Source organism: Callospermophilus lateralis, chromosome 14 (assembly GCF_048772815.1).
Source record: "Callospermophilus lateralis isolate mCalLat2 chromosome 14, mCalLat2.hap1, whole genome shotgun sequence".
Taxonomy (NCBI): domain Eukaryota; kingdom Metazoa; phylum Chordata; class Mammalia; order Rodentia; family Sciuridae; genus Callospermophilus; species Callospermophilus lateralis.
Genome location: NC_135318.1, coordinates 20,474,747 through 20,544,027, shown reverse-complemented (window position 1 = coordinate 20,544,027; position 69,281 = coordinate 20,474,747). Strand labels below are relative to the sequence as shown.

General features: G+C 42.2%; 5 protein-coding genes across 12 annotated transcripts in view; 4 read left to right on the top strand and 1 right to left on the bottom strand.

The window, feature by feature from the left end:
* The first annotated feature begins 17,237 nt into the window (after positions 1–17,237).
* On the top strand, positions 17,238–37,304 carry Ppm1g (protein phosphatase, Mg2+/Mn2+ dependent 1G). The gene is made up of 10 exons (XM_076833350.2): positions 17,238–17,551; positions 31,722–31,791; positions 32,718–32,803; positions 33,054–33,186; positions 33,833–34,248; positions 34,833–34,994; positions 35,311–35,545; positions 35,934–36,063; positions 36,294–36,396; positions 36,693–37,304. Exons 1-10 carry the CDS (start codon positions 17,432–17,434, stop codon positions 36,894–36,896), a joined length of 1,659 nt encoding a protein of 552 aa, XP_076689465.2. The 5' UTR covers positions 17,238–17,431; the 3' UTR covers positions 36,897–37,304.
* Positions 37,305–37,916: 612 nt separating this feature from the next.
* Znf513 (zinc finger protein 513) lies at positions 37,917–41,211 on the top strand. The gene is made up of 4 exons (XM_076833689.2): positions 37,917–38,012; positions 38,261–38,419; positions 39,367–39,954; positions 40,044–41,211. The coding sequence occupies exons 1-4, from the start codon at positions 37,958–37,960 to the stop codon at positions 40,868–40,870; spliced, it is 1,629 nt and encodes a 542-aa protein (XP_076689804.1). The 5' UTR covers positions 37,917–37,957; the 3' UTR covers positions 40,871–41,211.
* A 106-nt stretch (positions 41,212–41,317) lies between these two features.
* Snx17 (sorting nexin 17) lies at positions 41,318–47,284 on the bottom strand. 2 transcript variants are annotated; one of them, XM_076833691.1, is made up of 15 exons: positions 46,727–47,280; positions 46,221–46,295; positions 45,155–45,272; positions 44,587–44,651; positions 44,196–44,306; positions 43,999–44,089; positions 43,736–43,823; positions 43,419–43,488; positions 43,024–43,116; positions 42,729–42,932; positions 42,490–42,615; positions 42,271–42,348; positions 42,028–42,102; positions 41,898–41,939; positions 41,318–41,812 (listed from the first exon to the last, which is right to left on the bottom strand). In XM_076833691.1, exons 1-15 carry the CDS (start codon positions 46,787–46,789, stop codon positions 41,699–41,701), a joined length of 1,413 nt encoding a protein of 470 aa, XP_076689806.1. In that variant the 5' UTR covers positions 46,790–47,280; the 3' UTR covers positions 41,318–41,698. The 2 variants fall into 2 exon arrangements, with proteins under 2 accessions (XP_076689806.1, XP_076689807.1); XM_076833692.1 differs by lacking the exon at positions 42,271–42,348 and having other exon boundaries at positions 46,727–47,284.
* Positions 47,123–51,746, top strand: Eif2b4 (eukaryotic translation initiation factor 2B subunit delta). Of its 6 annotated transcripts, none has more exons than XM_076833687.1 (13): positions 47,123–47,245; positions 47,622–47,665; positions 47,979–48,114; positions 48,302–48,508; positions 48,771–48,853; positions 49,034–49,125; positions 49,344–49,458; positions 49,644–49,720; positions 49,909–50,011; positions 50,261–50,388; positions 50,510–50,687; positions 51,209–51,389; positions 51,500–51,746. In XM_076833687.1, exons 1-13 carry the CDS (start codon positions 47,215–47,217, stop codon positions 51,697–51,699), a joined length of 1,575 nt encoding a protein of 524 aa, XP_076689802.1. In that variant the 5' UTR covers positions 47,123–47,214; the 3' UTR covers positions 51,700–51,746. The 6 variants fall into 6 exon arrangements, with proteins under 6 accessions (XP_076689802.1, XP_076689801.1, XP_076689800.1 ...); XM_076833686.2 differs by having other exon boundaries at positions 47,156–47,245; positions 48,299–48,508; XM_076833685.1 differs by lacking the exon at positions 47,123–47,245 and adding an exon at positions 47,307–47,409 and having other exon boundaries at positions 48,299–48,508.
* Positions 51,747–57,435: 5,689 nt separating this feature from the next.
* Positions 57,436–69,281, top strand: part of Gtf3c2 (general transcription factor IIIC subunit 2) — a 23,013-nt gene continuing 11,167 nt past the window's right edge. The window contains exons 1-6 of one of the 2 annotated variants that reach the window (XM_076833682.2): positions 57,451–57,520; positions 66,012–66,139; positions 67,141–67,226; positions 67,746–68,013; positions 68,180–68,501; positions 69,269–69,281. The exon at positions 69,269–69,281 is cut by the window's right edge and continues 270 nt beyond it. In XM_076833682.2, coding sequence (XP_076689797.1) covers positions 67,770–68,013; positions 68,180–68,501; positions 69,269–69,281 — 579 coding nt within the window. In that variant the 5' untranslated portion in view covers positions 57,451–57,520; positions 66,012–66,139; positions 67,141–67,226; positions 67,746–67,769. Of the gene's footprint in view, positions 57,521–66,011; positions 66,140–67,140; positions 67,227–67,745; positions 68,014–68,179; positions 68,502–69,268 lie in introns of both variants that reach the window. The other variant, XM_076833681.2, reaches the window with a different exon arrangement.

The following is a 69,281-nucleotide window of genomic DNA, read 5'->3' as shown; positions in this document are numbered from 1 at the left end:
TGACCAGTATTTCCCATTTTTTCTCCCCAGTCCCTGACAATCAATATTCTACTCTCTGTTTTTAGGAGTTTGAGTTTTTTAGAAGCCACAAATAAATGAGATCATCATAGGCTCTTTCTGAGCCTACCTATTTTACTTAGCATAATGTCCTGTAAATTTATTCCTTTTTTTTTTTAAGTTTTTTTTTTTTTTAGTTTTCGGTGTACACAACATCTTTGTTTGTATGTGGTGCTGAGGATCGAACCTGGGCCTCACGCATGCCAGGTGAGAGCGCTACCGCTTGAGCCACATCCCCAGCCCCCTCTAAATTTATTCTTATTGTAACAAAAGACAGAATTTTTTTCTTTTTAAAGACTATTTCTATTATCTATACATATATAATTTTCTTCTAAAAATATTTTTTAGTTGTAGTTGGACATAATACCTTTATCTTATTTATTTTTATGTGGTGCTGAGGATTGAACCCAGGCCCTCACATGTGCTAGGCAAGCACTCTACTACTGAGCCACAATTCCAGCTCCATGTATAATTTTCTTTACCCATGTATCTGCCAATGGACACCTAGGCTGATTACATATCATAGCTATTTCTATATTCTTGGGAGAAAGCTATGGTGAATAATGCTGCAATGAACATAGAAGTGCAGACATTTCTTTGAGATCCAGTGGGATTTCTGGATCATATGGTAGTTCTATTTTTATCTTTATTTTTGGAACCAGGGATTGAACCCAGGGGCACTTTACCTTTTAATTCTTTATTTTAAAACAGGGTCTCACTAAGTTACTTAGGGCTTTGCTAAATTGCTGAGGCTCTTTGAACTTATGATCTGCCTGCCTCAGCCTCGCAAGTTGCTGGGATTACTGGCATGCACCACTGTGCCTGGCTCTATTGTTTAATTTTCTGAGGCTCTCCAAACTGTTTTCCATAATGACTGTTCCAATTTACATTTCCACAGTATTGTACAAGGATTCCTTCTCGCCTTTTGTCTTTTTTGATAACAAATGATCACCTTCTAATAGGTGGAAGGTGATTTCTCATTGTGGTTTTGATTTGCAGTTCCTTGATGATTAGTGATGTGGAATTTTTTTTTTTTTTTTTTTTTTGCAAGTACTTATTAGCCATTTGTATATCTTTTGAGAAATGTCTATTTAGTTCCTTTGCCCATTGTAATTGGATTATTTGTGTTCTTGCTATTGAATTTAGTTCCTTATGTTTTTGGATATTATCAGATGTAAAGTTTGCAAATATTTTCTCCTATTCCATAAGATTTTTTTTTCACTCTGTTATTAGTTTACTTTGTTGTACAGAAGCTTTTTAGTTTGATGCAACCTAATTGTCTTTTTTTTTCCTTGAAACATTTCTATTTCCTCTAATTCTAAGCTTCTCAGGTGACCTGACAGTCTGATCTTCCAAGCTGACTATAGCTTGCATTGTGACACACCAGTTGTACAACTCTTTGAATTTACAAAAATCTCCCCTCCCCACCACCCCACCCAGTACTGGAGAATGAACCCAGGGGCACTCTACCACTAAGCTTTATTGTCCCTTTTTTTAAATTTTTTATTTATTTTTTTTAAAGAGAGAGAGAATTTTTTTTTTAAATATTTATTTTTTAGTTCTCGGCGTACACAACATCTTTGTTTGTATGTGGTGCTGAGGATCGAACCCTGGGCTGCTCGCATGCCAGGTGAGCTCACTACCGCTTGAGCCACACATCCCCAACAACCCATTTTTTATTTTGAGAAGTCTTTTTTTTTGTTTTGTTTAAGTTGCTTGAGGGCCTTGCTAAATTCTCCTGCCTCAGCTTCCCAAGTCACTGAGATTACAGGTATATACCACAATACCTGTCTTTTACTGCAAATCATTAAATTAATAATGAGTGAATTTGGTGGTGTGAAAATCACATGCACCAATGAAACCATACAGACTCTTTCAGGGTCTTGATTTCCATAGATCAGGGTAATTGGAAAAACTGGTCACTTAAGTTTTTCTTTCTTTTTTTTTAATATTTATTTTTTTAGTTGTATTTGGACACAATACCTTTATTTTATTCATTTTTATGTGGTGCTGAGGATCGAACCCAGGGCCTTGCAGGTGCCAGGAGAGTACTCTACCCCTGAGCCACAACCCCGGCCCCTAAGCTTTTCTTTTTTAATATTATGAGTCTCATATTATGAGACTCAATAACTATATCTTCATCTAATCATCCCTCAAGGGATATGGTGTGGATCCTTTCTTTCAAAAGAGTATCTTCAAATTGAAAACATGATCAGAATGCTCCTTACTTCAAGCTTGGCATTTATATTCCTATAGGACATCCAACTTAGAGAAACCTAGATCTCTTAATAATTATGAATTATCTAAGGTGCTCCAAAGCATACACATCCCCAAGACCCTCCCTGGATCAAATAATTGTGAATCTCAGGAGTGGGAGTGGGAAGAGACTTGGCTTTCTGTCTACGAATTATTTGATATGGGGAGCCAGACTCTATTAGTTTAAAGGGTCATAACCATCACCTACTCCACCCCTGATCCCTGTCTAGGAACGATCCCTTAGGGCAATGCCTCATCTTTTAGGCCTCTCAGCTTCATATTTTAAGTTATTAAGTAGGAACATGTTTAGCTCTATTATGGTAGTCATATCATAATATTTAATAAAGGATTGAGCCAACTTCTTTCTTTTTGAGCCAAATTCCAAATAAACATAAATAGGGTCACTGAAGAGGAAAAAAAAATCTCATAAACATGTCCCATCTAAATTAAGAATTCACTGAGATGATATGATTTCCCTAATTGTGTTCCATTATGTTAGACTCAAATTCATTTTATAGGCATAAAGGTAATACTGTCTTGCTTCACAGGAATGTTGTAAGTTTAAAATAATTATCAGGTCATTCCACAGTTTTTTTCTGGGCTAAAAACCCTAATGCAGCCAGGTGCAGTGGCACAGGCCTATAATCCCAGCAATTTAGGAAACTGGAGCAGAAGGATCACAAGTCCAAGAGTCAGCCTCAGCAGTCAAATGATCCTGTCTCAAAATAAAAAATAAAAAGGACTGGGGATATAACTCAGTGGTGAAGTGCCCTGGATTCAATCACCAGAACCAAAACCAAAACAAAACAAAACCCAGAATGTAAACCTTTTAATTTGCTTTACATACTTAACTTACCTTTGTTGTAGTAATAAAGACAACTTTCCTAAATCTAAAATGGTTCACTGAAAAAACAGATTCAGACTTTAAGGAAAGGGCTTTGGAGTTCCTTTTATCATTAGTAGACTCCATCATTTCACAATTTACAGCTGTCCTGCCAGGCCTGAATCAAAGAGCAAATTTTAATTTTATTAAAGAAATATTGATTTAGTTTTGACCATGGAAGGCAGTACAATAACAAACAAATATGACAAAGTTCCTTAAAGAGCTTATATTTATTTGAAAATATATCTGTGTAACTTCTTGACAAATCCAACAACAGATATATGACGTACAGATAGTCTCCATCTTACACTGGTTCACCTTATATTTTCCTACAAAGGTACTAAATGACAATACACATTTAGTAAAAAAGTACTTCATGTTTTGAATTTTTATTTTTTCCCAGGGCAGTGATCTTCTGGGCAGTTCAGTGAGCCATGCACTCATGAGAGCAGACAACATGCAGTTTTGGTAAACTGATGTTTGGTAGGTCAGGTGTATTAAGTGCATTTTCTACTTATGGATATTTTCAACTTAAATTGTTTTATTGGGAGGCAATGTCATCATAAGTGGAGGAGCATCTATACATAAGATGAATAAAGGATTGATTGACCTCATGGACAAAAAATACCTGGGAAGGTATGTTGGGTTGGATAATAAGCCCCAAGGATATCCATGCCTTCATCATTGAAATTTGTAAATGTTACTTATAGAGATTTGCACATGTTTAAATTAAGACTTTTGAGATGGGGAGATTATCCTGGATGATCAGAGTTTGCCCTGAATAAAATGATAATTTTATTAAACAAATATTTATTTAGTTTTGACCATGGAAGGCAGTATAATAACAAAAGTGTGGTGGCACACTTCTATAATCCCAGAAATTTGGGAGATTGAGATAGGAGGATCCCAGCCTGAGAATTTAGCAAGACTCTGTCTCAAAATAAGAAATAAAAAGGACTGGGAACTGAGCATGGTGGCACATGTCTGTAATCCCAGCAGCCTGGGAGGCTGAGGCAGAAAGATCATGAGTTCAAAGCCAGCCTTAGTCAAAGCAAAGCCAGCCTTGGTCAAAGCAAGTCGCTAAGCAACTCAGTAAGACTCTGTCTTAAATAAAATACAAAATAGGGCTGGGGATGTGACTCAGTGATAAAGCTCCTCTAGGTTTAGTGCTAAGTGGCAAAAAAAATAAAATCAATAAATAAAAGTAACAACCAATGTCCATTTAAAGGGAAATTTTGCCTACAGAAAAAAAGAATATGTGACCATTGAAGCAAGAGATTGAAGTGATGCCAGGAAATGCAGGCAGCTCTTGAAGTGGGAAAAAGCAAAGAAACAGATTCTTCCCTACAGTCTCCAGAAGAAAACAGAGCTGTAGGTAGCTTCACTTTAGACCAAGTTCAACTGTCTGTTCCCCATGTAAATGAATACATCTGTGGGGTTTTTTTGTTTTGTTTTGTTTTGTTTTGTTTGTACCCGAGATTGAACTCAGGGACACTTGACACAAGACATTAGTTATTAAATTTTAAAAGTAAGCCTTTAGGACTAATAATACAAATATACACTGCTATGGTTTAAATGTCCCTATCAAAATTCATGTTGAAATTTAATCCCCATTATGAAATATTAAGAGGTGGTACTAGGTAAGATTATTAAAGGGGCTTAAGTAATGACGCCTCATTATGGGTTATTTTGAGATGAATCTGTCTTAAAAATCAATTTGGCTTCCTCTTTTGGAAGAGGCCTCTCACCATGTGATGCAATACACCGCCTCAGGATTCAGCATACAATCTGCTCTAGCAAGAAGATTCTCACCAGATGCAGCTGCTCAACCTTGGACTTTTCAGCCTCTAGAACTGTAAGAAATAAACCTTTTCTTTACAAACTTCTCAGTCTTGGGTATCCAGTTATAACAATAGAAAATGGACTAAGGCACACACTGCAGCACATGAAAGGAATATTTGCTCAACTTCAAGGATAAAAATAAGGTTGTAAACTGGGTGAAGTGGCACAGGCAGGTAATCCTAGTGACTTGAGAGACTGCTGAGGCAGGAGGATTGCAAGTTCAAGGCCAGCCTCTGCATCTTAGTGACACCCTTTCTCAAAAAAAAAAAAAAAGCTAGGTATGAAGTTCAGTGATAGAGTGTCCCTGGGATCAACCCCCTTCTTTCCTTTCTTCCTTCCTTCTTTTCTTCCCTCCCTCCACCATTTCCATTGTGTTGAAAGTGGAAACCCTAACAACCCTAACAGAGCCTGACAAACTCACTGTGTTGAGAAGATCAACTCTGGAGTTCAGGTGGCTAAAATTTTCAGGGGAGAATTACCAGAATGGATGGAGCTATACAGAGATAGAACTATGAAGACCCACAGAAGAATCCTTTCAAGATTTTGTGTGAGTACTGAGCTAAACCTACATGTGAGAAAACTACAAAGTCTGGGACAAAAAAGGTGGAGTACTCTTCCACAATGCATGAAAGCCAGGGAATAATTTGTGTTCCCATTGGCCAGAAAGCAGAGGCTTCCTAATGCATAGGGCATCAAATGGAGAACTCAGAAGGGTAGTGCCCATGTAGAAGAGTAAAATTTGTTCTAGTGTGAATCAACCTAACAAATCCTAACAAAACTTAAAAACTAAGCCTTAAAAAGATTGTACTGTTTCTGAGCAAAAAGGAAAAATTCACAATATCTGTTATTCAATAAAAAATTACTAGGCAGGGGCTGGGGATGTGGCTCAAGTGGTAGCGTGCTCGCCTGGCATGTGCAGGGCACTGGGTTCGATCCTCAGCACCACATAAAAATAAAATAAAGATGTTGTGTCCACTGAAAACTAAAAAATAAATATTAAAAAAAATTACTACGCAGGAGGCTGGGGTTGTAGCTCAGTGGCAACATTTGCCTTGCATGTGTGAGGCACTGGTTTTGATCCTCAGCACCACATTTAAAAAATAAATAAATAAAATAAAGTTATTGTGTCCATCAACAACTAAAAAGATGTTTTTAAAAAATTAGTAGGCAAGCAAAGAACAGGAAGATATAATACATAACAAGGAGAAAAAAGGAAATTAACCCAGAAATTATACAGATGAGAAAATTAACAAAATAAAATTCCAGAAACAACTAAGGGATTAAAAAATGGCTATTACATATTTTTATATTCAAGAAGATAGAGGAAAGCATGAGCATGGCAACAACAAAAAAGGAAGATACAAAAAGACACATATTGAACTTTTAGAGATTAATATATCAAAAACAAAAGGGCTTGGGGAGTAGCTCAATGGTAGAGAACATGCTTAGCATTTGTGAGGCTCTGGGACCCATCTCCATACATGTACACATGCATACACACACATGTGCACACACACAGAATGAAAGAAAATAATACTGAATGGGATTAACAGCAGATTTGATATTACAGAGTGAAAAATTAGTAAACTCAAAGACATTACAATGAAAACTATCCAAAATGAAACTCAGAGGTTAAAAAAAAGTCTGAAAATGCTACAATATCAAGCTTTCTAACCTACATGCAACTATAGTCTCAGAAATAGTGATGAGAAGGTCATAAATATAGTTGAAGAAATAGTAGTCAAAAACTTTAAAACTGGAGGGGTTGAGGGTGTAACTGAGAGTGACAGAGTATATGCTTAACATCCACTAGGTCCTGGGTTCAACCCTAAGCATACACACACAAAATAGAAATTTAAAATTTTAAATCTGAAAAAACACACAGTTTCAGGAATCTCAATGAACCTCAAACAGAAGAAACAAAGAAGGAAACCACATTGAGACACATAATAATAAAATTGTTGAAAACAATAAGAGATTAAGAGAAAAATCTTTCAGTGCCCAGCATGGGGGATGGGGTGAGGGTGGGAGTGAGGGGGGTGGGGGGAGTGAGGGGGAGTGAGGGGAGTGGGGGGAGTGAGGGGGGTGGGGAGATAGATATCAAGAGACATTGGGAGGAAGAACTATTATTAGGAAGGGAAGATGATGTACGGTTAAAGAAATAACTGTGAATATAGAGATTAATGAAAAGATTTCAACAAATATTGATTGAAAAGGGAGAACTAGGGCTGGGGCTGAGGCTCAGTGGTAGAGGGCTCACCTGGCAAGTCCGAGACCCTGGGTTCAATCGTCTGCACCACATAAAAATAAATGAGAGTATATTTAAAAAAATGAGTTCCTTAAGAGGAGTTGGTGAAGTAACATGGTCATCATATGATCTACGTAATTCCACTCTGGCTATGCACCTAAAACAATGGAAAGCAGGGATTCAAGCAGATATTTGAATCCCATTGTTCAAAGAAGCGTTATTCACAATAGCCAAAAGGTAGACATATCCCAAATGGCCATCAAAAAATTAATGGATAAACAAAATGTGTCATACATAAAATGTATAAACAAGGGATAGGTAATGGAGCAGTTGAGGAATGAAAGTGTCCAATTTATGCTAGATGCACGTATGAATACGTCACAATGACTCCCTCTTTTATGTATAACTGTAATACACCAATTAAAAAAAAAAAAAAAAACACTAAACAATAGAAGAAAGACCAGTAGAACAGAGGAAGGGGTCAGGAGGGTTGAGGGAAGGGAAAGGGGAGGTACTGGGGATTGAAAATGAGCAAACTATGCTATATGCATTTATGATTATGTCAAAATGAACCCCACTATTATGTACAAACTGTAAAACACCAATAAAAACAAAAAAAGATAAAAAATTAGTGCACACATGTGTGTATTTGTAGGGGAGAGAGGGAGAGAAAAAGAGAGAGAGAGAGAGAGAGAGAGAACTGTAACATTATTCAATCTTTCTTTTCTTTTGTTTTTGTTTTTGTTTTTGTTTTTGTTACCAGGGATTAAACCCAGGGGCACTTAACCACTGAGCAACACCCCCAGCCCTTTTTTTGCATTTTATTTATAGAGTCAGGGTCTCATTGAGTACCTTAGGGCCTCACTGAGTTGCTGAGGCTGGCGCTGAACTCATGATCCTTCAATGTTTCAGTCTAATATGCCACTGGAATTACAGGTGTGATCAACTTCCACAGGTTTCAGTCTTAAAAAAAGAATGAAATTCTTATACATGGACAACATAAATTAATTTTAAAGATGTATGCTAAGTGGAAACTTAAATAATTAAATAAATGTATTGCGTCCAACTACACCTAAAAAGTAAATATTTAAAAAAAAGTTTATACAGGGTCTAAATTGCCATGGCTGGCCTTGAACTTGCAATTTTCCTGATTCGACCACCCATGTTGCTGGGATCACAGGTGTGTGTCACTGTGGCTGGCTCAGAGTTGTTATTTATTTTTTTTTTAATTTGTTTTAATTAGTTACACATGACAGTTCAATGATTTTGACATATCTTACATTTGAATCAGATGGGATATAATATTTCATTTTTCTGAGTATACAGTTACAGAATCACATTGGTAATGCATTCACATATACACACAGAGTAATAATAATGTCTGTTATTGTTTAATGGGTACAGAATTCCCATTTGAATAAAAGTGTTCTGAAGATGTGTGAAGATGGATGGCAGAAATGGTTGTACTACAACTGGAATATGCTTCAGGTCATTAAACCATTCACTTAAAAATGGTTGAAACAGGGCTGGGGGTGTGGCTCAGTCGTAGAGCGCTCGCCTAGCACAGGCGAGGCGCTAGGTTTGATTCTCAGCACCATATAAAAAATAAACAAATAAAAATAAAGGTATTGTGTCCAAGTACAACTATAAAAAAATTAAAAAAAAAAAATGGTTGAAACAGTGGATTTTGCCAGGCACGGTGGTGCATGCCTGTAATCCCAGAGGCTCTGGAGGCTGAGGCAGGAGGATTGTGAATTCAAAGCCAGAAACTCAGCAAACGTGAGGCTCTTAGTGACTCAATAAGACCCTGTCTCTAAATAAAATACAAAATAGGGCTGGGGATGTGGCTCAGTGGACAAGTCCCTGAATTCAGTCCCTGGTACCAAAAAAACAAAAACAAACAACAACAACAACAAAAACAGTAAATTTTGTTATTTCTATTTTAGCACAATAAAATTTTAAAAAATTGAAATTACATCTATAAATAATCATAAGATTAGAGAGATTAGAGGTAGTTAAAGCTGAGATCTTTTCAAGATGCAGATACAAACACTGATAACTCCAGATTTTATAATATTTATAGTAAATGTGAACGTTAAAACTGTGAGGGGGAGGCTGGGATTGTGGCTCAGTGGTAGAGCACTTGCCTAGCATGTAGGTGAGACCCTGGGTTCGATCCTCAGCACCACATAAAGATAAATAAAGGTACTATGTCCATCTACAACTAATAGTATGTACACACACACACACACACACACACACACACACACTGTGAGAGGTCGCTGGGCAGAGAGGCACATACTTGTAACTCCAGCTTCTTAGAAGGCTGATGCAGAAGGATTGCAAGTTTGAGGCCAGCCTAGGTAACTCAGTGAGGCTCTGTCTCAAAATAATAAATAAGAAGGGTCTGATATAGGGTGCCCAGTGACTTGGAAGATAAAGCAGGAGGATTGCAAGCTCAAGGCCAACCTCAGCAACTTTACAAAACTCTCAGCAACTTAGCAAGACTTTGTCTCAAAATTTAAAAAATAAATAAATAAATGAAAAATAAATAAAAAATAAAAAGGACTGGAGATGTAGCTCAAAGGTAGAACACTCTTGGGTACCAGGAAAAAGAAATAAAATAACAAATGAATAAATAGATATTAAGAAATTAATCTCATTAAAAGAAACTTTCATGTTGGATTTTCTAAAAGTGTAGCTGCATTGTTGTATTTCATAACTTTAAATTATAACCAGTAAGGTTAAAAACACACGGAGTGGCAGGTCAGTCTGCCATCACTGACAGAAGCCAGGAGATAGACTGACATGTGAAGTGGAGAAGAAGCCATTTTGGTAGACCCGGTAGCAGGATTCCAGCTGACAGGTTTTCCATCACTATTATTTAGTCTTTAGCAGATTGTAGAGCCAAGTCATTGGCTTCAGAGGTCATTATTATTATTATTTTTTTTTAGTTGTCAATGGACTTTATTTATTTAAATGCGGTGCTGAAAATCAAACCCAGTACCTCACATATGCTAGGCAAGGGCTTTACCACTGAGCCACAACCCCAGACCTTTTTATAGTTTTTTTTTCACTGTGACCTTCAGTTTTAAGACGTTTTGCCCTAGTGATAACCATTAAAAAACAACAGAACTTTGCTAGGTAACACAATAGGGTTCTCTTGGGCCAATTCACCAGATTCAGCCTATATGCCCTCAGTTCTCACGGGCCTATACAGCAAAGGAATACTCTTACTCAGAGATTATGAGGAGTCCCTAGGAAATGGTTAAGTGGACCACAGATCCTCCCTGGAAATTACCCTCACTTTTGCCATGCTCCAGACCACTGATTCTCCTGGGCTTCATACCAACTCTTCCTTACCCTTCATACCAACTCTTCCTTACTTCCAACTCTTCCTTACCCGATAGATCTCAGTTTTTAATTTTTTGGTGGTAGGGACTGAATCCAAGTCTTTGCACATGCTATCACTGAGCCCCCATCTTCTCACCTTATTCCCCAAAACTCAGCTCAGTTCAGGCTGTTCCATTTAACAAGACAGAAAGGTGCCAGATGTGGTGGCTGGCATAGGCCTATAGTTTCAGCAATTTGAGAGACTGAGATAGGAGGATTGCAAATTTGAGGCCAGCCTGGGCAATTTAGCAAGACCCTGTCTAAAAAAAAAAAAAAAAAGAGAGAGAGAGAGAGAGAGAGAGAGAGAGAGAGAGAGAGAGAGAAACAGAGAGCACGCTGGGATAGCTTCTTAGTGGTAAAGCACCCTTAGGTTCAATTCCTACTTAGTATGGGATGAGAGGAGAGGGACACATAGAGGCCAGACACAACAAGCAAAGAATAGCTCACTTTTGCCACTAGAAGTGGCTGTTCTTCAGATTCCTGATAACAGAGCTGGCTCACCCTGCCTGCTACTCCCACCAGGAAATCTCCAGACTGTGGTACACCTTGGAAGTCTAATGCCAGTGACAGCCAGCCATCGGAAAGATATATATTTTTTCAGTCCATAATTTGCTTATTTCCACTCTACAGTGTCTAACGAAGGGACCATACTTTTCTTTAAGGGGAACACTTATCTCTACCTTGGCCTGGCCAATGCAATCCTATGAATTGCTGACACTTTCCAGTGTTTGGATAATCTGACTTTATAGCATGCCACCTGTGAGAAACTAGTGGTCCAAGCCAGTCTGTCTTCTTGCATAAAGTGTGGGAATTAGGTTGGCACTCTCCTCGGGAGTTGGGGTTAGCTAGGGAGAACCACCATCTCACCTTCTCACCCTTTTCTCAGTCTCTCAGATAACATGTGATCTCCTGTGCACAACACTTGGATAAAAAATACATAGGATACCTAAGAGAAAATTAAGACTTTAAAAAAATATTTCTGGGGCTGGGGATGTGGCTCAAGTGGTAGCGCGCTCGCCTGGCATGCGTGCGGCCCGGGTTCGATTCTCAGCACCACGTACAGACAAAGATGTTGTGTCCGCCGCTAACTAAAAAATAAATATTGGAAAAAAAAATTCTCTCTCTCTCCTCTCTCACTCTCTCTTTAAAAAAAAGAATATTTCTGTCTTTGTCCCTATTTTGGAAAAAAAAATGATGTCTCCCTGCAAGGGCACAATCCTGCTGTGGACAAAATTTATGTTATTGAAATAGATAACACTCTAGCATATTGAGCTGACATATGTGAATGTGGGTTAATAATCCTTTTATGGTTTTCTTTAGGATAATATTTCCTTTTGGGGTGGGGGATGTGGCTCAAGTGGTAGTGTGCTCGCCTAGCATGCATGAGGCACTGGGTTCAATTCTCAGCACCACATAAAAATAAAATAAAGATATTGTGTCCACCTAAAACTAAAAAATAAATATATATATTTTTAATATTATTTATTTTTAAATAAATGGATTATTTATTTATTTATTTATATGGTGCTGAGGATCAAACCCAGGGCCTCATACATTCCAGGCCAAGTGCTCTACCACTGAGCCACAACTACAGCCCCCAAAAAATAAATATTAAAAAAGGTATTTCCTTTATATATTTTACAGGATCCATTCTAATGATTTCCCTGAGTAAACAGACTGCTTCAAGATTTATGTCTCATCTTCTAGAAATATGACAATGCAACTATAAAATATAACATTTCTCTGAGTTCAAAGTCTCAATTTTGGGATACCTGTTCTATGTTCTTTTAGGTGACTGCCAGTCAGGTGTGACCACAAGAGGAGACACAGGTGAGGCACAAGAAAACAAAGTCTTCTATACCCACAGGTACTAGAGAGGAGGTGCCACATGCCATGCAGTCTTACAGGGAAAATGCCACAGTTTGTTTAGGTAGAAGGACAGTAGCAAGGGGAAAGTATAGGCCAGAGCCTTTATTGCAGTTCTAAGGGAAAGGCAAGGCAGGCAAGGCAAAGATTTTAATAGGTCTGGATCTAAGCATTTGGGGTACTCCCTAATTGCCTGGGATGATTAGGGAAGAAGAATATTGGCTCCTGGGGTGTAAAGCCCAGATAAAGGAGGTCTAGCTCCAGATTGGTCAAATTGTATATCAAAGGCATGCTCCTGGATGAGTTCTTTGTTATCTCTAAGGACTGTCTACCCTTGGGAGGGGCAGTCTTTCTCCCTCTCAAAGGGTTTTTAAAGCTGTTACAGAATTAATACAGAAAATGTAAAAATATATGCAATACACCATTTCTTCAAAATTTGTAAATACAAAGGGGAAGATAAGATTAGCCCTAAACCTAAGAAATGGACTCTGTGATCAGTCTTTTACCTTAATCATTCCAGGGAGGGATACAGTATCAGAATTGCTATTTCTCTGAGGAAAAGTTATAAAACAAACAAACAAAAACTGCTCAGGTCTGGAGGAATAGCTCAGTGGTAGAGCATGTGCTTAGTGTGCAGGGGTTTGACCCCCAGCAATGCCACCAACTAAACTAGACCAAACCAAACTGCTGAATTTCCAAAGGTAATATATTATGAATAGTGTAATCAGTTATGAAAGTATGTGAAGAAAGGATCAAAACCAGAAGTAGAGCTGGGGATGTAGTTCAGTTGTAGATCACATACTTGGCATTTGCAACACCTTGGGCTCACAGCCCAGTAACACCATCGACAACAAGTAGGAATCCCAAGAAAAGCCTGGAGTTGGGGTTAGCTAGGGAGAATCACCATCTTACCTTCTTACCCTTTTCTCACTCTTCGGATAACATTTTTCATATGCAGGTCATGTTTCTCAATCTGTTTTATTGCCCACTGAGGGTCTTGTATTTTCAAGACACCTTGAATTTTCCATGAGAATTTAAAAGCTTTTAACTTTTGTGTGTGTCTGTGGTACTGGGGTTGAACCCAGGAGCCCTTTACTGCTGAGCTACATTCCAAGCCCCCCCTTTTTTTTTTAATGCTAAGACAGGGTCTGCTAAGTTGTTGAGTGAGGCTGGCCTTGAATTTCTTGCCTCAACCTTCTGAGTTGCTGGGATTATAGGCATGCACCCTCATGTCTGGTTGATGTTTTAATTTTTATAATACAAATGTAAGTATAATAGAAATAAATAAAATATAAGCACATCAGTATATTTTGGATCATGTGAACTAACACTTTTTATTTTTGAGTGATCCTGATGTCTGTTTCCATTTATAATTGAATTGGTCACTTTATACTTGAAAGCTAAAACTTTTAGCTTTAAAGGCACTATTGCCTAGATTGGGGTCCCCTGAATTCCAAGGGATATGAAAATGTATGTTATAAGTTTTCATGATTCCTTTTTTTTTTTTTATTGTTGTTGTGTTGGGGATGAAACCCAGGTTCCCACACATGAGGCAATAGCTTTACCTCTGAACTAAATTCCCAGTCCTTTATGTTTGAAAAACACTGTCTTAAAGCATCTTCTTTTCTCCTTTTTCTCATGAGAGGCAAATGGAAACAGACAAAAAAAGGTTTTTTAAAATTAGTATGTCAGTTACCTGATAGAACGATCAGTCTGAAGAAATGGCTACTAAACTATCTAGTGATTTTAATAAAGCAAAAGTGATACTCAGATAATATTGTGAATACGTGTAGGAATTGCCAAATTCTTAAAATTGATTATTTCCTATCTACAACAAATCAATCCCATGTCTTCATTCTTTGCTGTTGATCAAATATGGTATATATTGTAGAGACACTTTTTTTCTCAGATCAGCCCCTTAAGAACATTTGATTAGTCAGATTTTTGCAGCTCATTTTAAGGACTATCAATCTGTGTGTAATGTCTCATTTTGTGCCCCTTCCCCCATACCCCATTCAATACATGAAATCTTTTTTGTGTTTTGGCAAGTGTTCTGTAGTGATTTAGGAAGAAATGAATGGGTTTAGGGGTAGGAGGATAATCATCTGATTCTTTTTGTCTCCCCCACCCCTAGCTTTCCATGAGCCCCCTTAGAATTTATTTAGTTCCTGACACCCTACTTTTTCAGTGTCTTAGTTTTTCTTTTCATCATTATTTTTCCACTTTTTTCTTGTCTGTTTTTCTTCCATTTTGTTTCAAGTCGTCTCCTATTTTTTTGAGAGAATAATCTGATGTGATTTCTACTCCATATTTAGCATGTGTTCATGGCTACTTAATAAATGGTAGTATTTTGCTAACAATATGACATTTGGGAAGAACTGGGGACTTTACATTAAGCTCTTATCTTTAAAGCCATTTTGATAGACGTTGTCTTACAGATGAGGAACTCAGCCTGAGAGGGAATAAGTAATTTGTTAAAGAGGTCTCATAGGTGATCCATGGCAAAACTCATGCTGTTTTCACAATGCCACATTCCATTCTTAGGGAAAATCAAAAACCAAAAAAGAAAAAGTAGCAGCAGCAGAGAAATTTCATGCTTAGATCAGAGATTTTATCCCCATTCATGACAACCTGTAAGCTTCATTAAAATATTTCTAATCCCAGTTATTTGGGAGGCTGAGGCAGGAGGATTTCGAGTTTGAGGTCAGACTCAGCACATCACAACCAACGGTAAAGATTTTGTAGCCAGGCCCTATGCAATTTAGTGAGATCCTGTCTTAAAAAAACAAAAAGTACTGGGAATGTGGCAAAACATACAAAATAAAACAAAACTTTACTCTCCTGGCCTAACACCAACCTAATATTTTCTTTTAACACAATGCCTTTATTTTTATATGGTGCTGAGGATCCAACCTGGGTCCCGCCCATGCTAGGGGAGCACTCTACGGCTGAGCTACAATCCCAGCCCCAATCTAATATTTTCAATATTTGTATATGTTACCCTAAACCGAACCCATTGTTTTCTCCTGAAATAAACACACTCATCCACAACTGCACTATTTTCTGTTAATGGCTCCTCCAAATTTTGTCAGAGCCAAAACCTTGGTGTTGTTCATTAATTCAATAAATATTTAAATATTATTGATGGGTTGGGGATGTAGTTCAGTGGTAGAGCATTTGCCTAGCATGCATGAGACCCTGAGTTCAATCTCCAGCATACATACCTCACCCAACTATTATTAAGCATATACAAGAACTGTGTTAGGTATACTGGGACACTATGGTCTGATCTATCAGGAAAGAGAAGTGGGGATGTAAACTAATACAGAGATATTAGAGAAGACTTACTGGAGAAAGTGATGGCCAAGTAGGGTCAGTGAAGAGGTGTGTTCCAAGGGTGAAAGCAAAGAAGAGAAAGCATGGGTTTGAAGGGACCCACAGCAGAAGTGCTGAAGCACTAAGTTGCAGGGAAATGTAAATAGGAGAGACATACTATAGAATCCATTCAAGCATAAACGGTCTTGTAAAACCATGTTAAGAAATCTCATTAGAAGGTCCATTCTAGTGATTTGCTAGTAATTAAGGAATCTAGACTATCTAAGAGCAAGAGGGAGAGGCCATGATTAGTTTTGTATTTTAAATAAATGGATCTTCTCATAGTTTGGAGAATTTTTCCTTTCCCTTCCATCCCCTGAATCCAATCTACTATCAGCTAGATTTATTATTATCTAATTTATTCCTTTCATTTTATCTACTCCAGCAGCAAACTGCCAGCACCCCAGTCCCAGCTCATCTCACATTTAAAAGCCCTTGAACCAATTACAATCCCTATTCTCTCTTCAGTGTACGCTATGCACAAAGACTAGACCAACGATCCTAAAAGATTGCGCACGGATGACAATGAAGTCCAAGTTACCCATTTTGGCGCTTATGACCATCTGTAGACCTATCTAATATTACTAGCCTTCTCCAAAGGCTAGTCAGCTTCCTCCCAAATCCTCCCAAATGAAGTTTACATTCTTTCCTCACTCTTTCAACACTAACATTACTCCCTTTCCCCTTGGCATAGGCAATCTTGAGGCGCTTTCTCTGGGGTCTCGATCTTTTTAATCCGCCAAGCAACAGCTCCTCCTCCCTTCTTTGATCTCTTCTCACCCAGAGGTCTGCACCAAATATCTTTATATTGTATTAACTCGAATTATGTCACAGATCGAGGTCTTCATCTTCCTTTGTCAGAAGACTCACATTCTTCTCATAAAGGCTTCACACAGGGCCTAGCCCCAAACCGCGTAAGCTCGGAACAAATACTAGTCAACTTTAATTGAACCGAATCGGGCGGGGTTTGCCGAGGCTGAGGGCGCAGGGGCGGGGACCACAAGGCTGATAACGCTGCAGGACGGACCGGAAGCGCCGCATCAGACACAAAGAAGCTTCACATAAAACGCCGAGGGGCCAAGACCGGGGAACAAGGCGGGGGGCAACTGGGTGGCAGCTAGACGAGACAAGCCACCCTCCCCTAACCGCGGGAGGCGGGCCGCGGCCGTTGGCGGGCGTGGCCGCGCTAGTCTCGCGGGAGCGACGGTTGGGAGGGCCGTTGTTCCCGCGGGCGGGGCGAGTTGCTAAGGAAATGACTGCCTGCAGCGCCGCGCCGCGCCGCGCCGCGCCGGCCGGGCGGGGTCTGGAGCGGGGCCGTTTCCGCTTCCGCTCCCTCACTACTCCCGTCCCGTTACCGCCTCCTGGCCGGCCTCGCGCTTTTCACCGGCACCCTGCGTCGGCCCCGCAGCCGGGCCCGCTTCTGCCACGCGCGCCCCCGGGGCTCCGGCTCCAGCGCCGGCTCGGGTCGCGCCCCATTTGCCTGTCCCCGAGGCCGCCGGCCAGCCGCCGCCATGGGTGCCTACCTTTCCCAGCCCAACACGGTGAAGTGTTCCGGGGACGGGGTCGGCGCCCCGCGCCTTCCGCTGCCCTATGGCTTCTCTGCCATGCAAGGCTGGCGCGTCTCCATGGAGGTGAGGCGGCAGGGGCCTATAGGCTGGCCGCTGCACGGCGGGAACCAGACGGAGAAAGGGAGTCGGGGAGATGGGGTCCTCCTTGGGAAAGGGTCTCCAGTCGAGAGTCTGCGGCCGCGGCAGTTTGGGGAGCGGTAGCGCGCATAAGATCGGGGCCGAGAGGGACCTCCGTGCTTGGGGACCGTGGACCGGTGGCCAATGGAGGCAAGGGCTCTGCCATGTGGGGAGAGGCACCTTCCGCCCACTGAACTGCCCTCTCTCCCAAGTCTTCGCGCCATCCTCTCGTGCCACCCAGCCTTCCAGGCTCATGAGTGGTGTGAGGATTTGTGTTGGAGTAAAGATGGAAAGAGGGACTCTTTATTCGTTTGTTTTTCCGGGAAGAGCCAAATAGATGGGAATGACTTTATTTTTTTATTTTTAAAATATGTGATGTGGAGGCCTCTTTGGGCGAGGAACTTGACAGTGAAAGGAAGCCGGGCAAAAGTCTCTCATTATTAACATCTAAATCGCCTGGCCTTGGGCATCGCACGTTAATTTCAGACACTCAGCTTGACCTCCAAGACTTGTCACTTTTTTGCACTCTGTTTTGGGTGCCTTTTACGACCTTTGGAAAACAAATTATGTCAATCACTAGACTTACTTTTTTATTACTCTTGGAAATTTTCTTTTTCTCGGGATTTCTGTAAAACTTATTCAGTACTTGTCGTTTGCCTGCATTTGTTATAGTTCAGTTTATTATTTAATTTTTTTTTTGTCACGACCTACTGAAAACAAATTTTCTTTCTTTCTTTTTAAGAAAATTTCACTTTGGAAAAATGAAACGTAAAAAAAAGTAGTGTTGGAGAAATGGATGTCAAATTACAAAGAACAGGAAAAACTGGTAGAAACGAAGGGGGAGAAGGATGGACAATCCATACCTTTGTGGAGCGCATTGTGAGGTTTAGGTAGAGGGGCTAGAGAAATGCTCTCTCTCTCTGGAATTGAGGGTTTATTCACTTACTAGTTTTCAGGTAATAGTCAAATACCAACTCCCTTGGGAATTTTTTTTCCAAGTCCCTCGCTCCTCCCTGTGGTTAGCTCTGGAATGACAATGTGGACTTAAATGGTTTGTTCTTGGACTCAAATTTTATACCCACAGTAGACTTTGATAATAGTTCTGTCACTAGGTATAAAATTTCAAGAATGGAGGGAATCCTATAGTTCTTCCCATCTGGTTTGGTTGCCACATTTTACAGCTAGGAAATTGAGTCCCAGAAAGATTAGGACACTTGTGCCTTGGTGGAAAGAGTCTAAAGGATCAAAATTGTTCAAGCCACTTACTAGACATCATATGTGACAGACTGAAGCATAAAATTCATATTTCCCAGCCAGCACAGTATAAGGGGGTGCTTGGTAAATGTAATTGAGTTGGAAGTGTCCAGATAATAGGTTAAAAGGGAAAGCCTAAATGTAAGGCTGAGGTTTGGGTGGGAAGTCTGCAAGTTCCATTTCTATGGCATTTTCTGTTTGAGATTCGAGATGAATATCCTCAGCAAGGCTTTTTCTTCAAGTTTTCTGCTTCCTTCTGTGGAATGGAAATGGTTTTTCCGTTTCTTTGGAGCTCTTTCCCTCCCACCCCCCTAGTTTTCCTTATGAATTGAGTTGCATGGATATTCTGTTTCTAGGTCCTGTGCCCAGGGTTTCTGTGCTTCAGCTTCTCTGCTGGCCATTTCTATTTGTTTTTGGTTCTCCTGGTGAGTAGAGAGAGATCTTGTTAGACTATTTCTTGGATCCTAGTCTTCCTTCTGAGGGTTAACTGATGGCATTGAATCTTCTAATGTGATATTTCTGAACCCACCCTTGTTTGAATAGTTAAATATACCTAATTATCTTCTTTTGAAGTAGTTTGAGATCCTGTTCTGGCCTCCTTTTCTCTCTCCCTAAAGTATAACATAGTTTCTTTGCTATTGCAAGAAAATAACTATGACTTGTATCCTTTTAAGTGAATCTTTTCTTCAGAAAGTCTACTTTTGAGTTGGGGATATAGCTCAATGGTTTTAAACATACATACAGTGTGCTCCGTTTCCTACTAACCTATAGAAACTTAATTCCACTAATTAAGTCTGTTTACTGTATATATTGGTCCTAATGAGTTAGTTAAGATAAAATTATCATACCAGTACACCTTACAAAGGTTTCTAATATTCTGACTGATGCATAGATTCAGTATTAGAACTGCTTTACCCCTTTTCTTGAGGCAGCCATCCATAGCTGGCATTATGTGTTTTCTGCTTCTCTCCATCCCTTCTTGATCTTGCATAGAAAAAAAATCCCAAGAAATCTTATAAAATCAACTATTAGAATTAATAAATAAGTTCAACAAGGTTGCAGGAAATAAAATCAATCTACAAAACTCAATTGTGTATCTATCGATTAGCAATGAACAATCCAAGAGGTTAGAAAAACAAATCTATTTATATAATAGATCTGCAAAATCTAACAAAAAGAACAAAAATTTATATGGGCTCGAGTGAGTCTTTGTTGTTCTTGGTTTTGGTACTTGGAATTGAACCCAGGATCTTTGCCACTGAGCTACATCGCCAGTCCTTTTAATTTTTGAGATAGGCTCTCCTAAATTGCTGAGGTTGTCTGCCTCAGCTTCCCAAGCTGCTTTTTTTTTTTTTTTTCTTTTTTTTTTTTAAGAGAGGGGGAGAGTTATAAAGAGAGAATTTTTAATATTTATTTTTTGGTTTTTGGCGGAAACAACATCTTTATTTGTATGTGGTGCTGAGGGTCGAACCCAGGCTGCATGCATGCCAGGCGAGTGCACTACCGCTTGAGTCACATCCCCAGCCCCCCAAGCTGCTCTTAACATTTGTGCTCTCTGGAAACAAATCTTTGGAAGTAAATCTAAAACATCCCCGTGATGTTTGATGGCTTTCTGTAGACTGTTGTGGATTTACCTACTCTAAACATTTATCTAAAAGGAATGATAAATATGTGCCTTATTGTTTTTTATTTAATTTTAAAATTTATTTTTGGATATTGGGAAGTGAACCCCCAAGGGTGCTTGACCACTGAGCCATGTTCCCAGCCCTTTTTTATTCTTTTGGTACCAGGAATTGAAATCAGTGCCATTCATTAAGTTGCTGAGGCTGGCTTTGAACTTGGTATCCTCCTGCCTCACCCTCCTGAGCTGCTGGGATTATAGGCCTGTGTCTCCACACCCAGCAATATGTACTTTTAATACTTGACTGCTTTTACTAAGCATTTTTTTAAGAGTTGTCAATGTTGTATCATGATTTGATTAGTACTTCATTTTTTTGTTGCTGAATAATATTACTGTGTGGGTGTGGGTGTGTGTGTTCATGTGTAATTTTTTTTTTTTTTTTTTTTGGTTCCTTGGGATTGGATCCAGGGGTGCTTAACCACTGAGCCACATCCCCAGTCCTGCCATATATATATATATATATATATATATATATATATATATATGCCATATATATATATGTATTATTTAGAGACAGGGTCTTAATAAGTTGCTTAGGACCTCCCTAAGTTGCTGAGGCTGGCTTTTAACTTGTGATTCTCCTGCTTCAGCCTCCCAAACTGCTGGGATTATAGGTATACACCATTGTATCTGCATGTGTGTACATAATTTTTTTAATCCATATGACAGTTGAGACATTTGGATTTCCATATTTTGGCCATTAGGACTAATGATATTATGAACATTCATGAGTAAATTTTTTTTTTTAAAGAGAGAATTTTAATATTTATTTATTTATTTTTTTAGTTATCGGCGTACACAACATCTTTGTTTGTATGTGGTGCTGAGGATCGAACCTGGGCCGCATGCATGCCTGGCGAGCGCGCTACCGCTTGAGCCACATCCCCAGCCCCATGAGTAAATTTTTGTGAAAATATATCTTCAGTTCTTTTGGGTATACACCTAAAACTGGAATTGCTGGGTGCAATATTGTGGAATATATATTTGGTCTTTTCTTGTCTCCTGACATATAACCATTAAAATCTTTAAAATCACCAAAGTGACTTTATATGCTAATGAATTGACTGGTGACTACCCTCCAGGTAGAGCTACTACCACTTAGGTTGAGCACCCTTGGCCAGTGATTTAATCAACAATGCCCATATAATGAAACTTCCATTAAAAACTGAAAGGAGGGCTGTAGCGCTCACCTGGCATGCGTGTGTCCCAGGTTTGATCCTCAGCACCACATACAAACAAAGATGTTGTGTCTGCCGAAAACTAAAAAATAAATATTAAAAAAAATTCTTTCTCTCTTAAAAACAACAACAACAACAACAACAAACTGAAAGGAGAGCTTTGGGGAGCTTCTGAGTACCTGAATGTGAGATTCTTAAAGGTGGCATGCTCACCTTCCTACATCAGTGTCTTATACCTATTTTCATCTATTTTTTTTTCTCTATTTTTTAAAAAAATATTTTTTAGTTGTAGTTGGATACAATAGCTTTATTTTATTTATTTTTATGTGGTACTGAGGATTGAACCCAGGGCCTTGCACATGTTAAGCGAGCGCACTACCGCTGAGCCACAACCCCAGCCCCTTTTTTTCTCTTTTTAATGCTGGGGCTTGAATCCAGGAGCTTTTACCACTGAGCTAGTCCCCAGTCCTTTTTCTTTCTTATTTTGAGTCAGGATCTTGCTAAGTTGCTGAGGCAGACTTCATACTTGTGATCCTCCTACCTCAGCCTCCCAAGTTGCTGGGATTATAGGTGTGCATCACTGTGCCACAGGTTCTTTGTATTATCTTTCATAATAAACCAGCAAATATAAGTGTTTCCTTGAGGTCTGTGAGCCACTTTAGCAAATTATTTTTATCCAAGGAAGGGAGAGTAGAAAATTAGATTTTTTGCCAGTTTATCTGAAGCATAAGTAAAACAACCTGGGGTTTGTGATTGGTTTTAGGAGTGGGGGGCAGTTTTGTAGGACTGTGCCCTCACCCTGTGGGATCTGATGCCATCTAGGTAGACAGTGTCAGAATTGAGGTGATTTAGAGAACACTCAGCTAATGTCTACTGCCTAAGGACTACTTGCTTGGTAAGTGGGAAAAACCTTGAGGTCACAATTATTTTGCCTTGTGGAGTAAATAAGGAAAAAAAATTCATTTTTTCCCCCTTTGACAGCCATGTAGTAACCACACATTTAACATTTTGAGGTACTACTGAACTTCCAAAGTGGCCGGCCCCATTTTATATTCCCACTAGTAATATATGAGTGTGCCATTTTTTCCATGTTCACCTACACTTGTCTTTTTATAATAGCTACTCTAGTGCATATAAAGTGAAATCTCATTGTGGTTTTGATGTTTGAGCATTGTTTTTTAGTGTGCCCATTGGCCATTTGTATACCTCCCTTGGAGAAATGTCTATTTAGATTTTGTCTCTCTCTTTTTTTTTTTTGGTACCAGAGATTGAATCCAGGGGTGCTTAAGCACTGAGCCACATTCCCAGCTCTTTTTTTTTTTTTTTTTTTTTTTTTTTTTTTATTCAGAGACAGGTCTCACTGAGTTGCTTAAGGACTCGCTAAGTTGCAGAGGCTGGCTTTAAACTTTTGGTCCTCCTGCCTCAGCCTCCTGAGTTGCTGAGATTACAGGTCTTTGTTCATTTTTAATTGGATTGAGGTGTAAGAGTATATCTGGTTACAAGTCTCAGTGTATGATTTGCAAATATTTCTTCCATTTTTTGGATCGCCTTTTCATTTTCTCAATAGTGTCCTTTGAAGCACAGAAGTTTTAATTTTTGATGTAGCCCAACTTAACTGATCCCCCGACCTTGTCTTATGTATATATATCTAAAAAGCTTTGCCTAAACCAAAGTCACAAAAATTTATTCTTAGGTTTTCTCCCAATGTTTTTTTTTTTTTTTTTTTTTTTAAAGAGAGAGGGGGAGAGAGAGAGAGAGAGAGAGAGAGAGAGAGAATGAATCTTTAATATTTATTTTTTAGTTATCAGCGGACACAACATTCTTGTTTGTATGTGGTGCTGAGAATCGAACCCGGGCTGCACGCATGCCAGGCGAGCGCACTACTGCTTGAGCCACATCCCCAGCCCACTCCCAATGGTTTTGTATTACATTTTTTTTTTTTAAGGAGTCTTTTTTTTTTTTAATTTTTTAAAATTTTTTAGTTATCGGCAGACACAACATCTTTGTTGGTATGTGGTACTGAGGATCGAACCCGGGCCGCACGCATACCAGGCGAGTGCGCTACCGCTTGAGCCACACCCCCAGCCCTTATATTACATTTACAACTATGATCTTGTTTTAATTTTTGCATATGGCGTAAGTAAGTGATCCAACTTCCCCCGCCCCCCACGTGGATATCTAGTTGTCTCAGCATTGTTTGGTAAAAAGACTTATTCTTTTTCCTCTTTGGATTTTAGAGGCATCACTGTCAAAGATCAATCAACTATAAATATATGAGGGCTTATTTCTGGACTTTCAATTCAGTTTCATTGATCTATATGGCTTTATGCAAATTCCACACAATCTTGATCATTGTGTCTTTGTAGTAAGTTTTGAAGTTGGGAAGTATGAGTCTTCCAAATTTATTTTTGTTTCTTCTTTTTTGGGTTCCTTACATTTTCATGTCAATAGTATTTGCTTGTCAATTTTTCAAAAAGATACCTGGAGTTTTTACATACTCTACTGAATCTATAATACTAATGGGGGTAGTATTATTTTAGTAATATTGTCTTCCAGTTCATAAATATGAACTGTTTTTTCATTTATTTAGATCTGTAATTTTTTTCAGCAATGCTTTATAGTTTTCAGAGTTCATGTTTATTTCTTTTGTTAAATTTAACCCCTCCCTTTTTGTGGTGATGGATATATCTTTCTTTCTTTTTTAAAAATATTTTTTAGTTGGGCTAGGGTTGTGGCTCAGTGGTAGAGTGCTTGCCTAGCATGTGTGAGGCACTGGGTTCGATCCTTAGCACCATATAAAAACAAAATAATGAGTCCACCTAAAACTAAAGATACATAAATAAATAAAAATTTTTAAAAATTTAAAAATAAAATATTTTTTAGTTGCTGATAGACCTTTATTTTATTTACTTATCTATATGTGGTGCTGAGAATTGAACCCAGGGCCTCACACATGCTAGGCAAGCACGCTACCACTGAGTTACAACTCCAGCCCATATAAATTTATTTCTTGATGTTTTGATCTTTTGGTTAGATTTTTCAGATCTATTATATAAATAAATTTGCTTTTTAACCTCTTGGATTGTTCATTGCTATTGGATAGATACACAATTGAGTTTTGTATATTGATTTTATGTTCTTAAACTTTGCTGAACTTATTTATTCTAATAGTTGATTTTACAGAATTTCCTGTTTTTTTTTTTCTATGCAAGATCATGTTATCTGCAAATACTTTTACTTTCTTCTTTTCAATCTAAATAAATGCTTTTTATTTTTCTTTTCAAATTGCCCTTGTTAGGACCTCCAAGTACAGTGGTGAAAATCTGACATCCTTGATAAAATTCTTGATCTTAGGGGGAAAGTTTTCGCTAGTTTGTTAACTATGGGCTTTTGTAGATGAACTCTTTTTAATAGGCTGAAAAAGTCCTCTTTTATTCCCTTTTATTCTCCTGTGATGAGTGGGCATTGAATTTTGTCAAATGTTTTTTACCTGTTGAGATGATGATGTGGTAATCCTAGTGACTCAGGGAGGTTGAGGCAGGATTGCTGCAAGTTCTAGAGCCACCTCTGAAAGTTAATGAGACCCTCAAAATAAAAAATGATAAGGGCTAGGGATATAGCTCAGTGGTAGAGTGCCCGTGTGTGTGTGTGTGTGTGTGTGTGTGTGTTGTGGGGGGGAAGTTGTTCCATTCCCAGAACTGCCAAAAAGAGAGATCATGTGGTTTTGTTCTTTATTCTGTTGATATGATATATATTAATTCTTGGATGTTAAACCAACCTTACATATTCCACTTGGTCATTGTGTGTAATCCTTTTTAAGTGTTGCTGGATTTGGTTTGCTATATTTTGTTGAGAATTTCTGTGTTTATATTCGTAAGAGATATTGATCTATAGTTTTCTTGTGATATGTTTGTTTGGTTTTGATATCCGGATAATTTGGCCTCATAGAATGAATTGAGAAGTGTTGCCTCCTTTTCTGTTTTGGAAGAACTACTATAGTTGTCCTTTGATATTCACAAAAGGGATATATTCCAGGAGCTGCTGTCGATACCAAAATATCACCTCTAAATTGCTTATAATACCTAATATAGTAAGTCTACATATATTCAGTATAGATGAAATTTTTTTTCTCTGAATAGTTTTCTGATTCACAGTCATTTGAATCCAGGGATATGGAACCTGTAGATGTAGAGAGTCAACTATATTAATGATTATTATTATTTTTAATCTGGAAGAATTCACCAATGAAGCTATCTGAGTAGGCTTTTCTTTGTTAAAAGGTTTTGTTTGTTTGGTCCTGGGGATTGAACCCATGGGACATTTTACCACAGAGCTTCTTCCCCAGCCCTTTTTATTTCTTATTTTAAGATAGGGTCTTGCTAAGGTGCTGAGATTGACCTTGAATTTATGATCCTCCTGCTTTAGCCTCCTGAGTTGCTGAGATTACTGGCTTGCATCACCTGGTCTGGCTAGTTTTTTAAAAATTGTGGTAAAAATATACATAACAAAATTTACACCTTCATTACTTAAAAAAATATGCAGTTTAGTAGTGTTAAGTACATTGATATTGTGCAGCCAATCTCCAAAACTTTTTGTCTTGCAAGACTGAAACTGTACGCATTAAATGATTCCCCTTTCCCATTTTCCTGAGCCACTGGCAACCATCATTTTACTTTGTGTGTCTGTGATTTTGATTTTCTAACTACCTCATATAAGTGGAATTGTACAGTATTTGTCTTTTTGTGCTGGTTGATTTCATATAGCATACTCTCTTCAAGGTTTGACCAGGTTGTGGCCTGTGTCAATTTCCTTCCTTTTTAGGACTGAATGAGAGCCAGGTGCAGTGGCTCACACCTGCAAGCCTAGTTGCTCAGGAGCCGAGGCAGGAGGATCACAATTTCAGAATCAGCAATTTAGCAAGGTCCTGAGCAACTTAATGAGGCCCTGCCTCAAAATATAAAAAGGGCTGGGGATGTTGCTCAGTTGCTAAGGGCCCCCGGGTTCGATTCCCTAGTACCAAAAAACAAAGACTGAATAATCTTCATTACGTGTCTATGTCGTATTTTGTCCATATCTGTTGTTGGACACTTGGGCTGCCTTTGCTTTTTGGCTCCTGTGAATAAAGCTGCTATGAACACGGGTGTAGAAAATCTTTTTGATATCATTTTCAAATTGGGGGGTGGGGTTACTACCCAGAAGTGGAATTGCTGCATCATAATATAATTCTATTTTTAATTTTTTGAGGAGCTGCCACAATGTTTTCAGCAGGAGCTGTTCCAATTTGCATTCCTACCAACAGTTTCCAAAGGTTCCAATTTTTCCACATCCTCACTAACAATTGTTGTTACCTTTTTTTTTTTTTTGAGGGCCGAACAGTACAAACCCAGCCCTCACATAACTTTTTTTTTTGGAAGACTTTTTAAATCAAAAACATAGTTCCCTTTCCAATTATCTTCAAGTCTTTTATCTTGATATGTAAAGATTAGATAAATGTATGTGTCATAAATCAAAGTGGTTGATTCTGAGAAAACAGGAGCATTTTTTTTTTTTTTTTTTTGTAACTTGAGGAGATTGGCATTAGGGAATATAACCTGGGTGTGTTGGTTGCATAGGAGGTTAGAAGAGCTGTGGGATATGATTCATCAAGGCCAGGCCTAATAGCCTTGACTCAGGTGAGTCTCTTCTAGACCATCATTGTGGTTATTGTGTAAGGATATATCTAGGAAATGAAGGGGCGGGCCTCATTAAGGTAGTTGTCCTAGGACAGTTGAGAACTCATCATCTGTCTTAGTCCATTTTGTGTTGCTACAACAAAATACCTGGAGTTGGATACTTTATAAAGAAAGATCTACCCAGGTGCATTGGCTGTAATCCTACCTACTCAGGAGGCTGAGAGGAGGACTGCAAGTTCAAGGCCAGCCTGGGCAACTTGGCAAGATTCTTTCTCAAAATAAAAATTTAAAGGACAGCTAGGGATGTAACTCATAGTGGAGCACTTGCTTAGCATGCACTCTGGGTTCAATCCCTAGTACCCTTCTCCACACACAGAAAGAGGTTTATTTAATTCACAGTTACAGAGTTCATGACCATGGTGCTTGAATTGCCTGGCTCTGGTGAGGCAGCTTGCAGGAGCACAAGTAGAAGAGATCATTTGGCAAGACAGGAATAAAGAGATCAGAGAGGCTAGGCTCCCTCCTTTTATGACAACCCAATCTTGTAGGAACTAATATACTCCTACCAGATTTGACCCACTCCTGCAAGCCAGCATTAATGTTCATAAGAATGGAGCCCCATGACCGAATTACCTTCCACTAGACTCCGCCTCTTTAAGGTTTATCACTATACTGGGTCTAAGCCTTCAGTATGAACTTCTGGGCAGCAAACCATACCTAAACTATGGCCCCATCCTGGGCAGAGATAGAAAGTCTGCTGTATTGCAGTGGTATAAGGGCCCCAGAGTTATAGATTTAAAATGTAGCCTTTGCTTTCATGTTGATTTAAATCCAGTTTTGGACTTAGGACTCCCTCTCTCCCCCATGGAATATTAGCTGACAATACAAGGTAGCATCTACTGAATGCTCATTTTTGGGAGAGGCAAGAAATACAAAAAGGGTTTAGAGCATTAGTGTGATTTGGAAAGGTCTCTTGGAGGTGGTGATGTAAGAAAAGAGTATAATAGAAAAATGGGAGAAGAAAACATTTGGAGGGATAGGAGGAAATGACTAGGTAGACTTGCTTTCTACTTTGCTCGGGAGGGAAGGGAGTGTCAGTGTCAAGAAAGAAGTAGTTGGGGAATTAAGTGTTTGGGAATTAAGAGATTAGTTTATAAAATGGATAGGAACATGCTTAAGTGCCTTAAAGGAAAGTAATTCAGAAACTATGTGATGAAAGCTATCAAGGAAAATTCAGAAGTCTCAGTGATGAATGGTGAAAGACAGCCAGGAAGTTAAGGATAACTGTTATTAGGTATTACCCACTGGAAGGAAGAAGAGTTGTAGAGAAAGAACTGGTTTGAGTTCTGAGTTTATAGGAACTTTGAAGTAGAGAAGAGATTTCCTGTAGAAAAAGGCAATTTGGGGCTGGGGATGTGGCTCAAGCGGTAGCACGCTCACCTGGCATGTGTGCGGCCCGGGTTCGATCCTCAGCACCATATACAAAGATGTTGTGTCCGCCAAAAACTAAAAAATAAATATTAAAAATATTCTCTCTCTCTCTCTCTCTCTTCCCCTCTCTCTCTCACTCTCTCTTTAAAAAAAAAAAAAAGAAAGAAAAAGAAAAAGGCAATTGGAGATATATAACTACAGTTTCTCCCAGAATCCAAGGCCAAAGGGCTATTTGGATTACTGTTATGATTATTACCTTCTCATAAAGTAAGATCTTGACTGAAAAAATTTTAGATTAGAGGTATAAAATGTTAATCTAGGAAGAGAGGAGCCAGAGGTAAATGATAGGCTAGATAAATCTACAAAGTAGCTTTGAGGTAGAGTGGGGAAGATGAGGTAGGTAGTTCTGGAGTATAATACCATTGAACTTCAATGGAGTGGGAAAGGTTTGCAACTGGCTGTGTATACTAAGTGTACTCTAAGAGTCATTACAGAATAAGAAAAAATGTTGACTAGAAGTGGTGGTCACAGTCAACATGATCTCATGCATATTATGAGTAGTAATATTTAGTGATTAATAACTTCTGATTCAAGGGTAAAGAAAGCAGTTGGTGGGGTTATTCTAGATTGCTAAGTGACGGTGTTGAAGTACTTGGCTCTGGCTCAGAAAGAGAGAAAGCCAAGGGAAAAGGTCATAAACAAAGATGTGAAGGGAAATTGAAGTGCTCTGAGAAGATGGAATTGTTCCAAGTGAGAATATAGATTAAAATCTCACCAAGAGGGCTGGGGTTATAGCTCAGTGATAGAGCACTTGCCTAGCATGTGTGAGGCACTGAGTTCGATCCTCTGCACCACATAAAAATAAATAAAAATAAGGGTATTATGCCTTCTACAACTAAAAATTAAAAAATAAAACCTCACCAAGAAGTAAAAGAGAGAGTCATGTGGAATAGATCTAGGAAGTGAGAAAATCTCTATATAAGATGAATCTTGATTGTGGTCATTTCTCTTTGAGAAAAATGGTAGAGAAAAAATTGTGAACCAGGTGCTAAATTTCAAAGTAGGATATATATTTTGAAAGCAAGTTCCAGTTTAAGAAGGTTTTTACATGTTTTTTTGATCATCCTCACAACAATTCTATGATAACATAAGAAATGCAGATGTTGTTATTCTATATTACAGAGAATAAAATTAAGGCACACCATAGATAGCTGGCCAGAGATCATACAGAATAGTTTGTCCTCCATATCCATGGGTTCCGCATCTGTGGATTCAACCAATTTTAGATCAAAAATATTCAGAAAAAAAATTGTGGTTGTACTGAACATGTATAACAACTATTTACATAGCATTTACATTGTTAGTATAGGTGATGTAAAAATGATTTAAAGTAAACAGGAGGTTGTGTATGGGCTATATGCAAATTATGTGCCATTTTTTAAATAATTTTTTTTTAGTTGTAGTTGGACACAATATCTTTATTTTATTTAATGTGCTACTGAGGATTGAACCCAGGGCCTCACATGTGCTAGGCGAGCACTCTACTGCTAAACCATAACCCCATCCCCTGTGCCATTTTGTATAAAGGACTTGCACATCTACAGATTCTGGTATCCATAAGGGGTCCTGAAATCAGTCTGTCATGGATACTAAGGGATAACCAATCGTATGTAGTAGAATGGTGATTCAAGGCCAGTTCATAGGTTCATTTTACGATTATTTATAATGGAACAGTGTGGCTTATTTTACAAAAAGCTGAAAACACATGTTGAAAAGTAGAAAATAATAATTATTACCAAAATCTCATTCTCCATTGTTTGATATATGAGCTTCCATGCTGATATACACATACAGATACCTTTAATTTTTTTTCTTTTTATCACAATATATTGTGAACTTTTTACCTTTTTTTTTTTAAGTGGTGCTGGGGATTAAACCAGGGCCTCATGCATGCTAGGCAAGACTCCGTCATTGAGCCACATTCCAGCCTGGTTGGATTATTTTCAGGAAGGGGCAAAGTAAGCTGCTGCATACTTTTATGTAGATCTTAAAAATTTGATCCAACTTTGCCTTCCAACAAAACATTAGTGTGGCAAGCCCATTACCAGCTTCTCTTTAGGTGGTATACCCAAGGGTAGGAGGTGGAAAGGCTGAAGGTAGGGGGTGTTATAAATTCTAGTTGACAAGGACTAAACATAGTATAGTTTCTCATTTTTAAAATTTTTGAGACTCGGTTTTGCTAAGTTGCTGAGGCAGACCTTAAACTTGTGATCCTCCTGACTCAGCCTCTTGAATTGCTGGGATTATAGGCCTGTGCCACTGTGTCCAGCGAAACAGTTTGATAACTGTGTGTGTGTGTGTGTGTGTGTGTGTAAAAGTATGTGTATAGCTTTAATTTCTAGTTATTTGACTTTTAGTATTTTAGGATTCTCTTAGAAACTTTTCAGGTTGGTAAGGCCTTGTCTGTTTTTGCTGACTTAATATTTTCTTCCTTGAAGGTCACTGATTTCTCAAAGAATGAGTCTGGAAATAACTTTAAATATTCTTTTTTTTTTCTCCCTGATTCTTCCTATAATTCTCACAAATCCAAAATGGTTAGGTCGTGGTTAGAGGAGCTAAATATTCTCTTATTTGGACTGTGATCTCTTAGGCAGAGGCTGCTAGATTGTAGAAATAGTGATCTGATTCTGTTTCCCTTCCTTTGTTTCCCCTTCCATACTTTTCCTCCTTCCCAATCTCTCTTTTGTATTCTTATTTTATCATTACATCTTCCATCTTCTTAGGCCATTTATGCCAGCCAGGTTCATGATATAAGATGTAAAGGCAATTTTTATGATCTGAGGTTTATGAGGAAGAATGTTCTTTGATCTTGAGACATGCTGATTATGTTCTTTTCCTAGGATGCTCACAACTGTATACCTGAATTGGATAGTGAGACAGCCATGTTCTCTGTCTACGATGGACATGGAGGTAACTTTAGCAGATCATATTGGTGACATTGTAGGATCACCAATTCCCAGACTTACAGACTTGACTTGGCAAGAAGAGCTTTTTATATTTTTTATTTCCAGGGTTCTGACCCTGAGATAACATTCCTTGCCTGTTTTTTTTTTTTTTTTCCTGCCATTTCCTTTCTCCCCATAGGGTATTTGTTTGGTTAATAATATACCCACTCTTGAATTCATCTAAATATCCTCTTCCTAAATTATCATTTACCTTTTTTTTTTTTTTTTTAACTGAAGAACTAAATGTACAGGTAAGAAAAGACAGGGGCTATATTAATGTACCCCTGAGAGCAGTGTTGGTGAAATTCATTTTCTGTGTCAGAACTTCCCAAACATTGTTCTTCAAATGGGTTTTAGGTTTGCTAAGATGTTGGTTCCCCTTTACCCTTGGAGTTTACTTTAGTATGGTATATAAATATATATTTTTTAAAATAAATTTTTTGGTACTGGGGATTGAACCCAGGGGAACTTTACCACTGAGCTACATCTCTAGTCCTTTTTATTTTTTATTTTGAGACAGGGCCTTGCTAAGTTGCTAAGGTTGGCCTGGAACTTGCGATCCTCCTGCCTCAGCCTCCTGAGTCACTGGGATTACAGGTGTGTGCCACTATGCCTGGCTCACTTTTTTTTTTTTTCTTTTTGGTGATAGTACTGGGGATTGAACCCAGAGCCTAGCACATGCTAGGAAAGTGCTATACCACTGAGCCACATCCTCCAGCCTTTTTTTATTTTGAGATAGGATCTTGTAAGTTGCCCCAGCTGGTCTCAAACTTGCAATCCTTTTGCCTCAGCCTCCCAAGTAGTTTGATCATAGGCAAGTGCCATCATGTGTGACTTATATCACTTTGTGTTTGGTAAGCAGTACTTTGGATAACCTAACCTTTCTTCTAGGGGAGGAAGTTGCCTTGTACTGTGCCAAATATCTTCCTGATATCATCAAAGATCAGAAAGCCTATAAGGAAGGCAAGCTACAGAAGGTCTGTCTTCCTACACTGTTCATTTGCCACTTGTATGGATTTTCCCTCGTTTTCTAACCCTTGGCTTTCCCTTTTTCTTTAACTTCTACCTGTTGCTTATTTAAAGAATTATGTGTCTACCTAAAGGAAGTTTTTTCCCATTTGGGTCTTATTCAGTCTGCCTTCTTATTCCCAGGTCTCTGAATTATTTTATATGTCTGTGGGTATCTCCCAGTGTGTTCTTGCCTCATACCATTTTGCTTATATTCAGGCTTTAGAAGATGCCTTCTTGGCTATTGATGCCAAATTGACCACTGAGGAAGTCATTAAGGAGTTGGCACAGATTGCTGGGAGACCCACTGAGGATGAAGATGAAAAAGAAAAAGTAGCTGATGAAGATGATGGTGGGTGTGGCATACTCTGTTTGAGAGGAAATTAGCATTTTATTATCAATTCTGAGAGAGAATGGTTTCCTAGGGATCTGGGGAGTCCTCACAATGACAAACCCTATGGTGTTCTCCTGGTCTCCATGTGGTTTTGAAAAGGAGGGAGAGAATTAATCTTGTTGTGCTTAGTATCATAATTCTAAGCATTTTTATATACATTATCTTTTGGCATTGTGATGGGTCTTCATGTTTCCTGTTGTTATTTATGTGACCTTTTTTCTAAGACTGGAGTAATCATTAGCCCCAGTAGCCAGTAATTAAGCATGGACTCTAGGCCTAAAGTAGCATCGTGGGCTTATTGGGTTCTCAGCCAGAATAGTAGGGGTTTCAGCTTAACAATAACAAACGAAAATGAGAGGGGAAATACAGTAACTAGTATTCCCTTGACTAAGAAGCAGGTAAAAGACAAAGACCAAAAGAGGTCTGTGGAGGAGAAGGAAGCTAGGAGATGTTCTTCTGAGACCTGATAAGTGAAAGGAGCCTCAGGAGTGGGAGGTTGTGGGGAAGTTGAAATTCAGGCTGTGAGGATGTCTTGGTGTAGTGAGAGAGACTTATCCCATGAGAAGTCTGGCATGGGGGCTCTGATATAGCCTCTTCCCTGCAGTGGACAATGAGGAGGCTGCATTGCTGCATGAAGAGGCTACCATGACTATTGAAGAACTCCTGACACGCTACGGGCAGAACTGTCACAAGGGCCCTCCCCACAGCAAATCTGGAGCTGGGACAGGCGAGGAACCAGGGTCCCAGGGCCTCAATGGGGAGGCAGGACCTGAGGACCCATCTAGGGAAACTCCATCACAGGAAAATGGCCCCACAGCCAAGACCCACACAGGCCTTTCCTCCAACTCCGAACGTGGGACTGAGGCAGGCCAAGTTGGTGAGCCTGGCACTCCCACTGGTGAGGCTGGGCCTTCCTGCTCTTCAGCCTCTGACAAGCTGCCTCGAGTTGCTAAGTCCAAGTTCTTTGAGGACAGTGAGGATGAGTCAGATGAGGCGGAGGAGGAAGAGGAAGACAGTGAGGTAAGGGCCTGTGAGGGCAGGCAGATGATGAAGTTGAAGAGAGGGCTTGTTCGATTACCATTGTAGCTTTCAACTCTCTTCGTTCTCTTATTTTGACATCATCCCCCAAGACCCACTGTATTCTAAGCTTTACCCTTGAAGGCATCATCTCTACCATTACATGTACCATTAGCCCTCTTATCTCTTCCTTTGTTGATACTATAACAGAAAGATCTAGTTCTGGCCTTTCAGAGTCTGTCTCCTAGAGAGAACAAGAAGGTAGTTGTTACTTTGGATATTTAGGTGTTTCCTTCTCTGGATATTTTATATTCTGGCCACATTGCCTGGAAGGTGCTTTTTGGCAGCCCTGGCCTTTCCTAGGGCTTCTTGGTGGTGACTGCTTGAGTATACTTCAGGATATCAGTTGCATTCATCTGAGGGCCCTCTCTCCCCCACTGTATGATTTGCTTGATCATACAGTTGTATTTTTCAGTGTTTTGAGGGTCTGTGTTGAGTTAGGGCCTCTTGGTGTTTTGTGTATGAGTGGGGGTAGGGGGGCAGGGCATCATCCCAGTCTCAGCAGCCTGGGATCCTCCTCCTGGCAGGAATGTAGTGAAGAAGAGGATGGCTACAGCAGTGAGGAGGCAGAAAATGAGGAAGAAGAAGATGACACTGAGGAGGCTGAAGAGGATGATGATGATGAAGAGGAGGAGGAGGAGGAGGAAGAAGAAGAAATGATGGTGCCTGGGATGGAAGGCAAAGAGGAGGTGTGTGGGGAGGGGACCAGTGAGTCTGGAAAAGCCAAGAGGCAGATGCAGATCCTCTAATATTTATTTTGAGATGATGTCTTTGTTATCTTCAGTTGTGGTAAAGTGGATTTATTCTTCAAGGGGAACTAGGTAGTAAATCTTTTGGGCAGAATTATCTAAAAAAGGGGAGGGAACATGTTGCTATCTCTGGAGAGATGAAATCTGTGCTTCTCCTGTTTATTAAAGCTCCATAGCATAGGTGACTGGCCAGGAGTGCACCAAGGAGGGACTGTCGTTCTAAAGCTCCTATAATGCTTCCTTTCTTCCTCTTAAGCCTGGCTCTGACAGTGGCACGACAGCAGTGGTGGCTCTCATAAGAGGCAAGCAGTTGATTGTAGCCAATGCAGGAGACTCTCGCTGTGTGGTGTCTGAGGCTGGCAAAGCTTTAGATATGTCCTATGATCACAAACCAGAGGATGAAGTGGAACTAGCACGCATCAAGAATGCTGGTGGCAAGGTCACCATGGATGGACGAGTCAATGGGGGCCTGAACCTCTCCAGAGCTATTGGTAAGGACCAAGAAACTGGGGAAAGACTTCTGGGGTTTTGTTTTCAGTCTCAGACTACCTAGTAGGGAACTTTATTTAATCTTCATAGCCATTGGATCTTTCAAAGTAGTTTCACATCTTCTACCTCTGTCCTTAACTTTTTCTTTGTGAAATAGCTAAGGGAGATATCATTATCTTGATTACTTTCTGGATGATGAAAAAGACAAGTGAGAATTAAGAGTTCAGCAACCATAAGGCTGGAACTAGAAAAAACTAGAACCCAGTTCTCCATTTCACTGGATTGTAGAACTATGAAAACAATGAATGGCAATGACAAGGTTTAACATTCAAAACACAAGTTTGTGGAAAGTATTCAAATTACATGCCAGCCAACCCTTTTTTCCTTTAGGAGACCATTTCTACAAGAGAAACAAGAACCTGCCACCTGAGGAACAGATGATTTCAGCCCTTCCAGACATCAAGGTGTTGACTCTCACAGATGACCATGAATTCATGGTCATTGCCTGTGATGGAATCTGGTGAGCACTGGCAGAATGCCCTCCATATGCTCTTTCTGCAGCGATACTTCTGTAGGGTTCAGAGCTGCTGTAAGGAGATCTCTTGGTGAGTCAAGACCAAGACAAGGCAGAGCTGAGGAGAATTTCTTTAGTTGTAGACATTAGTTTGGGTCTTGGCCTCTGTCCACACTCTAGCTCTACTCTGCCTTGGTGAGACCAAAGAAGATTTTGACTATTGTTTTTGACCCCAGGAATGTGATGAGCAGCCAGGAAGTTGTAGACTTTATTCAATCAAAGATCAGCCAGCGTGATGAAAATGGGGAGCTTCGGTTATTGTCATCTATCGTGGAAGAGGTGAGTTTAAGGGTGGAGAAGAGAAGGTGCTGATCTGCACAGCCAAGGTTTTCTTTTTTTCACTTGGGCTAAGACCAGACCCTGGGAGAACTATTAATTACTGATAGGCACCAGATCCTGACTAGAAAGTTCTACCTTCCCTCACGTCCCTGACTTAGCTTTATACCTCATGACATGTGTTGTCCTTTCCATTCCTTCTGGCACCTTGTCTTAGCAGTGCCAGCCCTCTTGTGGGATTGTAGGTTCCCAGGAAGGTGTTCAAATCCTGTGGCTGAGTTGCCCCATCCCTTTTGTAGCTGCTGGATCAGTGCCTGGCACCAGACACTTCTGGGGATGGTACAGGGTGTGACAACATGACCTGCATCATCATTTGCTTCAAGCCCCGAAACACAGCAGAGCTTCAGCCAGAGAGTGGCAAGCGGAAACTTGAGGAGGTGCTCTCTGTTGAGGGAGCAGAAGAGAATGGCAACAGCGACAAGAAGAAGGCCAAGCGGGACTAGCAGTCATCTAGATCCCTGCCCATCTAGACTGTTTTCTGAGCCCTCTGGACCTGAGACTGAGTTTTGTCTTTTTCCTTTAGCCTTAGCAGTGGGTATGAGGTGTGCAGGGGGAGCTGGGTAGCTTTCCTCGGCCAGCCTGTTCCAAAGAGGGCTCTCCCTCCGCACAGCAGTCTGGGAGCCTCTGCTGTCCTCCCCAGCCTCCTTGCTCCTTCAGGCTCATCACCGGTTCTGTGCCTGTGCTCATGTTGTGTTGGAGGGAAGGACTGGCGGTTCTGGTTTTTACTCTGTGAACACTTTATTTAAGGACATTCTTTTTTATTGGCGGCGCCATGGTCCCCAGCCGCTTGCACCCGCTCTCTGTTGTACACTTTCAATCAACACTTTTTCAGACTAAAGGCCAAAACCTAATTGTGCCCTTGGTGTCCTTTTTTTTCTGCTGCCGTGGCCTGAGACATGGCCGCACCAGGAGCATCTAGCGAGCTCCTCCCTGTTTGCGCGCGTGCTTGTGTGTCGCGCGCATGGGTAGGGAGAACAGGGGCCGGGCGTTAACTCCGGAGCCAGCTCCTGCCTGGCAGGCCGGTCTGACGTCGCGCGCCCCCACAGCCAGCTGGAGTCGGAATGACTTCCCAGTTCCTCCCGGGAAGAGGCAGGACGTCTCCTGCTCGGCTGGCCGGCCCGGTTTCCGCGGCCGCTGATTGGCTGGTCCGCGGCGCGTCACAATCACTTCCCGGTCACGCCGGGCCATTCTCGCTACTGTGCGTCCCGCGGACTACGCCTCCCGTGCGGCTGTGCGGCAGCGGAAGCGGAAGCGGGTACGGAGGTACCAGCTGGTCTCCGGAGGGGGGTAGGGGGCTCCATGAATGGAAGCGGCGGCGGCGGCGGGAGCGGCCTGAGCTGGGCGCCGGGGCCAGGGCCAGGGCCGGGGGCTGCCCAGGGCCTGCGCCTCTGCATGGGGGCGGCCCGAGGGCCCTGAGAGCAGGGGCGGGCAGAGGGGCCGAGCTGGGAGGGGCGGGGCCGGGCGGCCGTGGGGCCGGAGGCGCGTCGGGCTGGAGCCGGTCACGATGCCCCGAAGGAAGCAAAGCCACCCGCAGCCCGTGAAATGCGAGGGGGTCAAAGGTCAGGGGTCAGGGGCTTTGGGGGGAGGAGCGGGGGTGGGGTCAGTGGAGTGGGCTCAGGTCAGGGTGGAGGGGGCCTCCTGAGGGATGGGGCGGGCGATCTGGGCTCTTAGCTTCCCACTCAGGTACTAAGGGAACCCAAGAGGGTCAACGAGTACGGGAAGCGCCGTCCACGAGGGCTGGCTCCCTGGGTGCGGACGATGGGCACCACTTGGGAGAGAGGATCCATAAGCCCCCTCCCTTCTTTAGTGGATACAGAAGACTCTCTCGACGAAGGACCCGGGGCACTGGTGTTGGAAAGTGATTTGCTACTAGGCCAGGATCTGGAGTTTGAGGAGGAAGAGGAAGAGGAGGAGGAAGGTGACGGCAACAGCGACCAGCTCATGGGCTTTGAGAGAGACTCAGAAGGTGGGTTTTTTAGGGACTTGGTTAAGGGGCCAGTAACCCTTTAGGAGACAGGTTAGGTAAGGTTTAGTGTCAGCGACCAAAACACCATTTCCTGCCACAACCCAAGGCTGATTTAGTTTGGAGCTATTACTTCCTTTACTTATGGTTTCATCACTTTGATGAGAGGTTCTGGAGACTGGTCAAAGATAGTATGAGGAAGGTGGTAAGTACTCTTTTAACATCCTCCCTAAGTACATTCCTCGTGTGGGTACTGTAAAGAGGTTTGGGAAAGTCCTCTCTGTAATCATTTTAGTTAGTACTTGGGTCTGCTCTTAACTTTGTTTCACCTGCAGCTCAAGCTCCTTTTGTACTGAGTTCTTAGTTTCTGCCCTTAAGTATCCTTCCTCCTTGTGTGATCTCAGCATCACCCTACCCTAACATTACATTACCCACTCACTTATCAAGGATATTTTGAAAATCGTTCAAGGAACTCATGTAAAAGAGAACCTATCCCTTAAGTATAATGCACATTACTTTCTTTGTTTGTGCTTCTCTCCAAATTTTGCTTCTTTCCTCAGGTGGGTTTTATTTTAAAATTAACTCTGTACTTGAAGTTAATAAGAGTAGAAAAAGGTCCCAGGTCCTGCCTGAGACCTATTTTTACTTTTTTATTCAAGGATTAATTACATTATTTAATCATCTCAGTTTGCAATCTACTGTGAGCCCTTGATCTTTCCATTCAATTCAACTCTACTGACATTAGGTTAGTGCAGACTCAGAGGTAGACAATTCATTTTGAATTTTCTGGAGGCATTATAAGGGAGATCTTAATCCCTAGGAGAGAACTAAAAGGATTATCAAAGCCAAGAGAAAGGTGAGGCTAAGCAAGTGAGACCATAGGTGGAAAAGGGAGTTTGGAGCTGGTCCTACCCAATACTGATGTTTTTTTTTAATGTATCTCTTGCCAGGAGACTCTCTGGGGGCCAGGCCTGGGCTTCCCTACGGGCTGAGCGACGACGAGTCTGGGGGCGGCCGAGCATTAAGTGCTGAGAGTGAAGTTGAGGAGCCAGCCAGGGGTCCAGGGGAGGCCAGGGGTGAGAGGCCAGGCCCAGCCTGCCAGCTGTGTGGGGGGCTGACAGGTGAGGGGCCGTGTTGTGGGGCAGGAGGGCCGGGTGGGGGGCCCCCGCTGCCCCCACGGCTACTGTACTCATGCCGCCTCTGCGCCTTCGTGTCCCACTACTCGAGCCACCTGAAGCGGCACATGCAGACACACAGCGGGGAGAAGCCGTTCCGCTGTGGCCGCTGCCCCTACGCCTCCGCCCAGCTCGTCAACCTGACGCGACATACCCGCACCCACACTGGCGAGAAGCCCTACCGCTGTCCCCACTGCCCCTTTGCCTGCAGCAGCCTGGGCAACCTGAGGCGGCATCAGCGTACCCATGCAGGGCCCCCCACTCCTCCCTGCCCGACCTGTGGCTTCCGCTGCTGTGCTCCACGACCAACCCGGCCTCCCAGTCCCACAGAGCAGGAGGGAGCAGTGCCCCGGCGACCTGAAGGTAAAAAGCCAGAGACCAAAGATCCTAGGATGTGGTGGGGAGCACTAGTGGTACTTGGATTAATAGCTCAAATTTCATTGTTCCCACAGATGCTCTGCTCCTTCCAGATTTGAGTCTCCATGTGCCACCAGGTGGTGCCAGTTTCCTGCCAGACTGTGGGCAGCTGCGGGGTGAAGGGGAGGGCCTGTGTGGGACTGGATCAGAACCACTGCCAGAGCTGCTGTTCCCTTGGACATGCCGGGGCTGTGGACAAGAGCTGGAGGAGGGTGAGGGTAGTCGGCTGGGATCTGCCATGTGTGGGCGCTGCATGCGAGGAGAGGCTGGAGGGGGTGCCAGTGGGGTGCCCCAGGGCCCCAGTGACAAAGGCTTTGCCTGTAGCCTCTGCCCCTTTGCCACTCACTATCCCAACCACCTGGCCCGGCACATGAAGACACACAGTGGTGAGAAGCCCTTTCGCTGCGCCCGATGCCCTTATGCCTCTGCTCATCTGGATAACCTGAAACGGCACCAGCGTGTCCACACAGGAGAGAAGCCCTACAAGTGCCCCCTCTGCCCTTATGCCTGTGGCAACCTGGCCAACCTCAAACGTCATGGTCGTATCCACTCTGGCGACAAACCTTTTCGATGTAGCCTTTGCAACTACAGCTGCAACCAGAGCATGAACCTCAAACGCCACATGCTGCGGCACACAGGCGAGAAACCCTTCCGTTGTGCCACCTGCGCCTATACCACAGGCCACTGGGACAACTACAAGCGCCACCAGAAGGTGCATGGCCATGGTGGGGCAGGAGGGCCTGGCCTCTCTGCCTCAGACGGATGGGCACCACCTCACAGCCCACCCTCTGTTTTGAGCACTCGGGGTCCAACAGCCCTGGGCACTGCTGGTAGCCGGGCTCTCCATACAGACTCACCTTGAACTAGGTCCTTCCCCAGGGCCCCTATGGATTAGCCCTGCTCCTCCTGCGTTTTATACAGATGGAACAGAAGCCAACTTCTCCTTTTTAACCCCCCGCTGGCCAGGGGCTCCACAGACTAACCTAGGCACTATATGGACCAGCCCAAACTCTCTGGGTAGGGGCCCATATGGACCAGGGGGCCTTGCCTTGACTGATGCACTTCATGAGCTCAGTGAGAAGGGCCTTGTATTCACCTCCACTGCTCTCAGGGGCTGTGGAGGAACTGGCTGGGGACTGCCCAGCCTCCCACCTGTTTATTTAACTTATTTCAGTGCTTTATAATAAAGGAAACACTAACAAAGCCATGTCTATGCTGAATTGGCAATGGCAAGCACTTTGGCCTTGTCCTTTGCACAGCAGTCCATGCTGCAATGGGGGCAGCAGGGGCAGTGAGAGGGAACCAGAGGTAGGCAGCAGTCAGGCTTGAGTTTAATGATGAGGAGCTGGGCCAGACCATACATAGACCTCTGCCCATCCCCTTGCCCATAGCCCTAAGAAGCCAGAAGCAGACCAGGGGGAGCTCTGGCTCTTCCCCAAGGCAGGTAGCCATGGTCCCTTGGACTTTGTGCAAAATACTAAATGTTAATTTGGCATTGAGGGCCTGTTCTGAAAAAAGAGGGCAGTTTTTTGTGCAGCCAGCCCGGCAGGGAGGGAAAATGGGTTAGGAGGCCCCTGGCCAAGAAGGAAAAGGAGAGATAGGAAAGGAAAAGGAAAAATCTCCCCCTAGCTTGGGGGCACAGGGCACATTTCTGTAAATTCCTCTGGGGTAGACATCCAAGCAGTGGAGATTACAGATCCTCATCTCCAATGCCCTCGAAGGCGAAATTGCCGTGGACGTCACCGGCACTGGCATCTGTGCTGGGACTGCCAATCCCCCGCAAGCTCACAGCACTCAGCTTACTCTGTAACAAAGGCAGGGTAGGGGTCAGAGGGCTTGAGCCTGGAGGACTCCTATAGACACCAACCTCGCCAACCCTGTTAACTCACTGAGAGTTTGACCATGGACTCCCGGCTGGCATCAGGTGACTCCTGGGGAAGAGGAGGCAGAGGTATCAGATTCACTGGGGGAGGTAAGGCAAGTCTGGAAGCCAGGGTAATGACCCGGGGTGATACTTACGAGCAATGGTGGGGATTTCACTGCTTGCTGGCTATCTGAGCGTCTCAGGGTGCCCCCTACCCGCCGGCGCAGCATCTGGGGACAAAAATCCAATATGCTGATCAGGGTCACAGAAGTCAGGATCACTTCTGTCAGAATCTTAATTATATCCCCTCAAAACAAACCTCGGGACAAAAGGTAGGGAGACCATAACACTCAGCGCTGTTCCCACACTTAGCTGCCTGGTCCCTGCTTGCTGCTTACCTTCCTGATACTGCCCCCAGATTTCTTCACCATCAATTCATCTACCATTGATTGGAGGCAGATGCTCATCATAATAGCCTGAGAGCAGAGAGCTTGTTGACTAAGGTGTTCATCCTGAGCCCAGCACCCTAAGACAAGGGCTCCCACTCACATGGAGTCCTGGAAGCCCTAGATGGTTATCTAAGGGGCTCCAGAGGAGGTCTGAGGGTGGTCTCACACCTGGGGGCTAGTGATGGTAACCCACTGTAGCCGGTCCTTGCTCATGAGGTATTCAAAAGCCAGTTCCAGGCGCACCTCACCCCGGCCCCGGCCTGGGCTGCTTGTACCTCCACTAGGCAGTGGCACCTAGGAGAGGAAAGAGAATTAGGCTACCTCTTCCAAACCACTGCAGCCCATCCTTGAAGCTGAAGGTTTGCTGTACCCCAACCCAGGGAAACCTTCCCTCCCACCTTACTCACAGAGGAAGTGACCCGCCAGCATCGCATGCGGGTGACCCGGAAGGAGCCTTCGCGAAGTTGTTGGCCAGGAAGGCGGAGCTGGAGGCTGAGCTCACTGTTGCCTGCACTCACCACCACTGGACAATCCTTCTCCGGGAAGTCCGCCACACAGGCATCGAAGCGCAGGTAGCCATAGTGCCGCAGGGTTTGAGCCAACCGGAGGAACTGAAAAATGTCAGCATGTGTCCTGGATTAGAAGGGGGAGTGGAGGCTCAGAGTTTGCAATCCCATGCAGGGACAGCCAGGAAGAGCTCACCTCCTTCTTGGAGACCTTCTCTTGCAGAGATTTGAGCTGCCGATGCTGCTCTTTGGTGACTAGGATCCACCCACGCTCAATATCTGACACCGTCTACAGTTGAAACAAGGAATGGGGGTGGGAGCTCCAGTCAGTGCCCCCCCCCCCCCCGAAAATGTCCAGAGTTAGAAATGTTGAATCTGACCCTAGCCCCACACTTGAGTGACCTCTTTAAAGTGAGACCTTGACCCTATCAACTTATAATAAAAGTAGGGAGAATTAGAGATGCTTCAAGAGCCCTGACAGTATTCTACGAATATCTCTAAGAAGTGAGAACAAAGACAAATATTTTCTTAGGCAAGTGGGACACTAGAGTCATTTTCAGGGCAAGGGTTCTGATGCAGCTCCAAGCTCACCTGAGCATAAAGCAGGTTCAGGCCAACTCGGTTCTCCATGACATCGTCATCATAGGCAGAGTCCCAATAACTGTGAGGCCAAGGGGTGGAAAGGGGTAATGGGGCTAAGCTGGTAGGTAAGGCAATAGATAGAATGGAAAAATGGGGCAAAACAGGAGCAATCTGGAACTCTCAGGCTAATGGTGAGATAGTGAGAGGAACTTTGGGAGGCCTGGTATAAACACATGGCACTACTCCCTTGTCTGGATTATTCTGTCTCCATATATGGCCCAATAATCACACTCAGCACTGTTCCCACTTTCAGGCCCAGCCCTGACCTCTTCCTTAGCACAATCTTATACTCTTGACTCCGAAGACTGGTAACAGACACATAAGGCAGCTCAAATTCTTGCAACTTCCGTACAACTATGGATTAAAAAAAAAAAAAAAAAAAAAGGAAAAATGTGATGAACCTCAAAAAAAAAAAAAAAGGAAACAAGAAAGAAGCACCGTGAGAAAATGTTCCATTCTAAGGGGTAACAGGGAGGCAGAAACTCACTACTGGAAGCACAATGGAGTAGTAAAGTCTAAAAAGACTCACAAGAAAAGGCTCCATCCTCTCTTTCTCGAACAAGGAAGAGACTAAAGTATCCAATCAAGTCATCTGGAAGATCCAGCTTTGCAGCTACAGCCTGCAGACAGGAAGTACAGCTCATCCTACTGGCTGGTCCCAGTCTTCCCCAAGCCCAGGACCTGGGGTGCAGAGGGTGCAGGGGCAGTGCTGAAAAAGCACCTTACCTCCAAAACATCCTCGGTCTGATCTGAAGTTAGCACGTTGACCAGAACTTTCTGCCCATTGCTGAGCAGCACTTCCAAGGAGACCTCCTCTGTGGGGACCTGCTGTGTCTCCTGTGTGAGCATACATGAGGCTGGGAAGCTCTGCCTTATTAACACCTATCCCAGACCAGCTCTGTTCATCTGCAACTCTCTATTTCTAGTCCCCTTTTGTGTTTCATTCTCAGCTGCTTAAACATAGGTTGAGCTTTCCTTGACTTTGACTTCAGTGGTACAACAGACACTCCATTCCATTATCAAAGTTCCAGAATGACTCCTCTGAACCATACCATTAAAATGACATGGCCCTCCAGCAAATCTTTCCCTTAAATCTAGGTCTCACTTAAAACCTTACCTGTTGTGCACGACGCAGGAAACTATTAAAGGTCTCACTGCTTCCAAGCAGTGGGTCTTGTCGAACTGTGGGAACAAGAGAATGAATTTCTAGTATTTTAGAATTCATTGGCTTCCCCCAATCCTCTTCTTAGTAGGTCCCCCCGACCCCATTTCCTGGGCTGATGGTGGCCTGCCACATCCCCCAGCTGGCCTCACCTCACTCAATGTTTGCATAAATTCTTCACCTGCCCCACCCTTGGCTGCCATCTAGTTGAGTCCAGTCTATAGAACTAGGGAAATAACAATGATGTTAATCTAAAGCACATCAGATAGAAATTAATTTCTCCCCACCAAACTAAACTGCCTTACGACTATTTAGTGTAATACTTGTATTTCTCATAGGTGTTAGTGCCCAAATTGCTTTGCTGTATACACTTAAAAATCCTTACTTTGCTCTTAACATTAAATAACAGATCAGACAAGAGGCTTCTCACATGTAGAAATTAATGTAGGACTTTTACAGAGCCAGCTGTTTTTAGTTTCTGCCTATAATCTCAAAATAGTCTAAAGTTCCTCCAATCACTCACCAGCTTGCATGTACTTCTCTAACTGCTCTCTCCTCTGTTCTACCTCTGCAGGTGTCAGAGAGAAAAGCTTCTTTGGGGGGAATGCAGGAAGTACATTGGCCCCATACTCCTTCCGGAGCTACATAAAGAAAGAGATACAACCCTTTTGTAAACACAAAAAATGAAGGAAGCTATTGAGACAGAGTTCACCATATCTACTCTGGTCAACTGGGAAATAATTCCTTTGGCAGAATTAGCATCTCAATGGAGCTGCCTTAGATACAAGTTCTTTTCTATCTTAGTGTGTATAAGTCAATCTCTTCATACGGTGGGGAGGGTTTGTGTGGAAAAAGTCCTAAAGGGAGCCCCTCTATTATCTAGCAAGACTTCATTGAACCTTCACAGGAAGCAGAGGACTTTTCAGACACATTTATGTGCACAAATAGTTATGCCATAACTAAGCAAGTTCATAAAGTAGCATAGGACTTAAAGACACTTTATGGATGAAGAAATTCATGTTTCAGTTGTAGAAACTGAGGTTCAAAGAATTAGGTAACTTGCTTGGGGTTGTGCAATTAATTATCAGTAGAACCAGGCCACTCTACTGAGTTACATACAGAGTTCACCATCTGGTAAGGAAGGCAGAAATACATCGTAGCACACATATAAGAATAATTGGAACAGCTATACACATTGAAATGAGCCAAGGAACACACAAGGAAATCAGTGAATGGTTTGTATAAGCAGGAAAAAGAATTTAAAATTGCAGCTCAGATGACAGAAGGAATGTGCTTTCGTAGATAGGGAGAGTTCTGTTTTTTCATGCAGAGGCAAAGGCTAAAAGAACAGTAAAGAAGGTACAGAAAAGCAGGAAGCAGGATGATAAGTATAGGGAGGAGCAGTTATTGTGGCAAACATGAAGTTCCTTGGGGAGTTCCCAGAAAATGTCAGACGAAAAGATAAAGCACTTCACCCTCCCTTTGGCAGTGATTAAAGAGGAACCGGATGAAGCAAAAAAATGGAGATATTGATGTCCATGTGCAGGCAAGAGCTGGAAGCTGCCTTCAGGCAGGAGTGCTAGTCCCACCTGCTCGTGCAGCCCCAGGAGCTGGCTGTAGCGCACCCGACAGTGCAGGACTCCGTTCACGTGAATGTTATAGGCCTGAGGACGCAAAAGTAGGCAGGCATTTTAGGGTGGCAGTCCTGGCAACATCTCGAGAACCCTAGCCGGAAGTTGTCCGGCACAGCTCATTCAGAGTAACGCACCGAGATCCCCTGAAGATTAGCTAGTTTGTTTTCCCCAGGGAAAGCAGAAGGGCCTGGGGAAACTGGGGCACTTGTGCTACAGTCTCCCTCCCCACAGGCCCGAGACGCCCACCAGAGCAGCCACAACCTAGCAAGGGGAGGCGACTGGTCGAACAAAGGACCTATTGGAGCTGGGGCGACTTCTACACGAATTTGAGACATGACAAACGCTCCCAGTGTGGTAGCGACCTTGGATCTGGCCCGAAGAGTGGCTGCCAGGCCTTGGAGGCCGCTCCCAGAGCTCCGGCCCGTTATCCCCGCCCCGGCCCAGCTCTGGCTGCTCCTCACCACGTAGGCGGAGCCGCCGCTGTCCCCGCTGCGGGACTCGGTTTCAGGAATGGAAAAGTGCATGTTCCCTATGGCAGGGCCCCTCCGGGGTCCGGACTGTGAGGGCCCCAGCGGCTCTCCACGCTCGCCTCCGGTGCTCAGTACGTCCCCGCGGCTTCACTCGCCATTTTGGGGGGCCTGGGATCCGTGGTGGGAAGACGGTAGGACGTCGGCTCTGGGCGTAGAGACCCCAGCATTCTGGGAACTGTAGTCTATAGGCAGAAGGAGGCTGTCAGGACCGGGAGCCCAAAATTGAGACGGTCCTCATCACGACCCGTAGTCCGGGGCGGGACCCGATACACCTCCGGAAATTGTAGTTCTTCTGCAGTGTGCGCAGTGGGTGTCGGTGGTGGAACCTCCAGCCCAGGTGGCGCTGTAGTCCCAGTGTAGGCGAAGCTAGGCGAAGCAAGCCCGGTGACTGCGGTGGGCGGAGCCTAGGACGGTCCGCGATGGCTGCGGTGGCTGTGGCTGTTCTCGAGGGTGAGCGAAGGGCCGGGCGCACCAACTGGTACGCAAGCCGACGAGCTCCGGACGGCTAGTGCTGGGCCCTGAGCTCCTTAGGGCCCTGCCGTTCCGTTCCGGTGCCGCGCCGGCCTCTGGCTTAGTCTCGGGTGCAGCCCCACGCTGCGTCCCGGCTGGTTCCGGTGAGAAGGGTGGGTGACTCCTCCTTCCTCCTACCCTGTCTGTCCTTTGATCCTGCCGCGCAGTGCGTCCCCACGCGAATCCCTAGATTGCCTCGCGCCTGGCGGCGGAGCCGTGGTCATGCCAACCCAGCAGCCAGCTGCGCCGAGTGCGAGTCCCTCCAAACCCTCTCGGAGCCTCTCTGGCTCACTTTGTGACCTCTTTTCTAATTCAGACTCGGGATCCGGAATGAAGGCGGAACTTTCGCCTAGACCTGGGGTAAGTGAGGGTGCCCTTCCAAGCTGCCTGTCAAATGCTACGCAGGACTGTCTGCTTCGTTCTACCCTATCTCCCATCCCGTTCAGTTTCTCAGTTAAAACAGCGAAATTTTTACAGAGCCTAATGGTATTTCAGTCTGATAGTTGAGGAGAAACCTCTATCCCTGAACGGGATGTAAGCTTGTAAAAGTTAGCTTGTGGAAGTGAGAGAGGTTTAGGTACCTAACCTTCTGGGAATCTTCTAAATATCCAAGAGTGTTGGTTCATCATTGGAACTGTTGGGTGAAGAGCAAGGTCCTATGTCTGTGTCTTAGGCAGCAGGGAGGGAGATGACCCAAGAAGAGAAGCTGCAGCTTCGGAAGGAAAAGAAACAACAGAAGAAGAGACGGAAGGAGGACAAGGGGGCAGAACCAGAAACTGGCTGTGCTGTATCTACAGCACAGTGTCAAGGTGCTGGGTCTTTTTTAATGGGCTGGGGTATGAAACTGGTTAGAGGGAGGTGGTGATGTGATAGGACACAAAATTGGTTTGAGCAAATGCAAAGTGAAAAGGTTCAGATAAATTAAAAGAGAAGTTTTGGTTAGGGTAGAAATCACCTGTCTGGGGCTTGGGCACTTCTTCCTTCTACCTTTAGTAGGCACAACCAGAGAACTGCCAGGAACTGGCATTCAGCTGGGGGGCACTCCCGGGGAGAAGGTTCCAGCTGGTCGGAGTAAGGCTGAACTTCGTGCTGAGCGGCGAGCTAAACAGGAGGCCGAGCGCGCCCTGAAACAGGCAAGAAAAGGGGAACAAGGAGGGCCACCTCCTCAGACCTGTCCCAGCACAGCTGGAGAAATCCCCTCAGGTATTTTTCCCTCATTTCAAAATCTCTTGCTCCTAATTCTGTGCTAGCTAAGGCTTCCCCTTATAAACACTTATCTCCTCCCATTCTCACCTTGGAACCCAAAGTTCAAAATTCTTCCATCAACCCCATCCTTTCCCTATTTCTTCTTCTACTTTATTTTCTGTGCCCCTACATCCTATTTTTCTTGATGTGCCTTATGCCCTAAGAGTAAATTACCCATTTCGAGGCCTATTATATCTTGAAAACAGCCATTATTTTTTAGGAGTAAAGCGTCTCTCAGAGCACACTCAGGTTGAGGACTCCACACTTCTGAGAAGGCTTGTTAAAAAAACAGAGCGGCAACAGGTAGGAAGTAGGTTGGTATGTGTAGATAGGGCTGAGGGAGGAAAATTGTTCTGGGCAAAGTGAGACCCTGGAGAAGGGATGGGTACTTGGATCAAAGTAGTGTCATTGTTCACTTGCTTCCCAGCTTCATCACATTGTTTTAAACTCTGGGCCATTGGTCCTATTCCCATTTTTGTCAAGGTTCCTACACGAAAAGATTATGGATCCAAAGTCAGTCTCTTCTCCCACCTACCCCAGTACAGCAGACAAAACTTCCTGACCCAGTATATGAGGTAGGATCCTGTGTCATAACATTTAAATCTGAGGTTTAGTAACTCAGTCATTAAAAGACTGGAAGTTTGAGATGGGATATTTGGAAATATGAACTCAAGACAAAACTCTAGAGGAAATGGGGGAGTCTACTAGCGAAGAAAGTTCCTTTTCGTCAGGGCAAGGGGGCAGTAGGTGCTCAAGTTCCCTTGCAAAGTATGTGACACCGCCATCCCATCAGCATCCCATCCTCTGTGATCCACCCAGCCATGGTGCGACTCGGCCTGCAGTACTCCCAGGGCCTGGTCAGTGGCTCCAATGCCCGGTGTATTGCCCTGCTTCGTGCCTTCCAGCAGGTATGCCCATCCTGTTCTTTTATGACCCCCCAAACTACCCCAGCTTCTCTCACCCGAGGTAATCTCTTAGATGAAAAGGGAATGACTCCCACCCTCAGAACATTTTCCTCAGTGAAGCTTACCCTGATGTCCCTTTCAGAGATCTTTATTGAGGAACACTATGCTGAGGTTTGTATACTCTATAGGTGATTCAAGATTACACAACACCTCCCAATGAAGAGCTCTCAAGGGATCTTGTGAATAAACTAAAACCCTATATCAGGTAAGGATAACCATTACAAGTCCACTCCCATTTCATCCAGGCCTTTGTAGGTCCTCTTTCTCTTGCTTTTCTACTCTGTTTCATTTTCTGTTCTGTCTTATTTTCTAAGAATCTTCAAAAAGAAAAAAAAAAGTGACAACTTTTTAAAGTTTTAACAAGTTGCACAAACTGAGGTGGTATTGTTGCAGCTTCCTGACTCAGTGCCGCCCCCTGTCCGCGAGCATGTACAATGCCATTAAGTTCCTCAACAAGGAAATCACCAGTGTGAGCAGCTCCAAGCGGGAAGAAGAGGTGATGAACAGGAGGAATGGGAGAGGCATGCACCTGTAGTTATGATTTAGAAGCATGTTTGGAACACTTAGGAAGGCCAGCACAGGCCACCTGCCCTAAGCAAGGCTTAAGGAGATAGTCGATCTCTTACTTGTGCTACCTGTGGGCTCCCTTCAGGCCCATTGTTATACATAAATTCAAGCATCCAGATGACAATTAGAGGAAGAAATGTATCCATTTCCTGTTCTCTAAACATCATACTCCACTTAGGCCAAGTCAGAACTTGGAGCAGCCATTGATCGGTATGTGCAAGAGAAGATTGTGCTTGCAGCTCAGGCAATTTCACGCTTTGCCTACAAGAAAATCAATAATGGAGATGTGATTCTGGTATATGGATGGTATGATCCAACTCCATGACTAAGAAACTGGGGAGTGGAATGGTGGGAAGATAGGATTATCCTCTTGCCTTTGAAAATTAGTGACTTTTTTATAACTGAGTCTCTTCTGCATCCCTTCTAGCTCATCTCTGGTATCAGGAATTCTTCAGGAAGCTTGGTCCAATGGCCAGCGGTTTCGGGTTGTAGTGGTGGACAGTCGGCCCCGGTTAGAGGGAAGGCACATGCTACGTTCTCTGGTCCGTGCTGGGATCCCTGCCTCCTACCTGCTGATTCCTGCTGCCTCCTATGTGCTCCCAGAGGTGAGGGCAGAGGAAAGGGACTCCAAGGTTAGAGGTAAAATGGTGTGGTAAATAGACATAATCCTACCTTCTTTAGATTTAGTTATTTAAAAACATTAGAATAGCATAGCCCAGGTCTGGGGTTGTAGCTCAGTGGTAGAGTGCTTGCCTAGTACGTATGAGGCACTGGTTTTTATCCTCAGTACCACATAAAAATAAATAAATAAAATAAAGGTATTATATCCAAAAAAATAATATAACCCTGTTTATACTTACTACATGCTCTAGTATAATGTAGTATGCTCTAGTATAATGTAGCTATTACAAGAACATTATATTAAACTGGCAGCTACCAACAGAACAAAACTAACCTTAAGGTTTAGATTTCCTGTAGGAGGCTTGGTGGGTCAATAGTTAGATGTTTTCCAAAAACAGCAAGCATTAAGATTTGTTACTGTCCTGGGCAGAAACAGGGGAACTTTCTGCATTGATATAACATGGCATTTTTTCTCTTCCCTTTTCTTACTGTTCAAAACAAACAGGTTTCTAAGGTGCTATTGGGAGCTCATGCACTCCTGGCCAATGGATCTGTGATGTCACGGGTAGGGACGGCACAGCTGGCCTTGGTGGCTCGAGCCCATAATGTTCCTGTGCTGGTCTGCTGTGAAACATACAAGTTCTGTGAGCGTGTGCAAACTGATGCCTTCGTCTCTAATGAGCTAGGTAAGCAGGGCATAAGAGAAGCTTCCAAGCACCCAAGAAAAGAGGTAAAGGGGAAACTAAACCACAACTTCTTTCCTAAATGGATAAAATGAGTGTATTTCCCATTGCAGATGACCCTGATGATCTGCAGTGTGAGCGCGGAGAACATGTGGCCCTGGCTAACTGGCAGAACCACCCATCTCTACGGCTGCTGAATTTGGTCTATGATGTGACTCCCCCAGAGCTTGTGGATCTGGTGATCACAGAGCTGGGCATGATCCCTTGCAGTTCTGTTCCTGTTGTCCTACGAGTCAAGAGCAGTGACCAATGAGGGGGAAACACTGGCTCAATAAATAGTATATGCCCTACATTCAACAACTCTGCTCCTTTGTATTTCTTTTAGTGTTTCCACCACTTTAGTTAAGAATCTGTGCCTGCTGATAACTTTAGGCCTTTGTAGAGACCCTCTGAGGTGACTGCCAGTGATTTGAGGCCAAGGTGAGGGTCCTTATGGAGATCAAAACCTATCCAGATCTTTAGTCATTAATATTGAGCATCTCATGTCAGACACTGAACTAGGTATGAAGAGAAACACATGGACAAATAAGAGTCCTAACCTTAATAATAAGTTAGTATTTGTTTTTTTTTTTTTTTTTTTTTTTTTTTAGAGAGAGAGAGTTTTTTTTTTTTTTTTTTTTTTTTAATATTTATTCTTTAGATTTCGGCAGACACAACATCTTTGTTTGTATGTGGTGCTGAGGATCGAACCCGGGCTGCACGCATGCCAGGTGAGCGCACTACAGCTTGAGCCACATCCCCAGCCCATAAGATAGTATTTGTTAAGTACTCAATGTGTATCAGAAATTGTTCTGAGTCCTTTATCACCTACTCAGAAAAATCAATACATTGCCAAGAAATAAATGATATTTTATAGTTCAGAAAACAGGAGGCAACACAGCTAAGGCATAGAAAGTTACTTGTCCAGGGTAGTATAGCTAGCAAACAGCTAAACCAGGATGTGATCATAGGCAGTCTGAATCCAAAGACTTAACTTTTATGATGTAGGAAGATAGTCAAATCATATCTACAGTGTGAGATAAATTCTACTAGTAGTATGAACAAAATTCCTTGGAAACAGCAAAATATGATGCCATTTGGTCTAGCAAAGTTGGTGAAGACTTGACAAGTAACATTTGACCCAATCCTTGAAAGGTTGAGTCATTTCCCAGTTGGAAAACAATCAGAAGGCAAATTAATGGAGGAGAGTGCTTGAACACAAAAACTGGCCTTATAACAAGTTCCCAATTTAAAAGAGTCAAGTAGTGTAAGGAGGTTAGAACAGGCTTAAGCATGACAGCGCTCCATAATTGAGGCTAAACTGTGAGTTCAATCACTGCTTAGCTTCAAAATGGAAAGTTATCCATTTGTGTGCATGTTTTATTAAAACTTCAAGCATCACTAAAGGAAACCGAGTAAGGTGCAATGGTTCATGCCAGTAATCCCAGAGACTTGGGAGGCTGAGGTAGAAAGATCACAAGTTCAGGACCAGCCTGGGTAACTTAAGACTATCTCAGAATAAAATAAAAAGGGTTGGGGATACAGATCCATGCTAGAAGGCTTGCCTAGCTTGCATGAGGCCCTGGGTTCAATCAGTGGTAGAACTCTTGCCTAGCACATTTGAGGCACTGGGTTCGATCCTCAGCATGACATAACAATAAAAGGTACGAACAACAACAACAAAAAGACTGGGTTGTAGCTCAGTGGTAGAGAGCATGCTTAGCACGTATAGGGCCCTGGGTTCAATCTGTAGCATTAAAAAAAAAAAAAAAAAAAGTCCTGCTTTTCTCATGGTATTGACTTATAGAAACCCAGTCAATTATCATTATAAAATGTTCCACATTCTGTATTTGTTTGCTTTCATGTAGTATTAATTTATTCTCTGCTCTGTTTCTATTTCAACTTTTTGGGTAAGGATAGTAATAAGTGGTTCTGTATGCTTTATATTGTATCTCATCAGGAAGCAAACAACGGTTGTTTCATGTTCAGTGATGATTGGGTCCAGGCATTTTAAAGCTTTCCCCAAACCTTTCATTTAGTGGTTTCATCCACTGATGATTGTTGCCTGAATAATTTATTTGGGAGATGCAAAATGGTGATTATTCTATCATTCTTTGCTTATTTACTGGATGATAATCTATAAAGAACTACCTCTCATCAGTTAGTTATTCTGAACTACAGTTCATACTGGAAAGGCAGGATAAATACTTAAGTTTTTCCTTTTATTTGCCAATTTTCAGGAATTGGTCACTAGTTACTGCCAATGGTTTACAATGAGCATGTCTTGATTTTGGGGGGGGGCGGGGCTTCCCGTTTTCTTTCTTTTTTCTTTTCAAGATCAGTGTGAAATCAGTCATCAAAATTAAGCAGGGTCAGTTTTATGCTTTAGAAAGATACTAGTAGAGATTAGAGAAATAAATATATTAGTTAAGATTGTTTTTCAGGGGCTGGAGTTGTACCTCAGTGATAGAGTGCTTGCCTAGCATGTTCAATGCTAACACCATCTAAAAACAACTTAAAAAAATAAGTCCATACACAACTAACAACAACAAAAAAATAGAAAACAAAAAAGATTGTTTTTTAGGGTTGGGGGTGTAGCTCTGTGGCACAGCTCTTACATAGCATGAGATACTGGGTTTGAGGGCCAGCAGAGCACAAAAAAAATAAATAAAGCCAGGCTGGAGTCGTGGCTTAGTGGTAGAACACTTGTCTGGCATGTATGAGGCCCTGGGTTTGATCCTCAGCTCCACATATAAATAAATAAAAGATCCTTTGATGTAGTGCCCCTCCCCTGACTCAGGCAATGGCAAGGCCCTACTGAGGTGGATGGCGCAAGGCGTCCATCCTCTGGAGGAGCGCAGTATGTTTCTGGGAATGGGCTGATTTGTTTTTGTATTCCTTTAATAAGTATAGTTGTGACTTCTCATATGACCATTAAGTATGAAGGAGAAAACATGACTTTCCCAATTAATGCAACTACTTCTAAAGAATAGATCTGTTTGCTCTAAATGCAATGATTCAGCTGTGGAGTGTAAATTGTTAATGTCTAATGAAAAACTCCCTGTATTCCTGTCAAGGAAGTTTTTGAGAAATTAAATTAAAATCTAGAGAAGAAAAATTAATGTTAACAAGACAGATTAGTGCTTAGTACTGGGCAACTTGTTCTTGTTCCTGTGCACAATGGTTTGTGCTCTTACTCTTGTTTGATTAAAATTAATAACAAGTCAACCACTTGCCATAATCATGGCACCGGTTCCAATCAGTAAGTCAAGAAAGAATAGTCAAGGTATAGGCCAATAGTTTGGGACATTTGTAACTATTATTAAAAGTTAACTAAGCAGAAACAGCTCAAAGCAAAACTCAACTGAAAGTACAAATGCTTGCTTATGCATAAGCCAAGATACATTCTTCTATTCTAATTGTAGCTAGGTAATATTTTGCTTCTTTGAATAATGATTCCTATTTTGTAACCACGAACTACTGTGAGCCTCCCAAAATGAAAAGTATATATGATCAACTTCACAAGTAAAGATTGGGATCAACACCTGCACTTTGGTGTCTGTGTTGTTTCTCCACCCCTCTTTTGCCGACTCCTCACCATCTGTTTGTCTCCTGAGACCCCCTGTTGGAGCTGGTCTCCGACACTTTGACAACTAAAAAATATTTAAATAAATAAATAAATAAAGCCAGTTGCCATGGCACACACCTGTAATCCCAGCAGTTCAAGAGGCTGAGGCAAGAGGAGCCCAAATTCAAAGCTAGCCACAACAACTTAGTGAGATCGCCTCAAAATAACAGACTGGGCATATTGCTCAGTGGTTAAGCACCCCTGGATTCAATCCCTGGTACCAAACAAAAAAAAAAAACCTCATCCAGCAATTTCACTTCTAGTAATTCATCCTACTCATATACTTGGGTGTTTGAAGTAACTTAGATACAAAGTTATTTATAGCAGTATTGTTAATAACAGCAAAAGATTGGAAGCCACCTAAATATCCCTTAGAATCAGTAATGTACTAATTAAACCATATTACATTCAAAAAATTAAATCCTGGGCAGTAATAAAGAATGCAGAAGGTTTTAATGTACAGAAATAGATCTATAAAATGCTGGGTTTCTGTTCTCTGGACTAAAGGGCTCAGGGGTCACTCTAGTTAAACTGGGCTAAATGGGCTGCACGAAATAACCACACAAGAGACACAAATACCTTTTTTCTTTGGGGTTGCTGTGGCGGCTCCTCTGACCTTAAGGGTCCGAAGAAAGAGAGAGAGAGCGAGAACACACGCTGACCCCTTTTACTGAGGAGAAGCTATTCAAATGAGGCAAGGGGTTAGGTTTCAGGGGCCTGAGTCTAGCTTCATGATGTCCACTGTCAGCAGGTTGACTGACACCTGGGTAGGCCACACCCAAGGGCACAGTAAGAGGAGGAGACACACACAAGGCACTTCCATGGAAGATTCTATCCTAAACAGGGCAAGGGGTAATATTACAAAGGAACAGGTGAGGGTAGCTTCACCCATGGGGCTGTAGCAAGGCCCACCTATTTCTGTGACTGAGTGCCTCAGCACCCAGCTGGGGAGTGTAACTCAGTCACCCATAAGGTTGGCCTCCCACATATAAAATACACTCAGTTAAAAGAAGATACAGGACAATGTGGTAGTTAGTTGCTGTTTGAATGAAAAAAGGGGGGAAGATACATATAAAAGCAAAACGCTTTAGACAGATAATAAGAAATGCCTGTGTGGCTGGAGACAGTTTGAAGACACTTTATACCCTTTTGTATCTTGAATTTTTAGCCATATGACTGTTTTGTTCTAAAAATAAATGATTATTCATTTTAAAAAGATTTCACAATAGTTTAAGTCAAAGATAGCCAAATCTGAGGCAGCAGGGATTTAAAGACAGATTTGTCCATTATAGAATTCAATATTAGAAACAGAGCTGTCCATCACACAAGGGTTTAAGAGCTAGCTAACACCTAAGAGAAAGAAGACACCCATTCAAGACTGTTGGCCTCTAAGGGAGTGAAACAGGAGTGGAACGGATGTCTCCTTATTTAGATCTTAGTTAACACCTGCAGTATTTTTTGTTTCTTTAATAAGACCAGTTTTGCTACTTTGCCCAGAATGGCCCCAAATTCCTAGATCAAGCGATCCTCCTCTTTGACCTCAAGAGTAGCTGGGACAACAGGTATTAGAAATGGTGCCCAGCTTCTCCCATACTTTTCTTAAAGGTTTTGTACAAGGAAGGAAATTTAATTGGCGACATTATTTGGGAAGAGAAAGTTTGGCTGACTCCACTTCTTCCTGTCCATGTGGATATCTCCTGCGCTCTCTCTTAGTGGGTGTGTGGAGATCTGTTAAATTTATGCGGCTTTAAATACCTTTGGAAAGAACAAAAACTTGATGCACACCTTTTTCCACGGCATTACACCACTCAATGAGGGAGTGGGGCAAAGCCTCTGAATAAGACCGAGCTGCGTCCCTGTCCCAGGCCTCACTTTTCTACTGCTCTTACTCCTCTTTCCTAGCCCCCTTTCATTTTCTTCCTGTCTCGGGTGCATCTCTGACTTCACTAGTGGTAGAAACCAGACCCATCCGCTGGCGGCCGGGAGCGAGGGTCTCTTGATCTCCGCACTTCTGTCCAGGTTCGGACGGTGTAGGGTTGCAGTTGGACTCTCATACGCAGCCGGGTGCTTCGCGTCACAGGCCTGTTAGTCTGCGCGGAAGGGGCGGATACAGTGCTCGGGCGCCAAGCTCGGCGGCGTGGGAGCCCGCTCGGCTGCGCAGGCGCCGAGCAGGCCCTTGTCCCTGCAATTCCCAGAAGGCTCTGCAGCGGCCCTGCGCGGCGGAAGACGCACTGGAGTCCCGCCCACGCCGAGGACTCGGCGACCAGCGCGCTGCATTATGGAACTCAAAGTCTAAGGAAAAGCCTAGCCCGGCACCAACTCCTGGCTGAGCGCGCGTGTTTACCTTGAGCCTGGGCGGGGGGTGGGGATAGTAGCGAGGGAGAGCCGCTAAGAGATTCGTCATAAAACCGCGACCAGACAGGCGGCGCCATCTTCGAACTTGGACTTCCGGAAGGACTTTGGCGGGGTGAGTGTACCGCAGTGGGGTGTGTGGGGGACCCAGCGATTACTCCTCCCCTTCTTTTGCGGTAGCACTAGGGTATTAAGGACAAAGTCTTGACTCTACTCTCCCCCTGCGCACGGCAGCGCGCCCTCCGGCCTCTGCGCTCTTACAGAAAGCCATCGTGCCTACCTCCTTGCCCACTGTGGCCATCGAGCATCCCCATCTCTGCAAGCCCCGGGTCTTGCCCTTTCCTCACGCTTTGTGCGTAACGCTGCAGCCTCTGTCCCAGCCTCTGCTTTCTTACATCGCGTCCATTGGACTAGCGGACCTACCGTAGTCCTCAAGTCTTAGGGAAATCGGGGTTCTCCTCCCGCACAGGCAGGTGGCGAAAGCTACTGCCACGACCAGGGCTCGGGATGGTAGGCGGCCTCTATGGTGGCTGCAATCAGTCGCTTCTTCCTGCGGTATCTCAGCCTCTTGCTCGAGGAGGCTCTTCTAACCCCGGGGGTTGTGCCCCGCGCGCTGTAACCCCATTGGCGCAGCCAAGGGCCAGTTATGTTTCCCTATCTAGTTCTTTTATCTTGTGGCAAGTTGGCAATCTGCTGGGGGGAACACAGGTGGTGACTTTAGCCCACCATAAGTAATTCACTTTGTTGGAGGAGTGTAAAATATGACCAAACCTCTTGGCCCCAGCGTATTTTTACTCAAATTGAAGTCATTCCTTTGCCAACATCACTGTTTTTGCCATCCTTAACAGCTGTACTGTTGTTTTCATAATAGTTTCATTTAAATTGGTTTATTTTTAAACTTTAAATACGTACTGAAATCGTGGGCTACAGTTTTCTATGCAAGTTAAAAAAAACAAAAATGTTAATTTGCATACCATTAAAATCATCTTGCATGCCACCAGTTGCACCATAAAAATACTTTGGAAAACAGTGTATTAAACTAGTATGTTTTAATTTCCATACTTGAGGTACAGTATTATCTACTAATTTTTTCCTCTTGGGGGAAGGAAGGTCAGCTTGGCAACCTGGAGCAGCAAGAAAACCAGACAGGTTGGCATGCAAAAACTGTACTATGAAATGACTAAACATCTCTTCCTTTACCGTGTGTCCAAAATTTGTATTGTAAAATAATAAATGGAAAATACACTACACACTACTGCTGCCTTCATGAGAACTGAAGAATGTTGAGGAGTCATTGAATTGACAGAGGTTAAGGGTCAATTATTGCATTTACCCCACCAAGTTGCAGATACAGTAGTGAATGAGATGGGCAAAACTCTTTTTTGTTGTGAAACTTTAAAGTATAAATGTTTCATACTCCTATTACCTTTATATGAAAATTCTGGATGGATTAAGAAGACACATGTAACATCCAAAACTAGACAAATAATTAGAAGAAAATATATCAGTGAGGTAGGAAATGCCTTTTAAAAGACCCAAAAAGAATCATAAAAGAGATCTGGTTGGGATTGTGGCTCATTGGTGGAGTGCTCCCCTAGCACGGTGGGACCCAGGTTCGATCCTCAGCACCCCATAAAAATAAAGGCATTGTGTTGTGTCCATTTACACCTAAAAAAAATAAAAATATTTTAAAAAATCATAAAAGAGATGATTGAGGAGTTTAACACATAAAATCTGAAAACCAGTTTAGCAAGTAATGTAAACAGAGTTAAAAGTAAAAATTATACAGGAGGAACACATTCGCAACATAAATAACACGTCACAGATAAATAAGGAAAAGACAACCCTATAGGAATATATGCAAATTTATATGTACAGATGATTCATAAAAGATATAGATGTCCAACATGTAAAAATAAGTTGCTAACTAGATATAGTTGCACATGACTATAATCCCAGCTACTCAGAATGTGGAGGCAGGAGGATTGAAAGTTCGAGGCCAGCCTGGGCAACTTAGTGAGACTCTGTCTCAAAATAAAATAAAATAAAATAAAATAAAAAGGGCATTGCTTATTGGTAGCTAGAGTACTTGCCCAGCATGTGTAAGATCCTGGGTTTAATTTTCAGTTCCCAAAACAAAAATAACCAGTTGCTAACCTCAGTTTTTATCAGAACAATGCAAATAATTACAAGAAGGAAGAATTCTTTAACTTATCAGATTGTCAAACACTAAGAAGATTGGCAAAGCTAATCATGGTGGCTCATGCCTGTTATCCCAGCAACTGGGGAGACCAAGGCATTAGAATCACAAGTTCAGGGACAGCCTTGGCAACTTAGCAAGACCCTGTATCAGAAATAAAGTGGGCTGGAGATGTAGCTAGGTGGTAAGTGGGCTGGTACAATCCCCAGTACTGAGGGGGGCGGTGGGAATTGGCAAGGGTGTGATAAAATATGTACTGATATGCAGTTGGTGGTGGGATGTAAGTGGGTTCTCCTTTTTTTTTTTTTTTTTTCCAAATGTTAGCTTTTTTAAAAAAAAATTATTTTTTTTATAATTTTTTTTTTTTGAGAGAGAGAGAATTTTATTATTTATTTCTTAGTTCTCAGCGGACACAACATCTTTGTTTGTATGTGGTGCTGAGGATCGAACCTGGGCCGCACGCATGCCAGGCGAGCGCGCTACCGCTTGAGCCACATCCCCAGCCCCTAAAAAAAATTCTTTTTCTTTTTTTGGTACTTGTAGATGGACAGCATGCCTTTATTTATTTATTTTTTGTTTGTTTATTTTTATGTGGTGCTGAGGATCAAATCCAGTGCCTCATACATACTAGGCAAGCGCACCACTACTGAGCCACAACTCCCAGCCCTAAATTAATATTTTAATATCTAAATAAAAAAAAAAAAAAGAGCTGGGGATATGGCTCAGTGGTTGAGTGCCCCTGAGTTCAATCCCAAGCTCCAGTACCAAAAACAAAACAAAAAAAAGATCAGTGTGTATGTATTTGTATGGAAAATCTTTAAGGTATAAATAGGTGTTTTTGTTTGTTTGTTTTTGTTTTTAATGAGGATTGAAGCCAGGGGTGCTCAACCACTGAGCCACAACCTCAGCCCTTTTTTATATTTAGAGACTGGGTCTTGCTGAGTTGTTAAGTGCCTCGCTAAGTTGCTGAGACTGGCTTTGAACTCAAAATCCTCCTGCCTCAGCCTCCTGAGCCAGTTGGATTTTATAGGCGTGTACCACCGTTCCTGGCTTATTTTGTTATTTTTTTAAAAACTGCCCTTCAGGGGCTGGGGTTGTGGCTCAGAGGTAGAGCGTTCGCCTAGCATGCGTGAGGCACTGGGTTCAATCCTCAGCACCACATAAAAATAAAATAGAGATATTGTGTCCACTTATATCTAAAAAATAAATATTAAAAAAAAAACTGCCCTTCATTTAACTAGTTTCCTTTGGTAACTCTCATTCCATTTCCTCTCTAAAGTCTAGAGACAGATGCATAAGGCACTCTGAAGCTTGTGGACTTTTCTTCTGACTGCCTAGTTACTTTGCTGCCTGTAAAAAAGTTATATGCTTATCAAGAGTCATTGTATTGGTTTTATTTGTTTTTGGCGGTGCTGGGGATTGAACCCAGGGCCTTGTGCATGAGATGATTTGTCTTTATGTAAATGTTGAATATATTTTACTTTTATTTTTTATTTTTATTTTTTTGGTACTGGGATATTGAACTCAAGGGAACTCAACCACTGAGCCACATCCCAGCCCTATTTTGTATTTTCTATAGAGACAGGGTCTCACTGAGTTTCTTAGCCTTGCTGTTGCTGAGGCTGGCTTTGAACTTGCCATCCTCTTGCCTCAGCCTCTCAATTACAGGCCTCTGCCACTACCACACCAGGCTTTTAAGGAAATTTTAGTATGAAAAAGTTATTGTTTCTATTAAAACTAAGTTGAAACATGGTAGATACATAGGTGTTTGCTTTGTTGCTATTCTTTATATTTTACACATATAATTCATAAGTATTTTGTATCAATTAAATTTTGTAAAAAAACAATTCTAGGGACTGGGGTTGTGGCTTAGCAGTAGAGCGCTCCAGCACGTGGGAGACCTTGGGTTGGATCCTCAGCACCACATAAAAATAAATAAAATAAAGGTATTGTGTTCAATTACTTCTTTTTTTTTTTCATTTTTTTCCAATTACTTCTAAAAAAAAAATGTTAAAAAAAATTCTAAAAAGGAAATCAGCCTAATTGAATATTTTGAAAAAACAAAAGAGGTGAGTTGGCAAACAAACAAAAAAGCTGCCAAACAGGTGTGAATGAAGCAACTTTAAAAGATTGAGGAAAATGTGTAAAAATCTGGAAGGTAGCTGTACTTGAATTGTTTCAAAGGAAAAGAGACTGGTGGCCTGGCATTGTGGTACATGCCAGTAACCTCATATACTCAGGAGATTGAGGCAGGAAGATCGTTTGAGCCTAGGAGTTGGCTGCCAGGTGGTCAGCTTGGCAACTCAGCAAGACTGGAAAAGGAAAGAAAAGAAGGGCTGGGGGAGGAGAAAAAGAAGAGGGAAGGAAACTGTTTCAAGAAAGAAATGTTAAGTAGTCAGTCCTGCTGAGGTCAAGTTAAAGAGGCTAAGAAGTGTTCATTGGATGAATGATACAATAATTATTGACAATTTTTGCTTTAGTGATGAGCTAGGGGCAATAGCCAGCCTACTTAGGATAAAGCAAGGAAATTAAAGTACCAAGGACAGTCAACTTAAAAGTTTGGCTAGGGGCTGGAGTTGTAGCTCAGTGGTAGAGTGCTTGCCTTGTAAGTGTGAGGCACTGCATTCAATTCCCAGCACCACATATAAATAAGCAAATAAAATAAAAGTCCATTAACAACTAAAAAATATGTTAAAAAAAAAAAAAAAAAAAGGTTCGGCTGAAGCTGGGCATGGTGGCGCATGCCTGTAATCCCAGCAGCTTGGGAGGCTGAGACAGGAGGATCACAAGTTCAAAGCCAGCCTCTGCAACGGTGAGGTGCTAAGCAACTTAGTGAAACCCTATCTCTAAATAAAATACAAAATAGGACTGGGGATGTGGCTCAGTAGTTGAGTGCCCCTGAGTTCCATCCCTTGTACTCCCTGCCCCCCCAAAAAAAAAAGTTTGAGAGGGAGGTGAGGGATATTAGTTGGGAGGAATATGTTTTGAAGATAGCTTTTTGTGTGTGGTAAGTTGAGAGTCATAAACATCCTTAAACACTGTTTGGAAGGAACCAGTGGAAAGGAAGAGGATAAACTAACTCAAGTTTCCTTTGGGGGTGGAAAAATAGGGCTAGAACACAAATGGGATGAGCACATCAGGTGTAGGAAGTATTAGATTACTTAGGACATGGAAGTATTTTCCATCTGATGTTTGTTCAGAAATCAGAAGCAACATCATCTGCAGAAAACCAGGGAATCAGAATTGAGGAGAGTACATACGGGAACTGATGAGAGAAAGTGGAGTTGCCAATACCCTATGCCTGAGGTGTATAAATGGAGAAAAAAAGGATGATTTGGCTCATCCAGGGCTTGAATTTTTCTAATTCTATGGGATAAAAAGACAAAAAGAAACGAAATTCTTAATATCAATAAGAATCTGATTGAAATGAAAGGATTTAAGCTAGATTAGATCTGGCAGACCTAGGGAGAAACTGGAGAGATAAGGGATAGTGTCTTGATAGAGTTGAAGAATAGATACTGTAATAGTAGTCTAGTATAATGATGGGAGATTGTGACCACCCCACACACACCAGTGGGATATCTTGATGATTCTGAAGGTTAAGAGATATGGAGTACTGATGAAGTTCAGAGTATGATAGTGGAGTGAGTAACAGTGGTTGAGCTGAATGTTTTGAGTTTCGAAGGAGAGGGAAGACTGTTGGTATAGAAGTGGCACTGGGAGAGGAATTGAGAAGACATTGATCCTACTTTCTACCTTGAAGTAAATGGGATCTGAGAGAATGAACAACTTCCACTTGAGAGCCTGGAAACCTAGAAATGTATTTCCTATAGTTTTTTTTTTTTTTTTTGCATTCAAGATTCTGAATATGATTCATCATTTGCAAAACAAATGTGTCCTTGGAGAGCTTGGATTTGGACCTGAGTTTAGAGGGGGGAGAGGCAGGCTAAGGAGGCATGCATTTTGCTGGTGCAGATTGTGGCAGTGCTTGGTTCTGGGTGAGACAGAAGTGGCTTCTTCATTTAGTCACTTTCTCGTTATTGTAGAGGCAGCTTGTCTGTGGTACCATCAGCTGTGGCAAGTGCTTTGGTTCAGCAGGTGGCTCCCCATCACGGCATAGGGAAGGCTGTCTGGTTTTTTTAACCCAAAGCTGTAAAAACAACTTTCCAATTTGACAAGCACTTCTGTTTCTTAGTGTTTTCCCCCATCTGTCCCAGTGGTCACTTATGCAAGGGATTTGGAAATGCACATGCATCAGAATCCCCTAAAGCACTTGTTAAAACTCAAAGTGCTGGCCCCATCCAGAGTTTCTGACTCAATAAATCTAGGGTAGGTGTTGCTGTTGTGGCTGCAGGTAAGCCACTTAATAGACTGTTGGTATAGAAGTGGCACTGGGAGAGGTATTGAGAAGACACTGATAGACTATACTGAATCCTTTTCTGCTTGAAAAGACTGGAGAGAATTCTGTTCTTTTTTTATTTTTTATCTTTATTTTTTGTAATTGTAGATGGACAGAATATTTTTATTTTATTTGTTTATTTTTATGTGGTGCTGAGGATCGAACCCAGTACCTCACACATGCTAGGCGAGCGCTCTACCACTGAGCTACAGCCCCAGCCTAAGAATTCTGTTCTTTGCAATTGAACCTTAGCAATGTAAAGGTCAATGGTTATTTTATTCATCTTTATCTGTCCTTATGTACTTGATTGGTCAATAATTAAAAGAAGCTGTTAGTGTGTTTCTGAAGATTTTGATTTATATATTTGAATGTTACATTATTTAATGTTTGTAACATTTTTATCTTTTTATATGATTTGAATTTATATTCATTATAAAGTATTCCACTTTCTCTTCCATTTAATATTTTTCCATTGAATTTAACCGTCAAAACTCCTGTTTTCTCTATGCTTACATTTGCCCTGCATAATGTATATGTAAACACACATATATGTATACATATATACACAGATTTTTGGGTGTGTGTGTGTGTGTGGTAGATACCAGGGATTAAACTCAGGGGCACTCAACCACTGAGCCACATCCCTAGCCCTGTTCTGTATTTTATTTAATTAACAGGGTCTCACTGAGCTGCTTAGCACCTTACTTTTGCTGAGGCTGGCTTTAAACTCATGATCCTCCTGCCTCAGCCTCCCAAGCTGCTAGGATTACAGGTGTGCGCCACTGCACCTGGCTCACACATATATTTTTTTATTTTATTTTATTTTGGTACTGGGGGTTAAACCAAGGCACTTTATCACTGAGCTATATTCCTAGACCTTTTGATTTTTTTTTGAGACAGGGTCTCCCTAAGTTACTGAGACTGGCCTCAAACTTGTGGTCTTGCTCAGCCTCCTGAGTCTCTGGGATTACAGATGTGCATCACCATGCCCAGTTGCCCTATATATTTTATTTATTTATTTATTTTTTATATTTTAATTTTATCGTTTTACTTTCATCTTTTTGACTTCTTTTGTTTGGGATGTATCATGTAAAGCATATAGTTATTTGGCTTTTTAAATCAATTTGAATCTTTATTCTTCAATGGATGAACTTACATATTTATTATCATGATGCATGTGTTTTTTAAAAATTTTGCTTCTGTCATCTTTGTTTCTTCTTCCTGCCAACATGCCCCCCTCCCCTTCTGTTCTTTTTTTGCATGGTCTGCAGTCTTTTATTGTGTGATCTTAAAAAAAAAAAAATTTGAGGTTCCTGGGTTGGGGATATAGCTCAGTTGGTAGAGTGCTTACCTTGCTTGCACAAGGCCCTGGATTCAAATCCCAGCAAACATACACACACACACACACACACACACACACACATATGAATTGAGCTTTCTGTGGCAAAGTATTTTGGAAGCAATATATTACACTATGAGCCAGATACCCTCATCCCAGCAACTTGGGAAGCTGAGGCAGGAGGATCACAAGTCTGATTCTGCCTCTGCACTTAATGAGATCTTGTCTCCGAATAAAACAAAAATACAAAAGAGCAGGGATGTAGCTCAGTGATAGAGAACCCCTGAGTTCAAACCCTAGTACACCCAAGATATATCTATCTATATTTTAAAATTTATATGTATATAATTTATTTATTTTAAAAATGTGTGTTTGTATGCTAAACTCTGTTTTTATTTTTTATTTTTTTAGAGAGAATTTTAATATTTATTTATTTTTAGTTTTCAGCGGACACAACATCTTTGTTTGTATGTGGTGCTGAGGATCGAACCCGGGCCACACGCTTGCCAGGCGAGCGTGCTACTGCTTGAGCCACATCCCCAGCCTGCTATACTCTGTTTTTAGTTCTACAAATGAAACACTTTTTGGGGTGGGGTGAATCGGGGATTGAATTCAGGGACACTTGAGCACTGAGCCACATCCTCAGCCCTGTTTTTTATTTTATTTAGAGACAGGGTCTCATTGAGTTGCTTAGCACCTCATCGTTGCTGAGGCTGGCTTTGAACTCATGATCCTCCTGCCTCAACCTCCCGAGCCACTGGGATTACAGGCCTGCACCACCACGCCTAGTTGCCAGGTTACTTTTTACATTTCCTTTTTTTTATCTCTTTGATTTCTTTTCTTGGATTCCATAGTCTTGTGGGTTTTTTGAAAGTATGGAAGTTTTTGTTGGAAATTGTTTTGTTTGCCTGAGTAGTTCTTCAAAAGAGTACTTTTCACCTTTGTGTGTGTGTGTGTGTGTGTGTGTGTGTGTGTGTGTGTTTTTTAATTCTTTCTGTAGGATCTGTGCATAGGTCTCAGTTGGATCCTTTTTGCTAATTACTTATTTTGAATGGGTTAGTTCTGTCAGGGCTTCTGTTTACAACATGAGTTGATTCTCACTGTATGTATGTATCTTGACACTATTATAAAGTATCTTTGGAACATGGTGTTACCTTGTATCCTCACCACCTGAGTTAGAGGGTTAGCATAGTTATAGTTTACAATCTGTTTAAACTATCTTATTCAAAGGAGACAAAAAGGAACTTTATTTTGTATATTGTACTTTTCACTGGTGATGAATTCTTCATCATTTAGGTACATCATTTAGGACTGTCCATAGGTGCATATGTAGCTAAACTATATGTCTCCTTTTGTCACAGGCAAGCAAATTATTCTTGCCAAAAAACGACCTCTGCAAAATTCTGTGTTGCTCACGTTTTTGGTTTGGTGGTCAGTGTCATTACCTCCCTCTATTAGCCTACTTTGGGCCATGGTTGCATGTCTGATTTTCTGGGCTCAAAGAAAATATTTATGAAAATTTAGTTTTAGTTCATTCTTCGATGTGGAAATGGTCTTTTAATATAATAGGATGTTCCTTAATTGTTTCCTAATCTAGCCCCCTTCTCCATTTCAAGTGAAAGATTGATAACCAGACTCCAGAGAACTGTTATTTATTCTCAAATGAATTTGTACCTTCACTAGTATTCACAGAAATGGATGTTAGCTCTAGGCATCATCCTTCAGTTTGGTCGAAGTTTTATAGTATCTGGCTGCTATCCTTTTCACTTTTTGTTTGTTTTGTTTTATGAAACACAGGTCTTGCTCTGTTGCCCAGGCCAGCCCTGAACTCCAGGGCTGAAGCGATCCTCCTGTCTCAACCTCCCAAGTAGCTGGGACTATAGGTATGTATCTCTGTGCCTGGAGTGGCAGCTATTCTTGGTAGTCTGTTACAGAAAGTTGTTACCCTTCCCTAGATGCATAATCATTATTTTCTTGCTATTTGGGCATGAGGTTGGTGGGGCATGTATATTTCATTTTATTGGCTTTCAAGGTGAGGGGTTAATTAATTGTGCATTCACTGCAGTGTTCTTACAAAAAAATGTATGAGCTTTAAATTAAATAATGTATATAAAGCTCTTATGTATGGCACATAGTAAACATTTGATAAATGGTAGACTGTTTATTGTTTGCTTCACCAGAATGAAAGTTCCATGAGGGCAGGGACCTTGTCTGTCTTGTCATATAACCAGTGCCTGCCATAGAAGATGCTTAGTAATTATTGTTGAATGAATGAGAATGAATGAATGATCAGGGAGCTTGGGTTTCTGGTTGTGGGATAAGGGAATAAAGGGCAGGAAAAGAGAAAAATCTGAGACTATACAGTTTTTGCCGTTTGTTCATTGGCATATCTCTGTATGTAGGTGCAGCCATTTTGGGGGGTGCTGATGGATACCTATGGGGTCGGCTGTGTTGCCTTGGGGGAGGCCGGCCCCGTGGGAAGCATGACTGTGGTAGACTCTCCTGGACGAGAAGTGCTAAACCAGCTTGATGTCAAGGCCTCAGAAACAACCAGTGTGGAGGCTTCCATAGAGATGTCATTACCTCCCTCTTTGCCTGGATTTGAGGATTCTCCTGATGAGAGGAGTCTTCCTCCAGAGCCAGAGAGCCTCTCCAGACTGGAACAGCAAGGTGTGTACCTTTTCCTTTCATCTTTTCATCTCCCTATACTTAGCTTAAGATGAAAGAAAGCAGCTTGAGCTCACAGGATTTTACAAATCTGAGTGTAGTATAATCTATTCCAAAGAGGTTTGAGTTCTGGTCCCATCTCACAAACCCCCCATATTCTTCTCTACAGATCTTTCTTCAGAGATGTCAAAGGTCTCAAAGCCTAGGGCCTCAAAGCCTGCCCGGAAGAGAGGTAGTAGGACACGAAAAGGCCCCAAAAGGCCCCAACAGCGTAAACTTCCATCAGCCCCTCTGGTTCCTGGTCTCTTAGATCAGTCCAACCCTCTATCTGCCCCCATGCCTAAGAAAAGAAGTCAGAAGTCCAAAGGAGACCTGCTACTGCTGAAGTTGTCAAAAGGCCTAGATCAGCCAGAGTCTCCACCTTCAAAGAGGCCCCCTGAGGACTTTGAGACCCCTTCTGGGGAACGACCCCGCCGAAGGGCTGCCCAAGTGTAAGGATTGTGGGGAACAGCTTGGTGGAGGGGGGTAGTGATTGAAGGGATGGGAATGGGACAGATGTTGGAGAGATGGGAAGACTATGAATAGGTATCAGGTAAGCAGGGGTGGTACCTAAACTCTGGGGATATGGGAATATGGACAATCCTTTTTTTTTTTTTTTAGCTGTATTTGGACACAATACCTTTATTTTATTTATTTATGCTGAGGATCGAACCCAGGGCCTTGCACGTGCTAGGCAAGCGCTCTACCACTGAGCCACAACCCCAGCCCAAGGGCAATCCTTTAGCTCTCAGCACAGCAGCTTTTTTTGCTGATTTCTTTTTCTTTTCTTTCTTTTTTTTTTTTTTTTTTTAATTCAAGAGGCTTCTTTCTGTACCTTGTACTCCATCACATTTTTTTTCCGACTTCACCCAGTTCTTCATTGCTGTTTACCACCCAGCTTATTTCATTATTTATGTGCCCTTCCTTTCTTTCCCCTTGCCCTAAATGTTCTTTGACTGTAGTAGATGAAAAGTGCACTGGATTTGGGCTTGGAATATCTGAGTTAAGATTCTACATTTGTTATCTGACTTTTTTCTGCCAAGTCACTTAATTTTCCTGAGTTATTGTTTCTTCATCTGTCAACATGGAAAGGGAAATTAATAAGAGCCTCATAGTGTTACTGGGAGGATCCAGTGAGATAAGAATCAACCAGGTCTGGATTTCTGGGTTCTCAGTTAAGTGTTTACAAGAATGGCTTTGACTCTGCCCTATCCCACAGGGCACTTCTGTAT

Bases quoted from the DNA above. Each gene is read 5' to 3' on its own strand.
- Ppm1g (XM_076833350.2), top strand. From the start codon at position 17,432: ATGGGTGCCTACCTTTCCCAGCCCAACACGGTGAAGTGTTCCGGGGAC. The intron at 32,804-33,053 runs GTCTGTCTTCCT...GCTTATATTCAG, and splicing joins AGGAAGGCAAGCTACAGAAG to GCTTTAGAAGATGCCTTCTT. The intron at 33,187-33,832 runs GTGGGTGTGGCA...TCTTCCCTGCAG, and splicing joins AGTAGCTGATGAAGATGATG to TGGACAATGAGGAGGCTGCA.
- Znf513 (XM_076833689.2), top strand. From the start codon at position 37,958: ATGCCCCGAAGGAAGCAAAGCCACCCGCAGCCCGTGAAATGCGAGGGG. The intron at 38,420-39,366 runs GTGGGTTTTTTA...ATCTCTTGCCAG, and splicing joins CTTTGAGAGAGACTCAGAAG to GAGACTCTCTGGGGGCCAGG. The intron at 39,955-40,043 runs GTAAAAAGCCAG...TTGTTCCCACAG, and splicing joins AGTGCCCCGGCGACCTGAAG to ATGCTCTGCTCCTTCCAGAT.
- Snx17 (XM_076833691.1), bottom strand. From the start codon at position 46,789: ATGCACTTTTCCATTCCTGAAACCGAGTCCCGCAGCGGGGACAGCGGC. The intron at 45,273-46,220 runs GTGGGACTAGCA...TTCTTTATGTAG, and splicing joins TCCTGGGGCTGCACGAGCAG to CTCCGGAAGGAGTATGGGGC. The intron at 41,813-41,897 runs GTGAGTTAACAG...CCTTTGTTACAG, and splicing joins AGTCCATGGTCAAACTCTCA to AGTAAGCTGAGTGCTGTGAG.
- Eif2b4 (XM_076833683.1), top strand. From the start codon at position 47,528: ATGCCAACCCAGCAGCCAGCTGCGCCGAGTGCGAGTCCCTCCAAACCC. The intron at 48,509-48,770 runs GTATTTTTCCCT...ATTATTTTTTAG, and splicing joins AGCTGGAGAAATCCCCTCAG to GAGTAAAGCGTCTCTCAGAG. The intron at 50,389-50,509 runs GTATGATCCAAC...CATCCCTTCTAG, and splicing joins GTGATTCTGGTATATGGATG to CTCATCTCTGGTATCAGGAA.